The sequence below is a fragment of the Leuresthes tenuis genome, unplaced genomic scaffold, assembly GCF_036924035.1.
Source record: "Leuresthes tenuis unplaced genomic scaffold, fLeuTen1.0.hap1 SCAF_20, whole genome shotgun sequence".
Lineage (NCBI taxonomy): Eukaryota > Metazoa > Chordata > Actinopteri > Atheriniformes > Atherinopsidae > Leuresthes > Leuresthes tenuis.
Window position 1 is genome coordinate 3,488,659 of NW_027325374.1, and position 70,811 is coordinate 3,559,469.

General features: G+C 44.8%; 3 protein-coding genes across 3 annotated transcripts in view; all 3 read left to right on the forward strand.

The window, feature by feature from the left end:
- LOC140278889 (mitogen-activated protein kinase kinase kinase 14-like) overlaps positions 1-441 on the forward strand; it is a 10,755-nt gene extending 10,314 nt beyond the window's left edge. The window contains exon 9 of the mRNA XM_072373977.1: positions 228-441. Coding sequence (XP_072230078.1) covers positions 228-392 — 165 coding nt within the window. The 3' untranslated portion in view covers positions 393-441. The remainder of the gene's footprint in view (positions 1-227) is intronic.
- Positions 442-5,311: 4,870 nt separating this feature from the next.
- On the forward strand, positions 5,312-11,546 carry arf2b (ARF GTPase 2b). Its single transcript, XM_072374162.1, has 5 exons — positions 5,312-5,412; positions 7,106-7,263; positions 7,692-7,802; positions 8,579-8,703; positions 9,923-11,546. The coding sequence occupies exons 2-5, from the start codon at positions 7,116-7,118 to the stop codon at positions 10,082-10,084; spliced, it is 546 nt and encodes a 181-aa protein (XP_072230263.1). The 5' UTR covers positions 5,312-5,412; positions 7,106-7,115; the 3' UTR covers positions 10,085-11,546.
- A 2,408-nt stretch (positions 11,547-13,954) lies between these two features.
- Positions 13,955-42,579, forward strand: grb7 (growth factor receptor bound protein 7). The gene is made up of 15 exons (XM_072374161.1): positions 13,955-14,128; positions 21,450-21,624; positions 26,303-26,432; positions 32,448-32,604; positions 32,688-32,809; positions 35,599-35,673; positions 36,061-36,198; positions 36,286-36,396; positions 38,207-38,305; positions 38,395-38,478; positions 38,565-38,681; positions 40,252-40,309; positions 40,395-40,482; positions 41,275-41,368; positions 41,453-42,579. Exons 2-15 carry the CDS (start codon positions 21,455-21,457, stop codon positions 41,597-41,599), a joined length of 1,590 nt encoding a protein of 529 aa, XP_072230262.1. The 5' UTR covers positions 13,955-14,128; positions 21,450-21,454; the 3' UTR covers positions 41,600-42,579.
- The last annotated feature ends 28,232 nt before the right edge of the window (positions 42,580-70,811 follow it).

Genomic DNA, 70,811 nt, shown 5'->3' on the forward strand with positions numbered 1-70,811 from the left:
AGACTGCAGATTACCACCTTAAACTTAACGCAGATTATCGCCTTAAACTGAACGATCGAGATGACGGGAGCGCACCGAGACTCCAGTTAGACTCCTAAAGACTCAGTTTTTAGTCTGTGGAAATCGTTTGGTTTGAGCCCAGAATAAGACGAGCTGTGTGAAAGTAGCATGTTGGTATGATGCTCTGCCGTCCAAAATCCACATGAATGATTTAATCTGTCACTCAGGTCTCCAGGAAAGCCTTCACTTTGGAGACTCTGGACAGAAAGTTGGTGCCCTTTGAGCAGGAGATCAGAGAGTCGGGTCTGTGGCTCTGCTGTGTCTCTGCTCCTGACCGATGTCAGCGCTGGAAGTGGAGGGTCAGAGACGGCAAGCTGGAGCTCAGAGAATAAGACTGAAACTCTCTGTTTTCTCTTATTTCTTTTCTTATTTGCACTAATTTTGTTGTTGTTGACATGTTTTGGGGGGAAAAAAGCTGGAGAGTATCTGCTTTTGGGAGAAATTATTCCAGTTTCCGTGTGTGATTACGTGAAAAAGAGGTTCTTATCAGGAGTTTTACCAGCTCATATGAACAAAAACATATCACATATTACACTGTGTTGTGTTTTTTTTTAAAACTAAGCCAAAATGCAGAAGTACTGATCATCAGTCAGTGTGAGCAGCTCTATAAAAGCAGGAGTTCTGTCAGTTTTCAGGTGTGTTTTAACACGATGCCAAGGAGGAAAGACATCAGCAATGATCTCAGAGAAGCAGCTGCTGCTGCCCATCAGTCTGGGAAGGGTTATAAGGCCATTTCCAAACTATCTGGAGTCCATCGTTCTACAGAGAGAAAGATTATTCACAAGTGGAAAACATTCAGGACAGCTGTCAATCTTCCCAGGAGTGGACGTCCCAGCAAGTTCACCCCAAGGTGAAGAAGCCCAGAGCTACATCTCAGACTCTACAGGCCTCAGTTAGCATGTTAAAGGTTAAAGGTCATGACAGCACAGCTAGAAAAAGACTGAACAAGGATGGCTTGTTTGAAGGGCTGCAGGAGAAAGCCTCTTCTCTCTAAAAAGAACATGGCAGCACAGCTTAGGTTTGCAAAGCTGCATCTGAACAAAGCTCAAGACTTCTGGAACAATGTCCTTTGGACAGACCAGAGCAAAGTGGAGATGTTTGGTCCTAATGCACAGCAGCACGTTTGGAGGAAACCAAACACAGCATATCAGCACAAACACCTCATAGCAGCTGTCAAGCACGGTGGTGGAGGGCTGATGATCTGGGCTGGTTCTGCAGCCACAGGACCTGGGCACCTTGCAGCCATTGAGTCCACCATGAACTCCTCTGGATACCAAAGTATTCTAGAGTCAGATGTGAGGCCATCTGTCCCACAGCTAAAGCTGGGCTGAAACTGGCTCATCAACAGGACAAAGATCCCAAACACAGCAGCAGATCTACAGCAGAATGTGGGAAAAAGAAAAGAATCAAGGTGTTGCAATGGTCCAGTCAGAGTCCAGACCTCAGCCTGACTGAAATGCTGTGGTGGGACCTTAAGAGAGCTGTGCAGAAACCAATGCTGCAAACCTCAATGAGCTGAAGCAGCGCTGGAGAGAAGAGGGCCGAGATTCCTCCAGAACCAGGAGAGAGACTGATAACGTCCCACAGGAAACCATCACTGCTGCTGAAGCTGCTGGATCAGGGGTTCACTTAGTTTTTCACACACTGCCTCTGTGTTTTGGATCAGTTTTTATTGAATAAATAATGACTCAAATGTTCATTTGAGGTTGTCTTTCCTTCACCTCAAGGCTTGGTTCATGTCCTGACATGTAATCCTTTATCATGACATAAAATGATAGAATTAAGAAAGGTTTCACTTACTTTGTCACATGACAAACTCACAGTGTCTGGATTAAGTTTAGCAGCAAATGCCGAAGCTGAACAGATGTTAAAATGGATTCAGAGCTGTTGGCTGTGAGGAGGCCACAGAAACCCAGAACTTACAGTCGGGGAAGAACATCAAACTGTGGGCTGAACACGGCAGAAACAATCAGGCGTGTTTTTGGATTCAGATGCCTGTTGAAGAAGACATTACCCACAGCGTTACTCCTCCTCCTGCAGCAGCCGCCCTGCTCTGTTGACATAAGGCAGGTCGACTCCCTGGATTCACGCTGTTGATTCTGACCCGACATGTGCCGACTCAGCTGAAATGAAGCCTCACCAGACCGTGTTTTTTTCTTTCTCTGCTCTTTCGAACAGAAATCAAACCAGAACTTGGCTTTAGTTGTGTAACTTTGCGCGTTCTGAACATCTTTAAACTTCTTCCCGACACAGTTGTGCAGAGGATTTGATCTGAGCTCCGACTGGTGCTGCTGCTCACCGGATGCTTCTTGTTTTTACACCATTCTGAGCTGCTGTTGTGGTACAAAAACCCAGAAACACTGAATCCAGTCGATCCGAAGTCACTGACATCAGAGTTTTATACACTTTTAGCACGATCTGAGTCGAAGGATAAGAAAATTAGGGAGGAAATTAATATAATTTAACAAAAATCAGTCAATAAATGTGGAAAAATAAAGGCAATAAACCATAAAAGAATCATTTCTACATTTATTTGTCTTTATATTCATGGTGTATGTTAACATTTTATACATTTTCTCTGCCTATGTTCTCTTTATTTCTCTTACTTTTGGGACAATGGGAAAAACAATGAGGAAAAATAACTAATTATGAAGAATTATGCAGGTCTAACTATCCACATTATTTCTTATTTTCATTGATTGATTCATTCTTCTGTATATTTCTCCATTAAATTTCTTAATCTTTGACAGATTTATTACTTTTTGTGGCTCTTGTTGTTCCGTACGTTTTAATCTTTGATCATTAACTGAAGCAGACGCTCCTAAAACGTTTGAATGTATGAATCTCAGCTGTTTACTGTGCAAAATGCAGGACAAAGACTCAGAAATCATTCAGTTTTTAGCATATTTTTAAATTTCTCCGTTTTCTTTCCTCTTTGACGTCGTTTTTCAGACGAAGTGAAGCTGCTGCAGATTTCAAACTTTTTTCCAAGTCTTGCATACTTGAAGTTTTATATGTGAATAAAAGCAAACTCTGAAGCAAAGAAGCTGCTGTCTTCTGCGTGTTTTTCAGCTCCACGTTTGGAACGGAGCACGGAAACTCGTCCGATCTGAGCCCGACCGGAACCGCTCAGGCTCGTGAGAGGTTTTAAATGGTGAATTTATAACAACAGAGGCTGAAATCTGATGTTTATATTCACAAAAACTAACAGCAGAAGTTTAGAATACGTCTCTGCCATGAAATAGTCCAAAGTTCCGTATTTCCTCGTCAAAGTTTAGTCTTCACAAAGTGAAGAAATTGACTGAAAATACCGAAATACTTCAGTCTGGACTGTCCAACTGGTGCTGCGGTTGAGTTGATCCTGATGTGGACTCACAGCAGAGCTTCTCCTCCCACAGAAAACAAAACATCACCTCAATGAACACATCTGGCTTCAAATCACCTGCTGCTGAACCAGCCTCATGGCTGGGTGAGTCCATTTACTCACACTCACATTTTTCAACCAAAAAGAAGCTAAATATCTTTGAATATTTAATGCGTAAAGACATTAAAATATGTTAAGATGGGCTTCACTGAAGGATGATGGAGATTTATCAATATATTTTCCAATTCTACTGTTGTCCTAAAGACTTTATTAGCCTTTAGGCCAAAGAATTGGCAGATGTTTCTATGATAAAAGTCGTTCCCTCATGGTGGAATCTGAGGCTTTTAGCACCTTTGGAAAGAACAAATAAGCAGAACATGAGTTAAGACTATAATGCCACACATTGTGGCCCCTCAGGAGCAGGGATGCAACAGTTCAGGGATAAGAAATCCCAACAGATCTGCTAATAATCGGATTATTTAGCGTCAAACACAATGGAAACCTTTGCTTTTGGTTGTACCTCAGCTCTGAGGTCCTGAGCAGGGATAAATTAAGCAAGGACGAGTATCGAGAACAGGCCCAGAGACCTTCAGCATCAGGGGATCAATCAAATGAGTTGGGCCTCTTACAGATGTGTCCTGGGGGTCCTTTGCCTCATAATGTGACCCCAAACGTCATATTTGTTTTAGTCCTTCTGTGTATTTTTTCATTCATTCTGTATTAGTTTGTCAGTTTTATGGCTCTTAAGGCAGTTTTGCATCTTTGTACACATTTTTTGTCGCTTTTTGCATCTTTTTGTCTATTTATTTGTGCAACTTTAAGGCAATTCTTCATTTCAGAGAAATCTGGGTGTTGTCATGGACTCGGCTACTATATCAAGTCCGTTGTAAAGTCAGCCGACTATCACCTAGAGAATAATTAAATAACTATTGTGTCGGAGTGATTTAGAAAAGCTGCTCCATGCATTTATCTCCTGAGAGTATTTTCTGGTCTGCTTAAAAGCTGATTCAGACGCTGCTGCTCGGGTCGAGTAAAATGCAGCTTTTAATAAAGCTTTGAATGGTTCAATCTCAGCTCTTCTGCTACATTACGAACCTTTTTCGACCTCTCAGGTCGCCAGGAAGCTCTTTTCAGTTTTTATGCACCACAGATGTGGAAAACAGATAAATGCAGATCTGCATCAACTAAAACCTTAACTTTCCTGTACGCCACTGCTTTTACTTTGCTGTTTGCTGATTTAATTTGATCAATAACTTTCACTAACTTATTTCTTGTTTTGTTGTCATGCTTTGTGTTCTGTTGAATTGTGCTTTATAAATAAATGTGCCTTGCTTAACTGTCATATTTGATCTCTGTGGTCTCTTTGTGGTTATTTTGAGTCTATATGCATTCAAATTATCTCTCACTGCCATCTAACCAAGATCTAGGACCTTCAGATGAGTTTTCTGTTTTAATGTTTCTTTTTCTGTGGTCATATTGAATCTCTGTGTTGTTTTGAGTCATTTTGTGACTATCAGCTAATCTCTATGGCTCTTAAGTAAACAGTACCAGTCTCTTACTACTGTACAGGTGCTCTCTTCAAGGGGCCTTCTGACCTCAGGGGCCCTACAAACAGAGCTCCACGAGCCTTTCAGTTGCACATAAAGCTGGTAAACAACATACTATCAAAAGCGGTGGAGTCAGTGTATGAAACTTTTGGCTTGTCATTTCATCAACTTCCCCGAGAGCCTGTCTGAAACTTGAATAACTTGTGTGCGACTCACTTCCTCGACATTTTGTGCGCTGTGCACACACACGGGTCTACCTCCGCGCTGATTGGACGGCTGGACGACCGGGGCGGGTCATCAGTTACACCATGCATGCTGTGATTGGCCGCGGCTTGATTAGTGGGAAGTGCCCGTACGCCGGTGTCTCCCTGGTTGCGCAAGACGCCATTTTGGAGTGACAGTGAAAGATAACGGAAAGATCAAGAAGCTGTCTTTCTAAAGGTAATAACCCACCGAAACGCACTTATTTTTGTCATTTAATGTTACACTGTGTGTGAGGGTTGTCGCTCTGTTGAAACAGCTCGATTTAACTGAAGTTTAACATTACGTCACGGTGTTCTCTTCGTGCTGTGACGCGGCATTTAGCTAACCGCAGCTAGCTCGCGACAACAGTTCCTGTAACGGAAGATCGGAGAGCTGTCACTGCGGGTTTTACACTGAATTGGGCTTCGGTTCTGCCAACGATTGTCATAGTATGCCAGTATTCGAAGTCTTCATAAAGTGTCGACATGTGTTGCAAACAGCGCTTCTCTGTATATCGTTAACGAATCGTGTTACCTGTTAGCAGCTAGTTAACCGAGGCTAGTAGGCTAACCAGCTAGCCGAAGCATCCGCCCTTAGTAAGGCTAAGAGTAATTAGCTTCTAGTGATGGTAGCAGCTAAAACCAACAGGCTTTTCCCGTTTTTTATGTTGCAAAGAGCAGCTTTAATGATGGCCGGATTGACGGCCTCCGTCTGGAGTCGAGGTGTTGTTGGCTAACATTATCCCTGCCGCTAATGCAGAGTTTACCGGCTGGAACAGGCCTTTCTTATCGAGTGATCAGTTGGCTGTTCAGCTTATCCGGCTGAACGAGGTAGCTGCCTCAGGACACATAGTTCTCAGGTGCTCAGTCAAGTCCAAGATTGATCAATAATTAATAGGAAGTAACAGTTAGGTTATATAAAAGTCAATACAGGGGAACCCACCGGGTATTTAGATGTGGATGGTTTGGAATATGTGGCAATGTTAAGGCTTGAACCAAATCCTGTACGTTAGGACTGCACAAAATATCTCTTTAAAGGCGAAATGTCGATGTGCGCATGTGCAGTGATCGCATCACAGGTCATGCAGTGTCCAGTAAGATAAATTTACTTTAAAAAAAGCTTTTCTGCAGCATGACTGAGAAGGAAACCTTGAATTGTCCTCATTGTGCATGACTAATTCAGACGTCTGTCTGTTGTAACGTGTTCCCATTGATATAAAAGCTCATGGATGCACTTTTGTTGCTGAACAGTGATGTCCACTCAAAGGATCTGTTGCTCTGTAACTATAACTTTTGGTTTTATTTGAGTGCGATGCCAGATCTGAACGGCATCTGAAGAAATTAAAATCAAACAAAGTAGGTCGCTGAATTAATTCTACGTTGGTAGGAGAACGAATGGGAATACAGTGGGGTGTGGGAACTTTTTAAAACCCAATTAAATCCACACCTGCCTTTATTTTTGTGGCTTTAGGGCAGCCGAACAGCACTGAAGTCATTTTATTTCTCTTTATATATATTTTAATGTAATTTTATCATTGATGCAGCTGCAATTCCCCCCAAAATCCCCAAGTGGAACTAAGTGTAGTTTGTCCAGTATTTCTTAGTATTTTTAGTGCCGGAAGTAAAACACAGGAGCTCATTTATTTATTGTCCCGAGTGTTTAACCATTAGCTTAAGCAAACATGCCACTTGTGCTTGTACGTGCACTGTTCATTGTGCCTTTTTTGGTGCACCATGAACCTGCCTCAGGTTCAACTGAATGTGGTGGTTGATTCTCGGTTTCCTTGAAGATCCAGTTATTCCTATTTCCTTCTTTTGGCTCCTGACGCGTGTTACCTTTAACCAACACTCTGCCGAGTTTCACTCTGTAACCGTTTCCTTCTCTTTTACAGCTTTGTCACCATGGGGAATGTATTTGCAAGCTTATTCAAGGGCCTGTTTGGCAAAAAAGAGATGAGAATTCTAATGGTTGGGCTCGATGCTGCTGGAAAAACAACTATCCTATATAAACTGAAGCTTGGAGAGATAGTCACCACCATTCCCACCATCGGTATGGACGCATTTGTGTATTAATCAAATGAGTTTTTAATGCCCGAGTGTTGGATTTGTTCTGTAATATTTCTAGTTTTTAGAAAAATAAGAGTTTTTACAGGAACTCTGTCAAAGCAAATGGTTTCAAATGAGGATTAGTTGTTAGAAAACAAGTGCAGAGACATGAAAACAGACCAGATAGTCGATGCCATTGTTTAGTTCTTCCCTTTTTTTGTGCTGAATCCATTAACAAAGGCATCCAAGATCAATTCCTAGCTCGTGTGTCTTCTCAGGTAACAGGTTTAAAAGATAAAGAGAGTTTAAAAGATGCTGAATTTGTAATTGTAGAAGTGTGAAACGGCATAATTAAACGGCTTCACGTGCAGCAGGTTGACTCCAATCGTTTTGTGCCATTTACTGAGCAGCTTTTCTCTTCTTCTTCTGCAGGTTTTAATGTTGAAACGGTAGAATACAAGAACATCAGCTTCACAGTGTGGGATGTGGGCGGTCAGGACAAAATCAGGCCGCTGTGGCGCCACTACTTCCAGAACACTCAAGGTGAGGGGTGTCGGTGTACATTACTGCCCATAGGTGGCCACATTGGTGCATAAAAGATGATCTTAAAGCCAGAGAATGACTCGCCAATGAGTCACACACCATTGTTCAATTCTCAAAGGGCGTATTGTGTGACTCCTCCTTTCCTGAAATGTATTTTCAATGAAGACAACTGGTTTCTGCTCCCGGCCCATGATGCAAGCTGCCTGCACAGCAGCACATGAAGATGTGTAGTTTCCTGTTAGTTAGCAGCCTCTTTATCTGCTGGGACACGATCACCAGCCCAGTGATGTCACACCAGCATGTGCTGCTTTCGTTTCACGCAGTCAGTGTGGATCTTTGGATGAGAGCACCGCCTAAAAAGCACCTGTTTTCACTCATTTTACCAGTTAAATGTGCTCACAATCTGGTGCAATCAGCCTCTGGAAACCTTCTCCTTCTGTGTTCTTCAGTCTGACCTCGTTGGCATTTTTTCCACCTTTTTTTAAACTAAAAAATGCTTTGTTTGTGTTTTTTCTGAGCAGTTTCCTTTGTTGAATGCTGTAAATAACTCGCAGGTGTTAATGTTACGTCCCGGCTGCCTGTCAGACGCGCTCACAGCGGCGTTTTCTATCCCAATCTGCTTCACGTTTTACCTCCAAACTGCAGCCACATCATTTACTTCAGGGTTTAAACCTGCAGCTGAAACATGGAGCTTTTCCTCAGGAACACGGATGTTTCAGCTTGAAAAGCATTAAAGGAGGATCTGCTGGGGTCATCGAGGTGTTTTCTATTCGCAGGGCTTATTTTTGTGGTGGACAGCAACGACAGGGAGAGGGTGAATGAGGCGAGGGAGGAGCTGTCCAGAATGCTCGCCGAGGACGAGCTCAGAGACGCCGTGCTGCTCGTTTTTGCAAACAAACAGGTGAGATCTCAACTCTGATCTGTGAACTTTAGCTTTACTACAATAAAATTTATTGTTTATTACAAAACAATAAAACACAGCAAAATTGAATAAAATCATATAAAAGTGTCACCATACTACTGGGTATTAAAATCCATCTGAAATAAGTAGGTTTGTAGCCTAGAAGAGAGAAAAAGTCGTTATAAATGAATAAAGAAACAAACAGGTGAGATCTCAACTCTGAACTGTGAGCTTTACCTTTACTTTAGAAAGAACACGAACATGAGATGGAAGCAGTGCTTAAATGTAATTTATTTATTTATTTATACAGCCCTTTACAACAATCCATCCAAAGTGCTTTACAGCAGATAATAAATTAAGAAAAGAATAAGTATAAAACAATAAAATAACAGTAAAGGCAATAAAACACAGCAAAATTGAATAAGATGATATAAAAGTGTCACCATAATTAAAATCCACCTGAAATAAGTAGGTTTTTAGCCTAGAAGAGAGAAACAGGTGAGATCTAAACTCTGATCTGGGAGCTTTACCTTTACTTTAGAAAGAACATGAACATGAGATGGAAGCAGTGTTTAAATGTAATTTATTTATACAGCACTTTACAACAATCCATCTAAAGTGCTTTAGAGCAGATAATAAATAAAGAAAAGAATAAGTACAAAACAATAAAATAACAGCAAAATTGAATGAAATCATATAAAAGTGTCACCATAATTAAAATCATCTGAAATGAGTAGGTTTGTAGCCTAGAAGAGAGAAAGAGTCGTTATAAATGAATAAAGAGAGAAAGAGGTGAGATCTAAACTCTGAACTGGGAGCTTTACCTTTACTTTAGAAAGAACATGAGATGGAAGCAGTGTTTAAATGTAATTTATTTATACAACCCTGTACAACAATCCATTTCACCAAAGTGCTTTAGAGCAGATAATAGATAAAGAGAAGAAAAAATGCAAAACAGTAAAATAACAGCAAAATTGAATAAGATAATATAAAAGTGTCACCATACTACTGGGTATTAAAATCCATCTGAAATAAGTAGGTTTGTAGCCTAGAAGAGAGAAAGAGTCGTTATAAATGAATAAAGAGAGAAACAGGTGAGATCTAAACTCTGATCTGTGAGCTTTACCTTTACTTTAGAAAGAACATGAGATGGAAGCAGTGCTTAAAGAGGCGGTTACAGATGAGTAAAGAGAGCTGAAGCTGCGTCTTCTCCCCACAGGATCTCCCCAACGCCATGAACGCCGCAGAGATCACAGACAAGCTGGGGCTGCACGCCCTGCGCCAGCGCAGCTGGTACATCCAGGCCACCTGCGCCACCAGCGGGGACGGCCTGTACGAGGGCCTGGACTGGCTCTCCAACCAGCTGAAGAACCAGAAATGATCCATTCCACCACTTTGGCTTTTTGTTTGTTGTTTATTTTTATTTTTTTCTGTTTCAACACAGCGGCAGCACCGGACCCAGCCCCCCCCCTGTCTCTCTCTCTGCTTCCCATCCATTCCCTGGCCCTGCTTTCTCCCCCCATCAGTACCCTCGGGGCTCTCGCCTGTGCTGCTTGTGTGTGCGCGGGCGTGTGTGCGTGTGAATGTGTGCGTGTGTGTGGGTGTGAAGGCGTCTCGGTGTGTGTTGGCTGGGATTGGGAGTAACCCTGGCGTGCCTTTTACACACCTGTGGAATCCGCAGTCTGGTTTTCAAGGCCCTTCTCCATCCACCAAACTCAGCCTCTGCCCCCCCCACTCCCAGTCTTGCACGGCCCCCTTCGCCCCACCCTTACTCTCCAGAGGAAGCATGGTTTTCACACGGCAAAGAAAGAGCAAGGGTGCAAGCTCCCCCCCCCTCCTCCTTTAGTACATATCTATGTAAACCAGATGTTCACCCGGTGTAGACTGAATGCTAGATGTTCATTTTAACCTCAAACCCACCTGTAAGAGATTCAGTAAACTGCTTCTTAACCTGTATCAGGTCAAAGCAACTCAAAAAACAGAAAAAGCTGAAAAAGGAAAAAAAAAACAAGCCCATCCTCGGTCGTTCTGGTGTCATTTGAAAATCATGCTGTTTGTTTTATTATTATTATTATATTGGAATATAGCAGATTATTCTTAGCAATGGTTCTCCAGTGAACACTACCTTTCTCCCCACCACTAAGTGAGACCGTGAAGCACAAGGCAAGCCAACAATCGTCAGGAAGTGAAATTAAAACTAGCATCTGCCAGTTCTCGTCTTTTCAGGTCTTTTTGGTAGCTGGCCTTTAATTCCCAGGATTAAATTGGATTTATTGAGACGAGCTTCGGTGAAACGAATCATTCTGACAGCTGGTCAACCAGGCGCCCCGAAGCTTTCACAAGCTTCACATGTGGGTTGGTTGTTTTTCTCTAACTAGTTCTAGCGTTTCTACTTGTTCTGTGGCTGCTGAACCAAATGCATCCGAGCAGCGAGACAAATCTGAGCGTCTCCGAGGGCCTGAACTGATGTTGACGAGTTTTATTGTTTTGTTTCTTTGGGTTTTTCTCACCAACGGTTGGCAGATCGACTTTGAAATCTCAGCGGTTTAGTTTTGGGACGAAGGATCGGCACCGAATAATGAAGGCTCCTAAGCTGTGAACAGTCCAGACGTCTGGGTGTTTGCGGGCTACTACTTCTCAGTGTGGCGCTGCGGACTTGGTGGTAGACCTGTTGGGGGGGGGTGTAGTTACCTGGTGGTGAGACTCAGCAGGCGTCCTCAGTGTTGAACCTGGGGGGTTAAAGCTGGCACTTCTGTCAAGAATGATTGTAAATCTGTAAGTTCCCCTGTAAACTGTTTCTGTGGGGATTTCCTGAACACATTAATAAACATGATTTGATCCAACAGCCGCCGGAGCGACGTCTTATTTGGGTCGGAACTGAGCCGCCCGAGTCAGAACTGAGCCGCTCGGGTCAGAACCGAGCCGCCCGGGTCAGAACTGAGCCGCTCGGGTCAGAACCGAGCCGCCCGGGTCGGAACCGAGCCGCTCGGGTCAGAACTGAGCCGCTCGGGTCGGAACTGAGCTCCTTGGGTCAGAACTGAGCTGCTCGGGTTTACGTCATTATAAAATGGTAAATGCTGCAATAACAGATCCTCTCAAACTGTTTCCAGTCGCATCGTTACTTCATTCTTGGTCCAATATCAGTGTAATATTTGAATTAAAAATGGAAATCGGGCCCAAAATGTAGGAATTTATATTAAAAAAAGGTAAATACAGCGATAAATCCTCTCAAACTGTTTCCAGTCGCATCCATTTCTCTTCAAAACCTTAAAGTTATTTATTCTTGGTCCAATATCAGTGTAATATTTGAATTAAAAATGTGAATTGGTCCCAAAATGTAGGAATTTATACGAAAAAAAGGTAAATAAATGGTAGTCACATCCATTTCTCTTCAAAACCTTAAAGTTACTTCATTCTTGGTCCAATATCAGTGTAATATTTGAATTAAAAATGTGAATTGGGCCCAAAATGTAGGAATTTATACTAAAAAAAGGTAAATACAGCGATAAATCCTCTCAAACTGTTTCCAGTCGCATCCATTTCTCTTTAAAACCTTAAAATTACTTCATTCTTTGTCCAATATCAGTGTAATATTTGAATTAAAAATAAAAATCGGTCCACAAATGTAGGAATTTATACTCAAAAATGGTAAATAAATGGTAGTCACATCCATTTCTCTTTAAAACCTTAAAGTTATTTATTCTTGGTCCAATATCAGTGTAATATTTTAATTAAAAATGGAAATCAGTCCCAAAATGTAGGAATTTATACTCAAAAATGGTAAATGCAGCTACAGAAGTTCTTAAATGGGTTTTAAATTCAACTTGAACCCACTATAAAACCCTAAAGTGTGCCATTAAAATGAGTTTCTGAGTATTTCTTCTTCTTGAGCTGCAGGCAGCAACGCAGGAACACTTTGTAACATCTAACGGTTATTTTAAGGGACTCATTTCTTGGTTCTACAGCCAGTAAATGTGTAACTTGGACTAAGCTGCAGGCTAAACTTAAACCGAAGGTGAGGACAGAAAAACGAGCTGCTCACCTGTTCATGTCCGCATTCAACCACCAGGTGGCGACAAATGGCCACTTTTCGGGAAACCGGCCCACTTCTGAAACCTTCCTGCATGAAATGAACACATTTTAGGTTTAAAACGAGCACCAATGAGTCAAACTCAGGGTTATTTTATGAATTTGTACTGGAGCCAGTTGCTTATCTGATAACGAAGTGTAGAACAGTATCGCTTTGTGATTAATGTAAAAAATGTTATGTACAGGAGTAACAAATTCAACCTAAAGCTGATGAGAGAGCTCTTAGAAATATTTGTGTTCGTCTCACACTTGTATTTGAATGAAAAATGTCGCTCTGATACATTAGAAGTGTCTTTTTATGTTTTAAAGGTAATGAAATGACAGCAGAGAGATGAATTAATGTCTTTGGAGGAATAAAACAGGTGGAAAATGACAGCATGGAGATGAATATGATCACCAAGAGACGACAAGAACACAGGAAGATGGAAAACGGCTTAAAAGAGAGAGAAACACCCTGAAAAAAATCAATATCAAATATTAATGATGAGTCACCGTATCTCCATTGAATGTTAATCATTTTAATGGGATGCAGGGAACTCTCCCTGAAGAAAAATGTCCAGTTTGGAGGAAAATAAGCAGCTTCTGCTCACATCTTTCACCGTTTTGGTCGCACAGACCTGTGCAAAACATCAACAGTCAGAAAGAAATGCATGAAATATAAACGCTAAGTGATGCAAAATGATTCAAAGTACATGCCAGCACTACAAAGAGACAGAAAACAACTAAAAAAAGAGCTTAAAAGGACATGGCATGCTGAGAAGTGATGAGAAAATAATGCAAGAAGGACCAGAAATGAATGGAAAATGACAGTAATGCAAAAAACAGCTAAATTTAGCACAAAAATGATGTAAAATACCGATTAAAAAAAGCACCATGGGCCAATACTGATGTGTAAGAACTGCAGGTTGAAAAAGAGACAAAAAATAAGAGAAATTAAACTATAACAAATGAAACAAAATGGCTCCAAAGTGAGAGACGAGCGGCCGAATTACTGGAAAAGAGCAACAGAAACCAGCAGGACGCACGCGGCGCTCCTCCGTTTACGTTCACGTGAAAAATAATATGAAAGAAGTCGTCGAGAGGACAGAAAAGCGGGTGTTTCAGGAAGGGAAGTTTGCACCGGGAAAGGGGGCGGGGCTTAGCGCGCACACCTGACGGACAGACTCCTCCCTCCCTCCCGTCTGCGCGCGGACAGTTGTTGATTCTCTGGCGTCGCTGCGCGTCCCGCTCTGTTAGCTGCACGTTTGAGGAGAAACAAGAAGTCTGCAGCGAAGGAGGAAACGAACACGATGGCTGACAGCTGAAACCCGCCGAGTGACGACACATTGAGTTCCAGGTGAGTCCTCTGACGCTCCGGCAGGTGCGGGCCGGCGTGCGCGGTCTAATGTGGAGGAACGAAGCCTCCCGAGAGCGTGCTGACCTGGACTAAGGCTTCAAAACCTCGGTCCTCACCTGTATCTGCTTTTGTTTTGGGTTTTGACTCATTAATCCATCATTTACTGACAGAAACCTCCGGATTGAAGCGGTTTAATGGCACTAATTGACGGCAGCGCTGTTATTTCAGAGGTCAAGCAGCACGCGGGGTCTGTGTTAACCTCCCAGACAACAAGTTTCCTCCCAGCAGGTCTCATGTTCCAGGAGGAACCTTTTTACTCCGCTGTTTCACTGAAGCAGGGTTTGTTTGGAGTGAAAAAGGCCTCATTAAGCTTAAATTAAAGACTTCTGAACCATTTCTGCTTCTCAGCCATGAAGATTTGTAGCTTTTTTCCTTCTTCATATCAGTAGAAATGAGATGCTTTTTCATATTTGTTCCACGGAACAAAGACATGATGTTGTAGATGGTTGATAGCATGAAATCTGATGGTGTAAACCGGCTCTACGATCCTCTCTCCGGGCTTAAATCTGACCCCGAACAGTTGGGTTTTTTCCCACTAACTTTATTATAAGCGAACACACTAAAGTCGGCTTTAGAAAGCAGAAGGAAGGGAATATGAATTCATTACCACTCTGATACTTCCACTTGAATGTTATCGTGTTATTTCCCCTTTCAGTGGTTGAAGAAAAGGGAATATTTCCCTCTGAGGGGTTGAGTTAAGCTGCAGTTAAAGCTCAGCTTGGCCCTTCATTGGACCACCGTCCTGGGAACGATGCGCGTGCACGGGCGCGGGATCGCGTCATTTACTATGAAGAATGTCAGAAACCGTTCCGCTGAGATCAGGATACACGTAAGAAGCTGGATTCACTGCACAGGTGTTGTCTTTAAGTTACTCAGTGGTGGTTTTGTTCGATGAGGCTTTGGTTATAAAATCAGGATTTTATTAGAGCAGAGCGACAGTCTGGAAGTGCTTTAAGTGACTAAGTTTACACGTTTGTTTGTTGATTATAGTTAAAGGGGAACTCCGGTATTTTTAAACCTTATTTCTGGCATGAAATACGTTCATCTACTCACTGAGAACAGTTTGGTGAAAGTCGGCGTCCTTCAGAAGATATTTAGATAACTGGAGATCCATATAACGGAGTGAACGGGGCTTAGAGGATGCAGCCTCTAAATAAGGCATTATCTGTCTTTATTTCACCAATACTTTAAGAAGAATGAATGAATGAACGTGTGCTATAGCTCTGTTAGCTCATAGCTGCTGTGTTGTTGTTATTGGCGGCTATAGGAGAGCTAACGGAGGGATTTCTACACAGGCACTCTACTGGGACCACTTCATCCACACGCCCCCCTGCAGCACAGTTTATTCACTCCGTGCTCTGTGACAGTCGGCTAACTTCACACAGAGTTTGCTGCTGATAGTTTTGTGCAACATGGCAGGATATTTATCAGATTTTGACGACGTAGACGACGACTTTGAGTAAGATGGACGTTCTTACCGGAGTGAATGAGCTGTGCTGCAGCGGTGGGCGTCGATGACATCATCCCAGTAGACGAGTGTGTAGAAAGCCCCTATAAGCCCCCCGATAGCCGCCAATAACAACAACACAGCAGCTATGAGCTAACAGAGCTATAGTACACGTTCATTCATTCATTCTTCTTAAAGTATTGGTGAAATAAAGACAGATAATGCCTCATTTAGAGGCTGCATCCTCTAAGCCCCGTTCACTCCGTTATATGGAGCTCGAGGAATCTAAATATCTTCTGAAGGACGCCGACTTTCACCAAACTGTTCTCAGTGAGTAGATGAACGTATTTCATGCCAGAAATTAAAGGAGTTCCCCTTTAAAATCAAAGGTGGTTTGGCTCCTCGTCTGTCCCCCCTGGCCTGGGACCCCTCAGGGGCAGCTGGGTGAGGGATGTCTGGGTTTCCCTCCTGGACCTGTTGCCTCTGGTGATGATGGATGGAAAAAAAGTTTTGTATCATATAAATGCCTCAAGGAAACGATCCTGTGGATCTCAACAGCTGCAACATTCAGTTGATTAAGTGTGAAGAGTCGCTTCTTTATCTCTTGTTGTTCAATGTTTCTTTTCCCCCAAAAATAGGTGAAGATGTCACCTTTGCTTTGCTTTTCTTCCTCACTAATCCAGACATGATAGACGGATGCATTGTGTTGGCTGGTGTTCTCTTCTTTCCATACACCTGTTCACACACTTTCAGACCACTTTCAGACCGCTGCATGCTGGGTGTTTGAACAGATGTGGTGCTGATGGGACAGACTGACAGCCCCCCCCCCGCCCCATCGTCTGATCAAAGCTCTGCGTCTGTCTCTGGGCCTGCAGACAGCCTCATGCATGAGCTGCATGGCAGCAAAAAGGCAGCAAAAAGGCAGCATTAAGGCAGCAAAAAGGCAGCAAAAAGGCAGCAAAAAGGCAGCATTAAGGCAGCAAAAAGGCAGCATTAAGGCAGCAAAAAGGTAGCAAAAAGACAGCAAAAAGACAGCAAAAAGGCAGCAAAAAGGCAGCATAAAGGCAGCAAAAAGGCAGCAAAAAGGCAGCATTAAGGCAGCAAAAAGGCAGCATTAAGGCAGCAAAGAGGCAGCAAAGAGGCTGTAAAAAGGCAGCATAAAGGCAGCAAAAAGGCAGCAAATAGGCAGCATTAAGGCAGCATTAAGGCAGCAAAAAGGTAGCAAAAAGGTAGCAAAAAGACAGCAAAAAGACAGCAAAAAGGCAGCAAAAAGGCAGCAAAAAGGCAGCATAAAGGCAGCAAAAAGGCAGCATTAAGGCAGCAAAAAGGCAGCAAAAAGGCAGCATTAAGGCAGCAAAGAGGCAGCATAAAGGCAGCAAAAAGGCAGCAAATAGGCAGCATTAAGGCAGCAAAAAGGCAGCAAACACAGGCTTCGGCCATTTAACCAGGCCTCAGTTTGGTGTGTGGGGAGACGCTTCGTGGCTGCAGGTCTTGTTTTGCAGCCTGTTTTTGGTAATTCAGGTTCAGATTAGTTGTTGGTTCGCTGCCACGAGTCTATTTTGAGCACGGAAAATACATCCCACCCATGGCATTGTTCTTCTGCTGTTGTTTTGTTCACAAACGCCCTTTTTTTTGACTGGCAGCTTTGTGAATGATCTGAATTCTCATGGAGACGTTAAGTCAGTGAATGTCTTCATTAGAGCTGCAGCAAATCAGCATTTTAACACCAAGCTGTGGGCAATTTTCTGCAAAACCTGCCAGATTTATCAGCATTATGATAAAAAGTTATTTAGCTCGCGTTGCCTCAGGCTCGAAGGAGAAGAATCCGAATGTCTTTGCAGTTTAACCTGCAAACAGATATTATTCTACTGCTATTTTAATTGCTGTTAAAGTTGAATAAAACAGGAAAAAGACCACAGGTCACAGGCTATTTATAATCAAATTTTTATTAGTTTATCAGAAACCTTTTATTTTGTTTTATTATAGGTTATAATTTAAATAAATCTAATCTTTTAACTGACAGATGAATAAAAACAGAGTTTGATTTGCTGTCAAAGACCAAATTAAATCATCTCATTTACACTTTCTGCATCTTCTTTCTCGTGTTCTGGAAACAATTTCCACCAAATGAGAGCGTGTTTTGCTGCAGATTGAAACAATATCTTTAATTTGACATTTTCTGTGTATTTTGGACTAGACATGAGGAATGGAAATGTTTTTTTTAAGGTTTTTAAGTAGAAGCTAGTTTCCAGAAAGAAGGCCGTGACGATACATCTGTGCCTGCATCCACTGATATGAAACCTGTTTTTCTTGCAGATAACAATAAGAAAAAGCTTCTCGGTGTAATTTAGGAATGGTTCCAGAACCTGGTCTGTCCCAGTTTTAACTCGGTTGTTCACGATCCTCTCAGTGCTGGTTGTTTGTTTCAGAGTTTGTTTCTGCTCAGTTAGTTGGAAGCACATTTCTGCTCTCTAATCTTTCGCGTATTCCCTCTTATGAGCTGGTTTGCATGTAAACATTCTTGATACTGTGATTGTAAAATGTAGACAGCGTTGTTTGCTTTAGATTAGGGCTGTCAAACAGGTTAAAATCGTGATTAATCGCATTTTTTCATAGTTAACTCGCGATTAATCTATATTAAAAACATAGAGTTAGAATCAAATAAACACAAAGAAAAATGTCTTTTATCTTTTATTTCTTCTTTCAAATAAAAAAAAGTGCTTTGTAGACCCACTCGACATGTCTATTTAAAAAACACGGCACATAAAATGCCACAATAATGTGGTCTTAAAGCTGAAGACGTAGCAGCCAACAAACAGAACGGGGCCTTTAACAGGACAGTTAAATGAATGACAAACTGCAGTCATTAGACTCATCAGATTCTGAACTCTTAGTGGCTTTTCTCCTACTTATTGAACTAATTGCTCAGGCCGCGATTAATCGCGATCAAAAAAATTAACTCATTAAATTAACTCATGCAATTAATTTTAATTAATCGCATCTCGATTAACTCGTTAGCTATGACAGCCCTGCTTTCTGCTGTAAATGAGCTTTTTGAGCTCGTTAAATATCCAGTGAAGTTCTAGACATGAAGATGTGGAATTGGCATGTATTGCTTTAAAAAATCTTATTTGGAAAGCTCTTGGTGAAGCAAAATGGCTGTTGTGAGTCCTGTGTGCGTTTTTTTAGGTTAAAATATAAGTTTATCCTTCAAGACGTAGTGGCAAGAAATGTCAAAGACAAAGAGAGTCACCAGCCTCAGAAATTACAAGCTAACAGCAGCTAATTCGAGCCCAGAGGTCAAAAAGCTGCTAAAAAACACTTGTGAGGAAAAGCAACACACTGAAAAACACAAAGAATGGACATCAGACCAGTGGAAAACTGTGCTTTGGGCTCTACATGCCTGGTTCCCACCATGAAGCGCGGAGGAGGCGGTGTGATGGTGTGGGGGTGCTTAGCTGTTAACACTGTAGGGGATTTATTCAAAATTTCAGGAGCACTGAACCAGCATCTTCCACAGCATCCTGCAGCGACCATCATTTATTTTTCAACGGGACAATGACCCCAAACGCACCTCCAGGCTGTGTAAGAGCTGTCTGACCCGGGAGGAGACTGATGGAGTGCTGCGTCACCTGCCCTGGCCTCCAGTCACCTGCCCTGGCCTCCGGTCACCTGCCCTGGCCTCCGGTCACATGACCTGGACTCCGGTCACCTGCCCTGGCCTCCGGTCACCTGCCCTGGCCTCCGGTCACATGCCCTGGCCTCCGGTCACCTGCCCTGGCCTCCAGTCACCTGCCCTGGCCTCCAGTCACCTGCCCTGGCCTCCAGTCACATGCCCTGGCCTCCGGTCACCTGCCCTGGCCTCCGGTCACCTGCCCTGGCCTCCGGTCACCTGCCCTGGCCTCCGGTCACATGACCTGGACTCCGGTCACCTGCCCTGGCCTCCGGTCACCTGCCCTGGCCTCCGGTCACCTGCCCTGGCCTCCAGTCACATGCCCTGGCCTCCGGTCACCTGCCCTGGCCTCCAGTCACCTGCCCTGGCCTCCAGTCACATGCCCTGGCCTCCAGTCACATGCCCTGGCCTCCGGTCACCTGCCCTGGCCTCCGGTCACCTGCCCTGGCCTCCGGTCACCTGCCCTGGCCTCCAGTCACCGGCCCTGGCCTCCAGTCACCTGCCCTGGCCTCCAGTCACCTGCCCTGGCCTCCGGTCACCTGCCCTGGCCTCCGGTCACCGGCCCTGGCCTCCGGTCACCTGCCCTGGCCTCCAGTCACCGGCCCTGGCCTCCAGTCACCGGCCCTGGCCTCCAGTCACCTGCCCTGGCCTCCAGTCACCGGCCCTGGCCTCCAGTCACCTGCCCTGGCCTCCGGTCACCGGCCCTGGCCTCCGGTCACCTGCCCTGGCCTCCGGTCACCTGCCCTGGCCTCCGGTCACCTGCCCTGGCCTCCGGTCACCTGCCCTGGCCTCCGGTCACCTGCCCTGGCCTCCGGTCACCTGCCCTGGCCTCCAGTCACCGGCCCTGGCCTCCAGTCACCTGCCCTGGCCTCCGGTCACCTGCCCTGGCCTCCGGTCACCTGCCCTGGACTCCGGTCACCTGCCCTGGCCTCCGGTCACCGGCCCTGGCCTCCGGTCACCTGCCCTGGCCTCCGGTCACCTGCCCTGGCCTCCGGTCACCTGCCCTGGCCTCCGGTCACCTGCCCTGGCCTCCGGTCACCTGCCCTGGCCTCCGGTCACCTGCCCTGGCCTCCGGTCACCTGACCTAAACCCAATGAGACGGACCGCAGAGTCAGCATCTCTGGGAACTCCTTCAGGACTGTTGGAAAACCACTTCAGGACCTCATGAAGCTCATCGAGAGAATGCCAAGAGTGAACAAAGCAAAGAGTGAAACGTATTCAGAGCTATTTCACCCTTTTTTATTCACTGCATAATTCCATATGAGCTCATTCACACTTTCGATGCCTTCAGTGAGAATTTAACATGTAAATCGGCATGAAAATAAAGAAAAAACAAGCTTTTGTCCAAACTTTTCACCCTTTATTTGGTTGGAGGTGGTTTTTCCCTCTTTAAAAGCTTTTTTTCCCCCATTCATAAAACAGGGATAAGGAATAAGTGAACGCTGCTTTTAACGTGTTTAGTTTTTACTTCCAAACATGAAATCACTTTATTCTGCAGTAAAACCTCAACATAAATCACCAAAAACAGGAATAATCCATCATTTTAATGTCTTTAATAAGATTCAGCTGATAAAGGGTGCTCCTAGGCTCTCTTATGATGTAATTAATCCATTTTAATAGTGAATTTGTGACCAGAGTTTCTGCCACGTTCAATAAATCCGTGTTCCCTCGGCTTCTGAACATTTTGTGCAAACATCCGGTATGTTTCTGTCGTACCTATTGAGTTTCACGGGTGTCACATATACCTGAATTAGCCTTTTGTACTTGGTTAATATGAGATGTGTATTAATGGATTTAGAGGGAGCTTTGGCGCCGGCTACTTTCCAAACAGCGTCTCAGGTGTCAAAGTTCAGTTTATGTTTTCTGAAGATGTCGGAGTACGGTAAAAGCTGCAGATATTTCAGGAAATGTTAAACCTCAAAGCGTTTAAAGGACGACATGTTCAAGGACAGAAACAATGCCTTTGTTTTGATCCTCCGGAGCCGTTCGTGCTGTTAAATCAGGACACGCCCGCTGCAGAGGAGCACTCTCAGAGAAAAGTCAGCTGTAGTTTTCACCTGGAGCTCAGAACAGCAGCTCCAACAGGCAGGAGGGTCTTTGCTTCGAGGCCTAACAACTTAAAACCCCTCGTTCCCCCCCAGGTAACATGATGGAGGTGGAAGGTCCCTGGGCAGAAGTGTTTGATGGCTCAGAGAGGAAGGAGGCGTCCTCGGGAGAGGAGGCGTTGTTGGGGAGCTCCACTCTGACCCTGGCTCCTCTGGCGGATGATTCGCCGTCCATCCGCCGCTCCCAGCCCATCCTGATCACCTCAAACAGGTACGACAACACTCAGACGGGTTACTCATCGTGGCGGATTCATTCTGAGAGTGGCTATGAGTCATGAGACTGGAGGAGGAGAAGGATGTTGACTCGAGTCGGTGACTAAACGGCAGGCCAGAAGTCCCGATGCTCGCGGCCTTAAAGGCTCTGGGAGCTGTCGGTGGGTAGGTTTGCTTAGTGTGAGCCTCGAGTTGACAGAGACATGGAGGCAAAGCTTTGTTTTCTTGTCATTACTTAACGGTATTAAGGCTATAATTACACATTACCTAACAACTCGTGACTTTCTTCCTGAGAGCAGCTCGGTCGAGTGAAGCAACTCCAGGAAGCTTTTAATGTTGTGAAACTTGTTCAAGTTGAAGCTTAAAGTGTTGAATGTAATGAATGTTTTTTATGTCTTTAAATGGACCAAAACTAATGCTAACTCTGAGCTTCAAACCCCGCTGGTTCCTCCTTTGCTCCCAATGAGTCCACGGATCATTCTTACCATCATTCTTACCTGTAAAAGCTAGTTTTAGTGCTTCTTTTGGTCGGTAAACGCCTCAGATGAACCCATTGTACCTCAAACAGTCGACGGACACAGTTGGAGGTCGGGGTGGGCGATATGACGATATAAATCGTGAAGGATTGCAATGTGAAGACGATTCGTAACGATCTGATCTGTTTTTATATTTCGTGAGGTAAAGTAGGTGCTGTTATCTTTCAGAGCAGTGACATGACTTCAGTTTGATAATTAAATAGGGTTTAAATTACATAGATATTGCTCTAAAAAGCCCTTCTCCAGGTTAACTTAGGGTTGGGCGATATAAATCGTGAAGGATTGCAACGTGAAGACGATCCGTAACGATCTGTCAAACTGCAGAGATGAGGTGATAACAGTTTCTCTGGTGTTGTTGTGCAGTTAAACCCTCATAGTTTTAAGACTGACAGTTAAATAAGCAGATTTACAGCTGCTTGCATCCATGACGGCTCATATTTTCCCTCACAAGAGCCATTTTGTTGGGGGCATTTTGCCCCTGGTACTGTCTCACAAGGCAAATTGGTTCTGGGTGAGTAATAAGAAGCTTGGATTAGGTAGACCAGGGCCTCACACCGGAGAAGTTAAAGCTTAAAGTGTTGAATGTAATGAATGTTTTTTATGTCTTTAAATAGACCAAAACTTCTGCTAACTCTGAGCTTCAAACCCGGCTGGTTCCCGATGAGTCCACGGATCATTTTTACCATCATTCTTACCTGTAAAAGCTAGTTTTAGTGCTTCTTTTGGTCGGTAAACGCCTCAGATGAACCCATTGTACCTCAAACAGTCAACGGACACAGTTGGAGGTCGGGGTGGGCGATGTGACGATATTAAATCGTGAAGGATTTAACGATCTGTAACCATCTGTCAAGTAGTTCAAGTTGATGAAAAAGTTGGATGTTTTTATATTTCGTGAGGTAAAGTAGGTGCTGTTATCTTTCAGAGCAGTGAAATGACTTCAGTTTGATAATTAAATAGGGTTTAAATTACATAGATATTGCTCTAAAAAGCCCTTCTCCAGGTTAACTTAGAGGTGGACGATATAAATCGTGAAGGATTGCAACGTGAAGACGATCCGTAACGATCTGTCAAACTGCAGAGATGAGGCGATAACAGTTTCTCTGGTGTTGTTGTGCAGTTAAACCCTCATAGTTATAAGACTGACAGTTAAATAAGCAGATTTACAGCTGCTTGCATCCATGACGGCTCATATTTTCCCTCACAAGAGCCATTTTGTTGGGGGCATTTTGCCCCTGGTACTGTCTCACAAGGCAAATTGGTTCTGGGTGAGTAATAAGAAGCTTGGATCAGGTAGACCAGGGCCTCACACCGGAGCCAGGCCCAGCGGAGAGGCTTGGTGGTCGGACCGGAAAGAACACGAAAAGCAGCTGGAGCTGGAGATCGTGGCGGTCTGATCTGGCTGGAAAGTCACTTCCCTGGTGGGGAAGCAGCCTGAGCTCGTGCAGGAGGTTGAGAGTTGCCCGGTTAGATGGAGTTGGGCTCATTTCGACGCACAGCAGAGGTTCTGGAGCCAGTCTCCTCCAGTGGGGCTGGACTTTATTCCACCCTGCAGTTTCCCTGGTTCAGAGGTTGGAGTTTATCCTCGGTGGCCAGTAGGGGGTGTGGGGGGGGTTGAGTTCAGAGTACGAAACCTTCTTAGAGTTTCTGGGTGGGCTGCTGGAAGGTACGGCGCCTGGGAACTCAGTCCATCCATCCATCCACCCGTCCATCCATCCATCCATCCACCCACCAGTCCATCCATCCATCCACCCACCAGTCCATCCATCCATCCACCCACCAGTCCACCCATCCATCCACCCGTCCATCCATCCATCCACCCACCCACCAGTCCATCCATCCACCTGTCCATCCATCGATCCATCGATCCATCCATCCATCCATCCACCAGTCCATCCATCCACCCACCAGTCCATCCATCCATCCACCCGTCCACCCATCCATCCACCCGTCCATCCATCCATCCATCCACCCACCAGTCCACCCATCCATCCACCCACCAGTCCATCCATCCACCCACCAGTCCACCCATCCATCCACCCGTCCATCCATCCATCCATCCACCCACCAGTCCACCCATCCATCCACCCACCAGTCCATCCATCCACCTGTCCATCCATCCATCCATCCATCCATCCATCCATCCATCCACCAGTCCATCCATCCATCCACCCACCAGTCCACCCATCCATCCACCCGTCCATCCATCCATCCACCCACCCACCAGTCCATCCATCCATCCACCCACCAGTCCATCCATCCACCTGTCCATCCATCGATCCATCCATCCATCCATCCATCCATCCACCCACCAGTCCATCCGTCCATCCATCCATCCATCCACCCACCAGTCCATCCATCCATCCATCCACCCACCAGTCCATCCATCCATCCATCCATCCATCCATCCACCAGTCCATCCATCCATCCACCCACCAATCCATCCATCCATCCATCCATCCACCCACCAGTCCATCCATCCATCCATCCATCCACCCACCAGTCCATCCATCCACCCACCAGTCCATCCATCCATCCACCCACCCACCAGTCCATCCATCCATCCACCCACCAGTCCATCCATCCATCGATCCATCCATCCATCCATCCACCCACCAGTCCATCCATCCATCCATCCATCCATCCATCCATCCATCCATCCACCCACCAGTCCATCCATCCATCCACCCACCAGTCCATCCATCCATCGATCCATCCATCCATCCATCCACCCACCAGTCCATCCATCCATCGATCCATCCATCCATCCATCCACCCACCAGTCCATCCATCCATCCACCCACCAGTCCATCCATCCATCCACCAGTCCATCCATCCATCCATCCACCCACCAGTCCATCCGTCCATCCATCCATCCGTCCATCCATCCATCCGTCCATCCATCCATCCGTCCATCCATCCATCCGTCCATCCATCCATCCGTCCATCCATCCATCCGTCCATCCATCCATCCACCAGTCCATCCATCCATCCACCCACCAGTCCATCCATCCATCCATCCACCCACCAGTCCATCCATCCATCCACCCACCAGTCCATCCATCCATCCACCCACCAGTCCATCCATCCATCCACCCGTCCATCCATCCATCCATCCATCCATCCATCCACCCACCAGTCCATCCATCCATCCACCCACCAGTCCATCCGTCCATCCATCCATCCGTCCATCCATCCATCCATCCACCCACCAGTCCATCCATCCATCCATCCATCCATCCATCCACCAGTCCATCCATCCATCCACCCACCAGTCCATCCACCCATCATCCATCCACCCACCAGTCCACCCATCCACCCATCATCCATCACAGGGCCAACACAGAGACAGACAACATACACACTCACTTCGAGGGCCAACACAGAACCACCATTGAACCCAACATGCATGTTTTTAGTCTGGAGGAAGCTGAGCATGCACTGGGAGAACTGAGATTTGAACCAGCAACCTTCTTACTGTTCTAACCAATGCAGCCACAGAGATACCAGTTAGTTATTTATCCCTTCCCATTCAACCCAAATGCTTCATATCCCAGAGTTAGTCAGAGTCGGACATTAATTCCCTGAAAATATCAGGTTTGTTGTGTCCACTTCGTCTCAGCTGGTGCGATCAAGATTGTTTGCTTTGAACATCTCTTGTAATTCAGAAAAATCAACTGTCTCCACTTCTTGGAGCTTGTGGAAATACGTCATGTTCTCCACTAAGAAGATAACAACTTTTAATCCACAAACTATTTGCTTTGGATCATTTAGGCAGAGAAACAACAAAGAATTCCTCGTTTGTTTCCTACAAACTTGGCGAATGACGCTGAATCAGGACAACCTTTTATTTCTTTCCTTTCCAAACTTTTTCCACCCAGCTGCTGGTGAACATCTGTCCCCGTTGTCCAGCTTTACTTTCAGTCTGTCAGTCTGAAAGCTTTATAATTCAGAAGGGAATCTGGCCTCTAACCCAGCATTAGGCTGGCGTACTTTTGCACATTCAAGGCCGGATGGTCGAAAGTTAACGCATTTAGAGAGTGTTACCCTCTCTTATCCCTTTCTGCACTTCACCGCTCTTCTCTGAGACTGTTTTTCACAACTTCTCACAGCTATCTCATTGATTTCTCTGACTTTTTCCAGGACGAAGGGCAGCGGGTCGTTCTCGTCGTGCTCTGTTCCCGCCATACCGAACCCCTTTCCAGAGCTGTGCAGCCCTGCCAAGTCTCCGGTGCTCCTCAGCTCCCTTCCACCACAGTCTAGTGAAAAACATGTAAGTCTTGGTGGCGAGCAGCTGCTCCTGCGTCTGAACACGTTTTGATGAATTCTCACTCGAGTGTTGCAGTCGAAACGGTGTCAAATCCACAGTAAAAAGTTCAGTAAGTGAATCGGAGACATTGAACAGGTGCCAGGGTGATAGTAGCCTTTTTTTTTTTACTTCCTGCTGAAAGATTCAATCAGATTGTGAAGGACTGGAAGCCAACACACGAGGAAAGTGTGGGAAGTGTTCAGTTTTTGCAGCAATGCAGCCAAATTTACGCGGATCCAGCTCTGAAAATCGAGCCTGCAGATGCATTTTGTTCCTGTTTGAGGTTGTTTTTAAAGGCTGGGTGCCAAAGACAAGTCAGAGGGCTGAAGTAACACCTTGTTAGTTTCGGTCTTTCTGTGGGATTATTGTCAGTGAGAAAGATGTCGGCTAACACCAGGCTGATCCTTTAAGGGGTGTGTGTTTGGACTGAGGTTTAGCAGCTACTGTGTGAATCCCATCCCACCTGCTCGGCTCTGCAGGGTCAGACAGGTGCCATCAGCAAGTGGATCTTCTGGATGTGTTTGGGCTTGTTTGGCAGCAGCGCAGGTGAAGGCTGTTGGTAGCTGTGACTGACGGCAGGGTTGTGTTGTCATGTCTCATTTTGAAACGCTGCCAGAGTCAACATGTCTGTAATTACATCTGCATGTCAGCCTGCTGCTCTGGCCTCGGGCTGCGTTGTGAATAACGAGTAAAGGTGAACGGGCCAAGACGCAATTTGTATCACAGTATCGGCGTCACCTTTTCTCGTCCCTGAGCGCGTTGCACGGATCCCTTATTAGCTGTTTCCGTTTATTTTTGTATATTTTTGACGTTGTTAGCAGAGATGTCAAGTCAAGATCATGCCGAGGACTCGGATTGCTCAGCGTGGGCAAGTTTCTTAGGCATGAGGGAGAAAATGGGCATGAAAAGCAAAGATGATGAATAAATATGAAGCACTGAAGCTGACTATATGAGTTCAGTAACAGTTAAACTTCCAACTTCCACATTTTGAAGCCTTTTATTTGAACAATTTGATGGAAACTAACGAGGAAAGTTCCCCAGTTTTCCAAAACTTTTTGAAGGAAGGGTGGAAACAGGTTTAGTTTTCTTTGTCTTCTGCCTAAAACCGTTTAATTATCCTCTGTTCCAGCCGTGCAGGACGACCTGGGGTCAGATGCACGATGCAGCTTTTCTCCCACGCAGACTGGTATTTATGAAGGAGGAATGTGCACGTCTCACGCATTCTTCAGCCCATGTGTACACTTGTTTTGTAACCTGGAAACGGGAAGGAAGAAGTGACATAATTCAGCTCGAAAAGGAGAATATAACTGAGTTTATATCCTCGTTTTCATGGTTTATTTTAATTTAAATGCGCTTCTTTGAACAACTGCAGCCGAGTTCTTTAGTGAGACTCATCAGTGAAATAGCACCAGTGCAGCCGGGGAAAAGGGAAAGAGCTGCAGACTGCGTGAGAAACCAGCTCCATGCTTCCACGCTTCAGTCCAGACTATAACTGCTGAAACAGCCACATGACGACACACCTGGCGAACCGAGGAGAACGGAGGGAAGTCGCCTCCCTCTTCATGAATCTGACCCGTTCTTCTTATTCTTTGGTTTTTGTCGAGCATCTTTGGCTCGCAGGCTGCATGTTCCTGTGTGCGGTATCAAAGGATGCGCTCCACTTAAGGCTGAAGACACCCAGCCTCGTTGATTCCAGCTGATCCTGTTACTTTACCGCTCGGTACTGAAGACGCCAGAACACCTGCCCAGAGAGACGCTCCTTTGAGTCTTTTATGACTCTGCAGAGTTGCTGTGTGGGACGGCCTTTTTATCCCTGCCGTCACAAATCGAGATGATGTCTGAAAAGCTAAAAGTGCAGAACAGACAGATTTCTAAGAGTTGGCTGATATCAAAAAGCAGGGGGAGGCTCGGGTGTTTGATGTTAAATAAATGCAATTTCAGCGCTGTGTTTTAGTTTGATGGAAAGATTCTGATTTATCCAAACTGATCCCTACGCTGTAGGGCTGGGCCTGGACTGTCAGAGAGGAGGATGTTGGACAGCAACAGACTCGTTCCACCACAGGAAACCATTTCTTCCTGAAGATATCAAGCTTTACACCCCCCCCTGACCATTAACTGTGCAGTAATGAGCTCATAAGTTATTATGGACACCCACATAAGAGTATTTCTCTTCTTAATTCAATTAATGTTGCTTTTATATCTCTAATGCACGGTAGAGGTAACATCCATCTATTTTCTGTACCCGCTTATTCCAGCTTAGGGTCGCGGGGGGGGGGGGGCTGTAGCCTATCCCAGCTGTCATTGGGCGAAAGGTGGGGTAACACCCTGGGCGGGTCGCCAGTCCATCACGGGGCCACACAGAGACAAACAACCCTCCAAACTCACTCCAAACTCACCCCTCGGACAATGTTTTTGGGTGTGGGAGGAAGCCGCAGTTCCCGGAGAGGACCCTTGTTGGGGGGGGGGGGCATGCATATGAGTAGTTTATCAGACATGTGTGAGGTGTGTCCTGCTCCTGCATAGTTTAAGTTCTTCATCCATCAAAACAATCGGCTCATTCGTGAGATTTATGCTGTGACCTTTGACCTTTCCGCCTTTTTAAAGTTTTTTTTTTTTACATTTTAAAAAGCTTTAAAATGACTTGATTTGTTGCACCGTGACTGAGTGTAAATGCGTGGTTGGTGACCTCACATAGCAGAGTAAGCACAGCTGTTCAGCGGGTGCCGGAGGGCTCCCTTTGATTCACGGCCCGGGCCCTCTGCTGTGTGTCATCTCCCCATAAAAGCCATAATTCACAAGAATGAGCTGAATGTTTCCATGTTTAAACGGCGTGAACTATGTAGAAGGCTTTCAAAAAACATAGAAAATACGTGTCATTGTCAATGAAAGTCACTGCCATGCATGGAGCAGCACATCCAGTCGTGTTACTGCCACTAAAAGTGGCTAAAAGTGGCCTTTGCTGGTGTTAAAAAGCTAATTCTGAGCTTTCATTCACTCCGCTGTGTCAGGAACAGCATCTTCTACCTGAAGAACCTTCTGCTCCTGAGTTCTGAGCAGAGCAGCGACTGAATCTGATGAACTTAACTGTCTCAGTGCCCCTGCAGACTCTGATCTTCTTTCCTTCACAAATCAACCTGCAACGAATCAGATTTATCTGGCAAATGGAAGCTTGTGGCCTCATCATTCAGAGGTCCCACAGCAGAGCAGAACTTCATGGCTGCAGCTTTTGTACCCTTTTTTAAATGAGAAGGTTTTCACGGTTCGACCTCTGACCTCTGACCTCAGAGCCAGGCCCCCGCACCGTGCAGCAGTGTTGGGCCTCGCTGCTGCTGTTGGTGCTGCATCCGGTGGAAGAAAAGAAGCTGATTAACGTGGAAAAACACCTGAACAACAGTCTGTGCTTGGCGGTTTCTAATCTCTGCCGTTGTCCTGGGCACAGCTCTGACAAAGTGAGGTGAGTCAGCGTGGTCTGAGAATGTTCCTCACCCATAATCCTCTCTGGGCGATGCGTAGCTCTTATTCCTCCTGACACTCGCCCAACCAGTCGGGACTCACTGACAGACCGCTGCAGGTTCCCGGTCGGGCAGGTTTGTCGTCTTTCGCTCTGATGCAGACATCGTGTCAGACAAACATCCTGACCGTTGAATAACCTGCACTCGGTTCACCCTCCTGCACAAGCATGGCTGCTTCTCCAGTCTGTGCCCAAACAGTTTCGTGTTTCTTTGAAACGTTCCAGCCTTCTCTTTTAGGTTTTATGGCCTGTTGACAGAGATGAACTATCTGTTAAGTGTACCGTGGGGGTGGAATGTAACCGACTGCCTTCACGTTCAATTTACTTTCATTTCACGCCACTTATTTTCTGGGAGGACCCACAGATGCAGTCGACCTCGCTACAGATTCACCTTAAAACCTCCAGCCGCTGGAGTCCACCTCAGTCTGCCTTAAGTCCACAAACGGGCCGGTTCCTGGTCTGGTTCTGCTCCGTAGAGAGAGAAATCTGTAAATCCTCTTCTGTCTTTCTGTGAGGAGCATCGTTTTTGTACAGTTTCGGGATTTTCTCGCAGTCTTTGTCCATCTTTGCTCCTAAAAGCTTTGAGTGGATTCTGATTTTGTACTAAATGACTTTATTGATCTAAAAATCTTTGGTCAAAGTTTGGTCTGTTTGTTTTTCTCGTTGGTGTAAGATTAAGATTAAGACTTTATTGTCATGTAGATACATGCATCCATCATCTGGGGGTCGGGGGCAGCAGCTTGAACAGAGAAACCCAGACGTCTCTGTCCCCGGCCACTTCCTCCAGCTCTTCCAGGGGGACCCCGAGGCGTTCCCAGGCCAGCAGAGAGACATATTCTGGGTCTCCCCCGGGGTCTTCCCCAGTGGGACGGGCCCAGAACACCTCCCCAGGGAGGCGTCCAGGGGGCATCCTAACCAGATGCCCGAGCCAGGTCTCCTCTCGATGTGGAGGAGCAGCGGCTCTACTCCGAGCCCCTCCCAGATGACCGAGCTCCTCCCCCTTTCTCTAACCGGGGGCTCACGACGCTCACAACCCGCCGCTTGTACTTCTTCTGCCGCCGGAAGCTGCCAAAGGGGCGGGGCTTATATGTATAGCAACTAGCATATATATATAATAATCCATCCATGCATCGGTTCCCTCTTTCACCATGGATCGTACTCTGGGCAGCCTTCTTTGTGTTTCTTTGTGTTTGCGCTCTGCCGTTTTCTGCCGTTTTCCGCCTTTTTCCCGCCTTCGGTATCCAGATCGGCCCTAATTGGCTGTCGTCGCGTAGCGTCACTGTTCATTTACATAAAGTTGAGCCTTTCTCAACTCTTGAAGCTCACAACGCCGGCCGCTCATCGACGCCAGCTTACATTGAAAATGAACGGCAGCTTGCCGCTCACGCCTCTTCTGGTGTGAGCCCCCGGTTAGGGGGGAGCCCAGATAGGAGGAAGCCCATTTCGGCCGCTTGTATCCGCGATCTCGTTCTTTCGGTCTCTACCCACAGCTCCTGACCATCGGTGAGGATAGAGACGTAGATTGGCCGGTAAATCGAGAGCTTCACCTTCTGGCTCGGCTCCTTCTTCACCACGACGGGCCGATGCAGAGTGACTGCCACCCCCCCAGCTGTCAGTTCACCAATCGTTTTTTGAGCAGTGAGAGTGGGAATCAAACCGAATCTTGGAAGATACTCCAGCAGCGCATCTGCAGCACAGATGGATGAAAATGACTTTTAAGGTTGTTCAGTTATTAGGAATCAGTGAAATAAGTGAATATTATGCTGTTTTAGAGCTGTAGTTTGACTTTTGGGTTTGGATGTTTGTCCCATCAGGGCTTTAAGGAAAGGAAGTGCAGCAGATGCTGGACAGTAAACCCTGGATCCTGCTCCGGAACAATGACATGATGCAGAGTTTCAGGCACTTTGCTGATATCAGATCAGTGTTTGCTGGGTTTAAGCCTCCATCTCTCGTTGATTTGTTTGTTTGTTTTAGAAATACAGACGTCGTGAAACTTGGTGGAGAGTTTGAACGCAGGCGATGGGGTCAAAATGTTGGGATAAAACTGTGAAAAGCAGCTCTGGGTGTTCCAGCTCAAGCTCAGCAGCCTGTCTGTGAGGAGTGAAACTGCATCATCAGCTCAGAATCTGTTGGAGGATTTTTGGCCTCCAAGTAACTTGGAAGTTGAACAGGCTCAGACTTGCTAACAGCATGTTCTGCCTCCTCAAGAATACCAACTTCTGCCCTCTGACAGGCTATTTTAAGCTGTTTTAACAAGTCCGCCCAGCCCTGCTCGTTGATTGGCTCTTTTCTGTTCCTTAGCTTTGTTGTATTTGCCTGAATTGGTGTTTTTGGGCTCGTTTCACCCATGAATCACCCTCTAGCTCATAAGAAAAACACTACATGGACAAGTTTAAGTTAAAAGCTTGATTTCAATCACAGGAAATGAGTGTTTTGTCACCAAGTAAAGGATGTGAATGTTTCCTCAGCTGATAAAGGTGAACGGAGAAGACAGCCACAGCAGGTCGGTGTGGGTTTCCCGCCGAGCAACGGCCCGGGAGGTGTGTCACATGTTGGTCCAGACGGCTCACTGCAGCGATCAGGAAAACTGGGCTCTCCTTGAGCACCATCCCGCGCTGGGCCTGGGTAAAACCGTGCAGCCCAATGAACCAGAATCGCATATGAAGGTAAAATAAGCTGCTTTTAACACCTTTATCCTGCCTCCTCAGAGAGATGTCTGGAGGATCACGAGGTTGTGCTGGACGTTCAGGCCACCTGGTCCCTAAAGGGCGACACGAGACTCGTCTTCTGCAAAAACTATGCCAAGTATGAGTTCTTCAGGAAGCCAGTGGTACGCAGACTCATGCACCTGAAACAATGCAGTCCATAAAACACTCATTAAACCCCCAAGCTGCAGGATCGTGGAGGATTTTCAGTTTTTATGACACGGGCTGGTTCAGGCGAGGCCTGACGTCACCAGGGTTCCTAATCCTGAGTGATTGGCAGGTTGCGTGCTGCTGCAGACACGCTGACTTAATGCCTCAGATACTTCATTATGTCGGCTGCGGTCCGCCGCCTGCTCTTTAAGCGATAGTTCACACTTGAAACTGGTTTTGAAGGAACCGCCCACATGCCCTGCTGCTGTTTCTGTAAAAGTGTGCCCACACTGCCTCCAGAAGGCCCAGAAATGCCTCTGATCATGGATCAGATGAGTAAAAACATGCTTAATGTGTCATTTTTATCAGAAAAACGGGAAAGACGCGACAACTTTTAGCTGTTTTAAATACAATTTTTCTGAAAATCCATCAACTGTCGGAGTAATTTGTTGGGATTTTATTGAAGTTTTAAAGCTGAAATGTCCATAATGTATGTATTTATTTCTAAAATAAGCCCACTTCCATCAATCTGAACCCTCAGCATTTAAACTCTTTTACATCCATTTTCATCAGTATAAATGAGCAGTGAGTTTGGTGCCTTCAGGGGAGTGACAGAAAGTATGGAAAAGACAGAATTACTGTCTCCCACCAGCTTTTATTTTCTTTGTCTGTTCATCACCCATTTACTAAAGTTTTGGACTAAATCAGTTACAGTTTGTATCTAAAACTGATGAATATTCAGCTTATTTGCTTGAAAAATGTGTTAAATCTATAAATCTATGTCGAAATCATGTAGAAATCTATATATCTATCTGTATAAATGCATGTCTTTAATGATAATTTCTACCGTAGCGATGTAATTTCCCACGCTGGAGTAATGACTTGAACTGAACTGAAAGCATAAATCAATCAGAATCTTTGCTGATTGAATGTTTTTGATGGAGGATTAAAGTTTAGTTTACATTACCAGAGATTACAATAAAAAAGAAACACATTTAATCTGTTCACGTTAGCATTAACAAGCAAATAAGATGCGGCCAATCAAATATCAGGCTTCAGCAGCTCTCACATTACAGCCTGCTCTGTCCTGTAGGCAGATTAGTAGGTTACCCATTAACAAGTTGAACCAACAAACCCTCCTTACCGAGTACATTTCCTCATACTTTGACTTTGCTTTAATAACACGAAACATTTGAAACTCAACCGTTGCTAATCAGCTGATTCAGTAGGAATTTGTTGAAAATTAGCAGATTATTACAGCAGGATATGATTTCTGTCACAATAATTCTAAATAGTGACCAGAAAATGTTGCTATGATTGATTTTTATAGTTCCTTTTAGTCTCTGCTGGTTATCAACCCTCCATCCACTCTTTGGAAGGTGTAACAATTAAACACATGTCGAGTTAGATTCTCTGTGGTCTTAAAAGAATGTAAAAAATCTGCATGTAAGCACAAATGGAACAGAAACAGATGACTCCCTCTGCGGATGTTTGGAAATCTGACACCTGTCGGGTCACTTTGCATGACTCTCAAGGCCTCTCTGAACATTTTAGTCATAATTTTTACCTTCATTACATCTGAAATGATGGAGAATTAATCCTAAAAGTTGTTTCAGCACCTGGAACTCAATTATTCTCAAACTTTTATCTAAAATACCCACATTTGTTTAGTACAAATATGCACAAACCTTGTGTTTTAATGTCAAATATATGGTGTTCCTTTGTTACAACCCACCCTACTACTGGGGAAAGCTGTAACACTTAGAGAAATGAAGCAAAGACAGAGGCCACACCGTAGAATAGGGTTGAAAAATAGATAGAATAAAAGTCCATAAGTCAAACACTCATCACATCAGCAGACACACCTCTCTTTATTTTCCACTGCCTAGGTATGCTTAAAATGAATAAAATCAAGAAATATTGTCAGTTTTCTGTTTTTAAAAAAAAGAAAGAAAGAAAAGGCTAAAATAGCTATAGCTAACTGTAGTAGCATAGCGGTTTGAAATTAGCAGGAAACATGCATCACATTGATTCTGCCCAACCTTCTGTTTAAATTAATGTAAGTATTACACATATTATCTCAAAATTTGTTTTTACTGAATAAAATCAAGAAATATTTTCAGTTTTTCTGTTTAAAAAAAAAAAAAAAAAAAAAAGGGTAACTAGCTAAAATAGCTATAGCTAACTGTATTAGCATAGCGGTTTGAAATAAGCAGGGGAAACATGCATCACATTGATTCTGCCCAACCAACTACAGTTTAAATTACTGTAAGTATTACACATATTATCTCAAAATTAGTTTTTACTGAATAAAATCAAGAAATATTGTCAGTTTTCTGTTTTTAAAAAAATAGCTAAAATAGCTATAGCTAACTGTATTAGCATAGTGGTTTGAAATTAGCAGGGGAAACATGCATCACATTGATTCTGCCCAACTACAGTTTAAATTACTGTAAGTATTACACAGAGTTTGGTGTTGCTTTCTTATCTCAAAATTTGTTTTTACTGAATAAAATCAAGAAATATTGTCACTTTTCTGTTTATAAAAAAAAAAAAGGCTAACTAGCTAAAATAGCTATAGCTAACTGTATTAGCATAGTAGTTTGAAATGACGTGTAAGAACCCATGAGTCGGATGAAACGATCATCTGACTCATGATAATCGTGGCTGAGCAGTTTGATGTGGTGATGGCAGCAGAAACTCAGTCTTTCGTTTCATAAACTACTTTAGTTTCGTGATTGTCCCGTTTTTTTTCCTCTCGCAGCTTTTCTTCCCCGAGTGCATGATCTCCGACAGCGCTGACGTCAGCAAGGGGATGACGTCATCGGAGCTCATTCAGGTGATCGAGAAGCTGATTTACGAGCATCAACGCACAAGAAAAGCCTTTTTAAAATGTATTTTAAGGCGTCCAACAGCAACATTTCTGCTACCAAGTAGATTCAAGGAGATATTTCACAGAACCAAGTCTCATTGTTTCAGAATGAATCCAAAACACATAGAAATGCAACACATCCTCACATTTCAAAGGCTTAAAAAGTAGCCATCATTAAAATAATTTAGTGTTTATCTGCAGCAAAGCACCGGCTGATTGAACGTGTTCCGACGCCATAACTGTGACGAAAAGTGTCGATTTACAATTTAGTAAAATGAGTTTAAACTGTCCAGTTGTGAAGTAAAGCAGCGGATTATTTCAGTGACAAAGGAGTGAACCCCGTTTGCTCTGCAGAACCTGCTGAGATCGGGCACCTGTCCTGAGATCCAGGGCTTCTTACATCTGAAAGAACCCAGTCGAAAATCCTGGAAGAAGGTCTACTTCTTCCTCCGACGCTCCGGCCTCTACAGCTCCACCAAAGGCTCGTCCAAGGTCAGCTAGTCCGGTTTCTTTTCAATCCGTCTCACAGAACCTCCCAGTTTGCCTTCAACCTGTTTGTATCTTGTGTTTTGGGACCAGGAGCCTCGGCACCTGCAGTGCGTGGCGGATTTGGAGGATTTGAACCTCTACACTGTGGTGAACAGCCGTAAACTGTATGGAGCGCCGACAGACTTCACGTTCTGCATCAAGGTAAGCAAGAATGCTCCCAGAACAGTAGGTTTCTGCACCCATTTACCAAAGTCTCTGTGGTTTGGTGGCCTGTCAGAACTCCGGTATTTTTAAACCTTATTTCTGGCATGAAATACGTTCATCTACCCACTGAGAACAGTTTGGTGAAAGTCGGCGTCCTTCTGAAGATATTTAGATAACTGGAGATCCATATAACGGAGTGAACGGGGCTTAGAGGATGCAGCCTCTAAATAAGGCATTATCTGTCTTTATTTCACCAATACTTTAAGAAGAATGAATGAAACTGTGCTGCAGGGGGCCGTGTGGATGAAGTGGTCCCAGTAGAGTGCCTGTGTAGAAATCCCTCCGTTAGCTCTCCTATAGCTGCAAGTAGCCACATAACAGCAGCTATGAGCTAACAGAGCTATAGCACACGTTCATTCATTCATTCTTCTTAAAGTATTGGTGAAATAAAGACAGATAATGCCTTATTTAGAGGCTCTAAGCCCCGTTCACTCAGTTATATGGATCTTGAGGAATCTAAATATCCGGAGTTCCCCTTTAATTAAAACCTTGGTCCTACAATTAGCTACAATTAGCAGCCTTGGCCTCCTTTAATCAGCTCTTAAAGCGAGAGAAAGCTACAGGAAGGTGACAGTTTTTTCCTTCAGCCTCCGAAATAACAGGTAACAGGATCAACTTCCAGCCCCAAAGACAAAGAAAACGGTTTCTCTTGTGCACAGAGAGGAGAAAAGAACTGCTTTGCAGCTGCTGAAGGCAAAAGTGAAAGATCCTCGGACAGATTTAGCAGGCTGCATCTCCCCGGATATTCCCAGAGATGAAAGTAAACCCTGAAGAAGAGCTCGAAACATGTTCCTCTCGTTGAGTTTCCCACCTTGGAGTTTGTCTCCAGTCATCCAGACGACTTCTTCTGCTGAACTACTTTAGTTTGTTCGCTTTAAACCCGCCAAAGGAAACATGTCTGATGCACACTGTACACATTTGTTTTTACAGTTTTTTAAAGGTTTCTGAGTGAATGGAAACCAAGAACCGAGCAAGAGAAAACAAAAAGTTAGTTTCCTTTAGATTTTGAACAGATACCATCATAAATATCTGAAGAAAAACAACAACTTTTACTTCATGAGGTGCTCCCAAATACAGATTTAGTTTGATTAATTTAGCTGTTTCCTCTCTGTAAAAGATGAAATATAACAAAGATCCAGCATGAAACTCGCATAAATCCCAAGTTTGAAGGTAAAAGAAATGAAGATGAGGGCTTTTAAGCTGATTTAATGACTGTTCCTGGAATTGAATGCATCATTTACACCATTTATCACCAGATAACCACCAGTCAAACGCCTTTATTCCTTTTAGCCCAGAGTTAAGAGTGAGTGTACCACCTGAATGGAAACCAAGAACCGAGCAAGAGAAAACAAAAAGTTAATCCCAGTTTAGTTTCCTTTAGATTTTGAACAGAAACCATCATAAATATCTGAAGAAAAACAACTTTTACTTCATGAGGTGCTCACAAATACAGATTTAGTTTGATTTTCATACATTTTTATGTGAATTTAGCTGTTTCCTCTCTGTAAAAGATGAAATATAACAAAGATCCAGCATGAAACTCGCATAAATCCCAAGTTTGAAGGTAAAAGAAATGAAGATGAGGGCTTTTAAGCTGATTTAATGACGGTTATCTGGTGATAAATGGTGTAAATGATGCATTCAAAACCGCCTCCGTATGACCAGGAACAACCAGTCAAACGCCTTTATTCCTTTTAGCCCAGAGTTAAGGTGTGAGCTGTATTTATGTATTTGTGTGTTTGCACAGCCTTCCAGGAATCCCATCCGTGTTCAGGACCTGAAGCTTCTGTGTGCTGAGAACGAACAGACGCGCACCTGTTGGACGTCTGCTTTCAGATTGTTCAAGGTATTTGGTGTATGAGCTGCTCTGTGTCACGTAAAGCTGTGACTCTGCATCTTAGTCATAGTTTTGTTGACATTTGTGTGTGTGCTCAGTATGGGAAGCAGCTTCAGTACAACTACCAGCTGTCCAAGTCGACTCCACGAAGCCTGGAGGGCTCCAACCTCTCAGATGGCAAAGTGAGCTCATCAGACACCATGCAGCAAAGGGATTTCACATGTATTCATGCTGTTTGCTTCAACTGTGCGTGTGCTGGTGTGTGCAGTGTAAGTCGGAGGCCAGCCTGGTGGCCATGGACTTCTCCGGAAAAGCTGGAGGACGGGTCATCAAGAATCCGATGGAGGCCCAGTGTGCAGAGAGGGAGGAGGGACAGGCCTGGAGGGTGAGTTCAGTTTATCTTTATATCAGAATATGGGACTTTTATGATGCAATTTTGACAGTTAATCTGTTTGAAATGAATAACTGAAATGAGTTAAAGAGACGACACCCCTCCAGACACATCATTTGTTCCCATTTCTTTAGTTGCATCTATGGAAAACAGCAAAGATAACACAGTTTCCTTATATTTTCCTTCCAAGCAGCCAGATGTTCCTGTAATCCCTTAAAGTGGTCTGGAGCAATAGTTCTTCAGGCTTTCTGAAGGTCTTTCAAACTTTTTTTTGGACATCGGCTGCTTTTTCACTCATTTTCAGTCCTTAAGCCACTTAACTCTGACCTATGAACCACTAAAGCATAAAAAAGGCTCCTAACTCAAGGGATGAACCAGTGTTGTGTCGACACAGAACAGACAACTTAGCAAAGAAGCCATTTTAAACTGGATCTTTAGGCACTTTGTCACAAAGACACATCATTTGTTCCCATTTCTTTAGCTGCATCTATGAAAAACAGCAAAGAAAACACAGTTTGACAGACAGAAAATAGGATTTCTGCAGCAACAAGGTGATTCCCAAAGAGCTATTAGCTGAAAACTTGGCACATCTCAGCATGGTGTGCAGTGTGTCCTTAAAACATTTGAGGAAACTGGACAAGTGGAGGACAAAAGAAGAAGTGTCAGGCCTAAAAAACTATCTACAGCAGATGAACAGGATCTGAAAGTGATGTCCTTAAGAAAGAGGAAAAAATCCAGCTGTGACCTGACAGGACCTGAGAGATGCATCTGGACCTTCAGCTGATCCATCTACTGTTGGCCCAAGCCTCATCAGAAATGGTCTCCATGGAAGGGTGGCTGTCAAGAAGCCGTTCTTAAGGAAGGGAAACAGGGAGAAAAGGCTGAGCTGTGCCAAATGACACAAGAAGTGGACTGAAAATCAGTGGCAACAGGTCTTATGGAGGGATGAATCCTCCCCAGAGCCCGGACCTCAACATTATTGAAGCAGTGTGGGATCATCTGACAGAGAACGGAACAAAAGGCAGCCCACATCCAAAGAAGAGCTTTGGGATGTCCTTCAAGAAGCCTGGAGAACTATTCCTGAAGACTCCTTAAAGAAATGACAGAAAGCTGGTCTCAGAGGGTTCAGGCTGTGTTGGAGAATAAAGGAGCTCAGACCAGATATTCACTTTAAAGCTGCTCAGAACTGATAAAAACTCTGTTTTTAACCTCATAAACTGTGTTTAGATTAATGTTCGGACACATTCTCAGTAAATCACTGCAGCTGTTTCCTGTTTTCCTGGTAATATAGACATAAACGAGGGGCCGCAGTCACAGATCGAACTCTGTGAGACCCACTGAGACGATGTGATTGGCTGATTTTAGCTCATGTGAAGTTGGGTGATGAGCAACATGCAGCAGTTCGGTCTCTCTGTTGGTTTATATCCTTGTTTCAGGCTGTTGTTCTTCTTGGTATCTTATTCACAATAGTTGACTCTGTGCTTTCTTCAGATGGTGTAACACAAGGTGTGAAAACCTGCTCTCTGCTAACTGATATCTTCTGTTTCCTTGCCTTCTCCAACAGAGGAGAGAGGCCCTGAGGTGCAGTCTGCCCAACCTGAACTCCGCTGCCAGACCATCCTGTAAGTCCACACGGAGGGAGACGGGGGTCCTAATCCTGGGCTGTCTTTGTAAAACCAAAACTATCCTTTTTTTGTTTGTTTGTAGCCATCCACAAGACCCAGCCGTGGTTTCATGGTGGTGTGTCCAGAAAAGAGGCCGAGAGGCTGATCGAGAAGCAGGGGCTGGTGGACGGGTGAGTGGACGACATTTCACTCTATTAGTCTCATATTTACTGTTTTTTATGGGTTTATTTATTGGGAAATTGATGGGAAAAGCTCTTCAAAGTAATAAATTGTAATAATTATTACATATTATATAATGTTATTACATTTAAAGTAATAACTCTCAGGGCAGAACATGCAGAAACAGCGTGACACGGCATCCTTCAGAGCAGTGGTTCCCGACCAGTCTGGCTCCAGGACCCACCATCATTTGTTATAGACCCAGGAACATTTATAGCATCTCAAATGTCTTTAATGAAAACAGTGTGTCAATAGACACAAAATTCAAGTTGAACGATAAACAAAAGCAAACAAAAGAATGTGACGGTAGAGAGGAAAAATTGTCTTTAACACTCAAATGGCTGCTTTTTAATTCAAAATCAAAAACTGCGCCGAGGTTGTCCTCAATATAATAAAATCCATGTTTTATGCAGTCAGTGTCGTTCCTGCGTTTAGCCCTGATCACTCCCATAAGAAAACAAACCTTTTGGCTTTTCTTCTATCTAAGAAATGGCCGGAATTGATTAGCACCACAGGGCAGCGTCGCCACCTACTGGTTAGGAGTGTGAATTGCATGCATTCTGAGCCCTTCAAAATTAAATTCACCATTTATTTTTATTTTTCTGAACTTTTTTTTTCCAGCCAGAGTCTGGCGACCCATTGAAAACGGGTCCGAGACCCAAAAGTCAGTGAGAGGCTCAGATGTTTTACTCCAGTCCATGTATATATTTTATATATTAGATTGTTTGTACCCGTTTCTGCAGGATGTTCCTGATCCGCGACAGCCAGCAGCACGAGCAGTGCTTCGTCCTGTCCATGTGCTTCCAGCTGAAGACCAAACACTACCTGGTGATCCCAGTGAGTCCCCTTTGTTCTCTCTAACAGCCTCCATCTGTCTTTAAAAAGAAACCCAGCTGACTGCAGCTGTCCTCGTCTCCGCAGTGCGAGAAGGGAGGCAGGAAGTACTTCACCATAGACGACGGCGACACCCTGTTCATAGACCTGCTGCAGCTGGTGGAGTTTCACCAGATCAACAAAGGCATCCTGCCCGTGTGCCTGAAGCACCCCTGCGTCTGCGTGGCGCTGTGACCCCGGGCCGCCTCCACCCTGCTGACCGCATGGCGTTGCCCTGATGTCTGTGAGCTGAAGAAGAGCAGCGCTGCGATGGAGCAGTTAGGGTTTAAGATGGGAGGCGTGAGCCAGAGACGGAGCATTTCACCGGCCCCTCCTCTCTTTAGTAGCTTTAATAATATTCCACCACATGTGAGGCTGTTTTTTACTCTTAATTAATGAGCTGCAGTCCCCTTGGAGACGAGTTAATTAGCCAAGTTGGACAGGCTTTTAGCGCTTTGGGCATGTTTGGGTGAAAGACGGCGGTTAACTTTACTTTGATTCGGCGCCACGCTGCAGCCGTTGAGCCTCACGAGACGAACAGCAGCAGAACCTCAGTGAAGAAGTGACTGCCTGCGGCCACCAGAGGGCGCTCTGACTCTGGGTCTCTGCTCAGAAACGCATGGATTGACCCCAGGTTGCAATCATGTAGCATGTAAATTTTCTCTGATGCTTTGTACATAATTTTCTTACTTGCACCTCATGTTTTAAATGCAGCCAGCCTTAATTCATGCAACATTAAGAACTGATTCACTGCTATATTTGCACAGATTCTGGTGAACTCTGTTTAAAGCTGCAGCATTTTGTTGTTTTTTTGCGTCTAACATAACCCGGTTCTATGAGAGTGCATTTAAAGGAATGTTTTCTGTGCAAATTTCAATGATCCCAACTTTAACTTGTCAGAAAAACCATAAAATGTGGCTAAAGTAGAAATGTTGAGGGTTCAGGGTGTGCAGCTCTTCAAAAACCTTCCGAGAAACTGGAAATTATTGTTAAATATCCATCTGTAAATGAGCTCATCTCCACTTTCTTGTGTTTGGTGCATGTTTGCTTTTTATCAGTAAGGTCTGTAGCTTACATGTTTGCAGATGTTTTTTAAGGGTTTTGTCAGTTTTATTAAAATGTGCCTTTTTCAGACCTGGTTTACACTGAATAAATGATTTCATATCAAACACAGATTCACTCTAATGTCCACTGGTTCTTTACTTTAAGGTCAGTGAGAGGCTCAGATGTTTTACTGCATTTCACATGTTTATCCTGTTAGGACAGAACGTTTTCTGTGTTTTAGAAAAGCAAAAATGAGAAGAAAAAGACATAAAAACTGAGTAACTGTGTAAATAAAACTGTTGATGACCATTGCTCAGATATATTAGCTGATCTTTATGGGGGTCTGGCCCCTTATGTTGGGAACAATCGCATTAAACTATCCAGGATCTCTATAAAAGCAGGAGTTCTGTCAGTTTTCAGGTGTGTTTTAACACGATGCCAAGGAGGAAAGACACCAGCAATGATCTCAGAGAAGCAGCTGCTGCTGCCCATCAGTCTGGGAAGGGTTATAAGGCCATTTCCAAACTATCTGGAGTCCATCATTCTACAGAGAGAAAGATTATTCACAAGTGGAAAACATTCAGGACAGCTGTCAATCTTCCCAGGAGTGGACGTCCCAGCAAGTTCACCCCAAGGTGAAAAAGCCCAGAGCTACATCTCAGACTCTACAGGCCTCAGTTAGCATGTTAAAGGTTAAAGGTCACCCCAAGGTGAAAAAGCCCAGAGCTACATCTCAGACTCTACAGGCCTCAGTTAGCATGTTAAAGGTTAAAGGTCACCCCAAGGTGAAAAAGCCCAGAGCTACATCTCAGACTCTACAGGCCTCAGTTAGCATGTTAAAGGTTAAAGGTCACCCCAAGGTGAAAAAGCCCAGAGCTACATCTCAGACTCTACAGGCCTCAGTTAGCATGCTAAAGGTTAAAGGTCACCCCAATGTGAAAAAGCCCAGAGCTACATCTCAGACTCTCCAGGCCTCAGTTAGCATGTTAAAGGTTAAAGGTCATGGCAGCACAGTTAGAAAAAGACTGAACAAGGATGGCTTGTTTGGAAGGGCTGCAAGAGAAAGCCTCTTCTCTCTAAAAAGAACATGGCAGCACAGCTTCAGCTGATCATTATTTTGGCTTACAGATGTTTTAAAAGTTCAAAAGTTTAGGGTACAACTTAATAACTGTGTCAAAAATAATGAAAATTGTTTCAAGTTTCACTCCTCTTCAACCGAACTCTGCCGCAGTTCGGGGGAAACCTTTTCTGCCGCAGTTCGGGGGAAACCTTTTCTGCCGCAGTTCGGGGGAAACATTTTCTGCCGCAGTTTGGGGGAAACCTTTTCTGCCGCAGTTTGGGGGAAACCTTTTCTGCCGCAGTTCGGGGGAAACCTTTTCTGCCGCAGTTTGGGGGAAACCTTTTCTGCCGCAGTTCGGGGGAAACCTTTCTGCCGCAGTTTGGGGGAAACCTTTTCTGCCGCAGTTCGGGGGAAACCTTTTCTGCGCAGTTCGGGGGAAACCTTTTCTGCCGCAGTTCGGGGGAAACCTTTTCTGCCGCAGTTTGGGGGAAACCTTTTCTGCCGCAGTTCGGGGGGAAACCTTTTCTGCCGCAGTTCGGGGGAAACCTTTCTGCCGCAGTTTGGGGGAAACCTTTTCTGCCGCAGTTCGGGGGGAAACCTTTTCTGCCGCAGTTTGGGGGAAACCTTTTCTGCCGCAGTTCGGGGGAAACCTTTTCTGCCGCAGTTCGGGGGAAACCTTTTCTGCCGCAGTTCGGGGGAAACCTTTCTGCCGCAGTTTGGGGGAAACCTTTTCTGCCGCAGTTCGGGGGAAACCTTTTCTGCCGCAGTTCGGGGGAAACCTTTTCTGCCGCAGTTCGGGGGGAAACCTTTTCTGCCGCAGTTCGGGGGAAACCTTTTCTGCCGCAGTTCGGGGGAAACCTTTTCTGCCGCAGTTCGGGGGAAACCTTTTCTGCCGCAGTTCGGGGGGAAACCTTTCTGCCGCAGTTCGGGGGAAACCTTTTCTGCCGCAGTTTGGGGGGAAACCTTTTCTGCCGCAGTTCGGGGGGAAACCTTTTCTGCCGCAGTTCGGGGGAAACCTTTTCTGCCGCAGTTCGGGGGAAACCTTTTCTGCCGCAGTTTGGGGGGAAACCTTTTCTGCCGCAGTTCGGGGGAAACCTTTTCTGCCGCAGTTCGGGGGAAACCTTTTCTGCCGCAGTTCGGGGGAAACCTTTTCTGCCGCAGTTTGGGGGGAAACCTTTTCTGCCGCAGTTTGGGGGAAACCTTTTCTGCCGCAGTTCGGGGGAAACCTTTTCTGCCGCAGTTAGGGGGAAACCTTTTCTGCGGCAGTTTGGGGGAAACCTTTTCTGCCGCAGTTCGGGGGAAACCTTTCTGCCGCAGTTTGGGGGAAACCTTTTCTGATTAAAACGGGATTATCCTGAAACCTTTATCAGCCCAAACCTAAACCGTGTTTTTAAAAAAAGCAGCGGGTGGATGGAGCCACATGAAAGGCTGCCTCTGGGCCCTGGCTGCGGAAGCTGAAGAGCTGATTCCTCCGCTGACCCGCTCTCCGCTCTCCGCTCGCGCGTGTGTGCGCGGATAAATGCCAGCGTGCTCGGGCGACCCTTCCTCCGCGCCGCAGCCCCCGGGGAATGGGGTTGCCATGGCAACGAATTCTCCTCCGCTGGCCTAGATGGGCAGGTAGAAAAATTAGAGGATAAAAAAAGGAGTGAGGGTCAGGAAGGCTTATTTCAATGTGCCGCACAATTAGGACTCAATCCGTGCCAGAAAGGAGGGAAAACTGACTGGAAGAGATCATTTCTTAGCTTTCAGAGTCCCCAGTTTCTGCAAATGAATGCATTGTTTTAACGGGCTTAATCCTTAAAGGCTGTTTGGGGTTTAGTCCATCATTAGATACTGGACATTCAGTGGTTTTTATTTTTAAAACAGACACTTTAAGGATGTAAATTCAGAGTGAAAACATTTAATTTACATTTATATTAGCAAGAGTTTGGAGGCTGCTACAGATTCAGTCATTTATTCTTGTACATTACAGCCTTAATAAGCTAATAAATGGTCGTATAATTGGAATACATTGTTAGACAAATCAAAATGGATTTTCTGTACCTAACGTGAACTTAATGGATGAAACGCACCGAAGATGATGTCCGGAAGACTGGATTCGACGCACTTTAGAGGCTGTGCGTGCACGGTGCGTGAGTTCGTGCGACATTCTTCTACTTTTTTAACATTGTAGAATCGCTGCTTCCAAGAATATAGATCTTCCCTCATCACTTAGAACATTTAATCCACTGTTATTGGGTCATTTTTAAAGTGAGTCGGCGGCATTGGCGCTAACTGTAATCCCCAACTTCGCCACTAGATGTCAGTAATCACCACACACTCTTCTTTTAAGCCTTCATTTGCTTCTCATTGATGAAGTGTTCTGGTCCTGTCTTGTATTGAGGTTCCTGGGCCTGCAGAACTGACGGGAATGCTACTCAAACCCGCCCTGCAGGACCGCTAACTTGAACAAATCTAACGCACCCACTTAGCAGCGCAGGTGTGCGCCGATAACTGAGCACGTGGGCTCAAACTGACGCACTTTCAACTTTAAAGCGTGAAGAATAGTTCTTTTATTGAGCTGAAAGTGTCTTTACTCGGTAGATTTGAGCGTTTTGTGGTTTTTCTGTTGTTCTGTGGAAGAATTGGAGGAAAAGCGACTCAACGGTTAATGGTGAGTTAGTTAAGTGTTTGTTCTTTACTTTTAACTTTGCTTTTTTGTACTTATTATGTCAGTCACATTCAGTTAGTGTGCATATTTAAGGGTTCAGTGAATGGGGCTGTGTCATTGACTCAGAAATATGGAAATATTTGTTTGGTTTTTGTAATTCTTGGTTCCATTTTAATATATCTTAAATAAGATTTATTCTCCGTCAGTAGAATATGAAGTTAAGCGGTTTTCTTGACTAAAATGCAAAGTCAGGATGAAAAAAAGAGCATTTTCACGGCGGACATTTTGAGTTGTTGAGGCAGGAAATGCACAGGTGCGTTAATTAAGGCCCCTGAGAGCAGGTATGTCCACTTCCGGTCCCGGAGGGCCGTTGTTCTGCAGGTTTTAGACGTTTCCCTGCTTCCACACACCTGATTCAGATCATTAGCAGGCTGCTGCAGAACGTCTCAGTCTTTTAAAGGGATCCATTTCATCCGAATGAGCGCTGAGATATCGGTGCAGTCTGCAGTTCTATCAGCTTTAATTTCTGCTCTCTCTGTTTGATTTCTTGCTGCAGTAATTAAAATGAGCCCCGACAGCATGGCATGAGTTTCCAGACAGGTCATGTTTTCACCGCAGAGCAATTAGGTTTCTTCTCTTTGGGTCTGTTGGGGATTCCAGTTGGTTCAGAGTGTCGAAATTATGCAGAAATACATTAGAGTATGTGTGTTTCACTGGGCTTTACTTACATAGAACTATATCAAAGGTATAAATGCTGCCCAAAGTGCCTTAAAGAGCGAAAAGCAAAATGGAAAAAAGCAAAATGGAGAAAATTGGATGAAAGCAATGTGCAGGTCGCTGATGTTAGGAGCAATAAAAGCAAAATAAAGGGTTAAAAGTATCTTAAATGCCAAAGAGGGTAAAAGAAGGTGAAATGTAAAGGTTCTGCCTCCCATCCTTGTCCAAGAAGTTCTCAGAACCACGAGGAGTCCAGCTCTCCTGGAACAACTGCAGGGGAAACGGAGCGATTATTGGTATAAAACGTTGGTTATTTAAGCTGTTGTTGGGGAAACTCAAGAAGCTGATTTTCTTTTACTTAGAACATGTTTCGGAGTCCAAACCAAACTCCTGTGAATTAGCTTTTGATGCTTCTGGTTTCTTCAGGCTCTGCAGTTTGCTTTGACAGTTAAAAGATATGCAGCGATGCTGAGGTGGACTGTAAGGAAGGTCCTTGGTTAAAACAATGTTCCACTGAGTCCATATTAGCCTGGTATATGTGAGGGTGTCCTGGCCTTCACCCATTGGTCGCTGGTAAATCTTCTCCGACCTTGAGGAGGCAGGTGCAGCTGAATTTATGGCCGCCGTAAACCGTGAACAAACAGAGAAACAGCACAGAATGTCCATGTGTGCTACCGTTAGCATTAGCACGTCTGCTTCTTTGCTCCATGAAAGGGAAGCAAAACGTTCAGATGTTTCCCTAAAACCTGCCGTTGGCTGGCGATGGTTTGATGCCAAATCATTGGTCAACATGACGTCTTCCTGTTATGGCATCAGGACAGAAAGATGTTTGGTGCTCTAAACTTGTTGTTAACAACCCATAAATAAGTCCAGAGTGCACCAGAAAACCCTGAAGGGGCTTTTCTCTTTCTTGATGAGTTCAAAGTTCAACGTTGAACGCAGCTAAAATCAAAGAGGAGTCCAGTGATGATGTTAAATGGTGAGACTACTTTCTAAAACAGTTGCAACATATTTGCTGCTTTTTCCAGCACTATTGGAGCATATTTACAGGGTTTTTTTTAATGTGGGTAAATTCTCTGAATAATGGTGAATTTAAGGTTTTTTTTCCCTGTTGCAGGCAGTAATTACAGCTGCAGCCTCCCCCAGCGAGTGCATGTGTTCATGAGAGCGACAGGGAGAAGGAGGGCGATAATCGGAGCGTGTTGAACAGTGAACTCCGTATTCTCTGTAGACCTGAGTGTCGGTTTAAAGATTCTGATGTGAAGCACCAGGATTCGGCTCCAAATAGATGGAGCTGACTTCAGTTTCTGTGAAGCTGGTTTGTTACAGTTAGGTTTAGCATGTGCTAAAGTTAAAGGGGAACTCTGGTATTTTTAAACCTGGACCTTATTTCTGGCATGAAATACGTTCATCTACTCACCGAGAACAGTTTGGTGAAAGTCGGCGTCCTTCGGAAGATATTTAGATTCCTCGAGATCCATATAACGGAGTGAACGGGCCTTAGAGGATGCAGCCTCTAAATAAGGCATTATCTGTCTTTATTACACCAATACTTTAAGAAGAATGAATGAATGCACGTGTGCTATAGCTCTGTTAGCTCATAGCTGCTGTTAGCTCATAGCTGCTGTTATGTGGCAACTTGCAGCTATAGGAGAGCTAACGGAGGGATTTCTACACAGGCACTCTACTGGGACCACTTCATCCACACGCCCCCCTGCAGCACAGTTTATTCACTCCGTGCTCTGTGACAGTCGGCTAACTTCACACAGAGTTTGCTGCTGATAGTTTTGTGCAACATGGCAGGATATTTATCAGATTTTGACGACGTGAACGACGACTTTGAGTACGATGGACGTTCTTACCGGAGTAAATAAGCTGTGCTGCAGCGGCGGGCGTCGATGACATCATCCCATTAGACGAGTGTGCAGAAAGCCCTCTATAAGCCCCCCGATAGCCTCAATAATAACAACAACACAGCAGCTATGAGCTAACAGAGCTATAGCACACGTTCATTCATTCATTCTTCTTAAAGTATTGGTGAAATAAAGACAGATAATGCCTTATTTAGAGGCTGCATCATCTAAGCCCCGTTCACTCCATTATATGGATCTCCAGTTATCTAAATATCTTCCGAAGGACGCCGACTTTCACCAAACTGTTCTCGGTGAGCAGATGAACGTATTTCATGCCAGAAATAAGGTTTAAAAATACCGGCGTTCCCCTTTAAGTCTGGCGTTGTTTGAAGGTGGAAACTCGGCCTCTCTGAGGGTGCAAAAACTACATGGTATCATTTTTTTTTGCCTTTGTTTATTTATCCATGAGAGCGGCACAAGATGATCAAAGTAGGCCTACTCCAACCCTCCTACAACATGAATATGATTAATATGATGCATCTGAAGGCATTAAGATGTTTAATTCTATCTCCTCTGACCCAGACGATCTAATGTCATCAGCGGCAGGTTTGATGCAACTGAACCCAGTTAAAGCAGCTTCCTTCAGGGGCTGAAAACGCCACCGTGGTTATTGGGGATAATTAGCCTACGTAGTCGGCGCTTCAGCCCCAGAGAGCCTTCTTGCCGCTTGTGATTAACGTCACAGCTAAATTAAACCCAGTTTAACACTGTTATTGAGTTTGAATGAAAGTAAATAGAAACCAGGAGCAGAAAGCGCCTCTGATGTGGCCCCCGTTCACAAAGTGGTCCCACAGTTATCCTCCGGAGTGAATCACAGCTGAAGGTGACTGGCAGTGATGACTCTGCTTTGAATTCGTGGAAAATGTGAACCTTTCTGTGAATATTTTGCTTCCCCGAAGACCTGAAATGAGCTTTTTATTGAAAAATGTCAGGTCTTCTAAGACATATCCATAACTGAGAGCTGTTGGCTGAATGTGAGCCACTTAAAACTATGGAATCAGCTGTGCTGAAAGTTGTCCATCTGGATTATTCATTGAATCAATAGAGCTCTGCTGCGTCCTTGGCTGCCTTCAGTCTTTGTTTTATGCCGTCCAGCAGAGTCTTTCAAACGTGCGCCCGGTCTCAGAAGAGCAGCACAGCACAGTGGGGTGTTTACCTGACCCACTTTGGGTTTAATAATTCCCATTCAGGCAAAGATCAAAGCGTCTGCCAGCCGGCTTTTATTTCTTTCTTTCTGTGAAAATTAAGTGCTGCTCAATTAAAACCCGAACGGATGACAAACAGAAGATGTTTTTAGCTCAGAATCCAGATGGGCAGCAGCTAATTTACAGAGTTTGGCCCCTCATTGATCCTCCCAGTGAAAGGGAGATGATTGGATAACAGACTGGTTCAGTGCAAGATGTTTGCAGACTGATGCATCAGGACACAAAGGCTTTTCATTCAGTATTATTAGAATGATTAAATCTGTAGCTTCTGTTACTGTAAAACATGTTTTTATTTTCTCCAGGTTATCCTGGTGTCTGTAACCCTTTGAGATGCTGTATCCCCTCTTTCTCCATCCAAAATATCTCTGGATTATATCTAAACCCTTAAAGGTAGTGAGTGAGACGGGTTTAACTGGGCCGGAGCTGACCAAAAAAGACCAAAGAAGTGGAGCACATCAGTCCAGCTGTGAGGTCTTTCCACCGGCTGCCGGTCCATCAGAGGATAGACTTTAAAGTTCTGATGCCGGTCCATCAGAGGATAGACTTTAAAGTTCTGATGCCGGTCCATCAGAGGATAGACTTTAAAGTTCTGATGCTGGTCCATAAAGCTCTGAATGGTCCAAAATGCATCCGTGACCTCCTGACCCACTATGAACCTCCCAGACCCCTCAGGTCATCTGGATCCGGTTCTTTATCAGTTCCCAGAGTCAGAACCAGACCTGGAGAAGCTGCATTCAGCTTCTATGCTCCACATGTCTGGAACCAACTCCCAGAAAGCCTCAGATCAGCTGAAACTCTCAGTATTTAAGTCCAGGTTGAAGAAACATCTATTTTCAGCTGCATTTGAATAAGCTTGAGTTTCAAAACGGAATCATATTTTAACTCCTGATTTTATCTTTCATATGTTTTTTCTGATTTTATCTATTATTCTTATTTCTTTCTTTTGCTTAAATTTTAAATCATGCTTTTTATTTCTTGTTTTAATGTCTCTGTGAAGCACTTTGAATCACCTTCTCATTGAATTGTTCTAAATAAACTCGCCTTGCCTTACATGTACGATGATCTCCCACAGAGAAGCTTAGAAGCTACAGTTCGTCTTTAATGTTTCCTTATTCGAGCCGCAGGGTCACGATTAGCCGTTTTCACGATTAATTGCGATATTAAACTTCATGAAAGGTTAATCGTGACGTTTCCTAAATACCGTCAGTTTCACCGCTTGTTTTGCTTTGTTTTCGGTCCTTTAGTTGCAGGAGGAGGCGTCCCGGTCCCACAGGAGGTAAAGCATGGAAGAGGAAGAGCTTTTCCCCCTGAAAAAACGCTTAAAGTCAGCCGTGTGACCAGGATGTAATTGAGGAAGACGGCCTGCCTGTGCTCAAATGTTTCACCAGCAGCGGGACGACCACCCGGCTTTGTACGCCAGAGTGAAGGTGAATAATAACTGGGCTGAGTCATGCCAATGTTTATCTAACAGAACAATGAACTGGTAGAAAATACTTAGCCGAACACGTCTCTTAATAAGTCATCAAACCGTTTCAGGGTCACTGTCCAATGGCCTGAATGAGAATTTTACATTATTGCTATATTATTTTGTTATGAGAGCATCCAAAGAGGGAAATAAATTAAAATAAGACCTATAACGAGTGTTCATGTGACTTTTCTTATGCTAGTGGGAAATTAATTAATAAAAATATTGTGATTATTTCTGTAAATAATCGTACCAAGAATATCTGTAATAATTTTTCAGTACTTTACCAAACTTGCTTGACTAAGCCGTGAATTTAACCGTGTTTGATCGCCATCTGTGGTGAAAAACGTCAGATTTCCACAGTTTTGGAGGAACAAAGTTTGCATCTTGTCCAGAAGTTAAATTCCTGCATGAATTACAGATGTTTGGTTGTAGTTCAGCTTCTGTTTGACTCAGATGTGTTTTTCCAACACTTGACTTGAAAGTACAGGGGAAATAAATCACACCAAGAAGCAATGAAGAGAGGAAATATGGCAAAAAGGGGAATTTGTGCTGAACATCCTGTTGTTAGGACCTGGCTCAGGTGTGGGGATAAAGTCATTTATTGTGTGGTGACAGCTGTGCAGCAGCAGAACTGCAACTGAGGTCAGAGCCTGTGGCTGTTAAGAAATAAAATAAATCAGCAGAACAAGTCAAAATAACTGGACTGGAACTCAAATGAACCGAGATTTAACTCTGCAGGGCCTAATGAGAGAGAAAGAAGCTAATTGGAGTGCTGTTTGAAACGATCAGGACGCCCCAATACAAAGAATATCTCAACAAAAATTCAACTTCTGAGGCTGAGATGTCGCCTCGAAGGTTTGCTTCCTCCCAAGGGTAAGCCTACAAAAAGAAAGCAAACTGGAGATGAATCCCAGCAGCACCTAATGGCAGGTGGTACAGGACTTAAATGGCTGATCCACAGATCAGGGAGTGGAGACGACTTTACAGTCAACATGTAATCTGCAAATAAGAAGGAGTAACAGTAATTATTCAGACTGAAGATGAATTTAACCTGCTAATCCAGGGTTGTTCATGCAGAGTATCCAAATTAAAAAGCTCTCTGCCAGCTGGAGTTTGTGCTAATTCACACGTCCTTTCCAGAGTTGAGCCGTTGATAAAAGGAGGTTCTCATCACACATTTCTATTAAGAACCGGCACCGGTGCAAGCTTTCTCTGTCCCAGGAACTGAGTGTGTGTGGGAGGGACCTCCGGCCAGCCTCGCCTGCTGCAGACCGGCTTTCTGGGACCCCGGAGGTCGGCGTCGGGCTCTCTGGGACCCCGGAGGTCGGCGTCGGGCTTTCTGGGACCCCGGAGGTCGGCGTCGGGCTTTCTGGGACCCCGGAGGTCGGCGTCGGGCTCTCTGGGACCCCAGGGAGGTCGGCGTCGGGCTTTCTGGGACCCCGGAGGTCGGCGTCGGGCTCTCTGGGACCCCAGGGAGGTCGGCGTCGGGCTCTCTGGGACCCCAGGGAGGTCGGCGTCGGGCTCTCTGGGACCCCAGGGAGGTCGGCGTCGGGCTCTCTGGGACCCCAGGGAGGTCGGCGTCGGGCTCTCTGGGACCCCAGGGAGGTCGGCGTCGGGCTCTCTGGGACCCCAGGGAGGTCGGCGTCGGGCTCTCTGGGACCCCAGGGAGGTCGGCGTCGGGCTCTCTGGGACCCCGGAGGTCGGCGTCGGGCTTTCTGGGACCCCGGAGGTCGGCGTCCCGTCTTTCTGGGCCGGCGGAGGTCGGCGTCCGGGTTTGTTTTGCTGTGCAACCGTTAATGACACCAACTGGAAACTGAAAGGTTACTGGAGGGTGAAACTGTTCTGTAAGGTAACGGCGTGCAGCTCCCCGTGCTTCTGCCAGAACATCCTGGACCTTTTTGGGCTTTTGACAAGTCACCACTTGGGGTTTGCTGTGGTGTCTGGCACAGGGGATATATTGAATTATGGGATGGTTTGGGCTCCTTTTTAACTGTAGTCCAGCTGCTCCAGAAGCCAATCCAAAGTCTGCTGTATTGGGAACCCTCGACTGTTTCCTCGATAATCTCGTTCTTTATCATATCTGTGGCTTCACAAACTTCACATTTATCCAGGTTATGTCTGTATTGTCGGGGAGCTTTGATGAGATTAGCAACCATGCAGTGATTTAGGTGCCTTCAGGGCATCTGCCTGTCTCCAGTGTCCCTTTTCAGTCCTTTTGATGTTCCCTCCACCTGCTGTGGGGTTACTCCAGCAGCCACATGGGCAGCATCCCCATTCATTATTCAGCTCTCCTGCACAGATGTGGCAGCACAGCAGCTGCTCTTCCTGCCACCGGTCAGCCTAGAGTCCATGAATGTGTAATTGTCTCGTCATCTCGGTCCACTTGCCTTTTCCCCTCTTCTGTTCCTGCTCTGCATTTCTTTGCCAGTCACCTGTCCTCATCTTACCTGCAGCTCCAGTGTTTTAATGAGATCAGAACAAAGCAGAACTTCTCCAAACCTGCTTAATAACATGTAAACTTTGCACATGCATCCATCTTTTTCCCCCAGTTTTCCTTCCTCACTCGGATGTCGGTAATTACGTTTTCACCGTTTCTTTTTCCTCTCCTCAGGGTGCGACTTCTCTCTCGCTGAGTTGTGACTCGATGTGTTAATTACCTCCCTACCTGTAGAAAGGGGAAGAGGATGGTGTTTCAGAAACAACTCCTAATTAGATTTAACAGCAGAGAAACCAGGGCTGAGTGCACATAACACTGATGTATTATTTTTATGATGCCTTTCTGTGCAGCAGAGTGATGCCAAGTGGTTCAGGGGAACATTTCGACCAGCATGTGAGCGTTTCGCCGTCTCAAGGCCGTGTGAGTGCCATCTTTAATTTATCGCCATGTTTTATTTACCAGCAAGTCGGTTCAGGCCACCGAGGAACAAACGAGGCTCTGAGCTGACCAGTGTGCAGCTTTCTCTAAGCTGCCGTTTATTTTGGCCCATTGACTTTAAGTTTTATTCAATGCTTCTTATGCTACATGTTTCTGGAGTAGTTGCCGTGGCGAGGGAAAGCAGGCTGCTTGGGATGCATTTTCTAGATTAAAAATGCTAATTTTGTGGCGTCTGACTCATTCTGAAGCTACTTTTCCATCGATATCCATCTTAATTATGCATATTTTATGTCATGTGCTTATTTTTTAGCCCACACAGTCTGTGACCTTTTACTCCTAACTGATTTTAAAAAGTTATTGGCTAAAGTTATGTGTTCTTTTATAACATTAATGCACTGTACATGGGTCTGGATCAGTCTGCACAGTTTACAAGCTGTTCAGAGGTCTGAAAAAGCACAAACGCATAACTTCCATCTTGGCATCCCCTTTTGTATGAGTTAGAGATTTAATTGCTTACTTTTAAAGTTTTAAAAGGCTTGGCACCATCTTACTGAACAGATCTTCTGTTCACACCCCTTTAACAGCACTGCAGTCAACCACAGTTTCTCTCAGATGCTCCAGGATCCAGATTAAAACGCAGAGCCGTTGCAGTGGTCATCACAGCTTCTCCTTGGTAAATAAAGCTTATTTTTACGGCACCTTTCACAGGTTAAAAGCTGCAAAGTGCTTTAGAATCAAAAATGAAAGAAGAGAACAAAAGCAGTCTCATAAAAACATTAGAGCTCAGGAGATAAGCCCCATAAAACCAAGCCCTTGTCTAATTAAAAGCCTGCCTAAATAAAAGGCTCTTTAGCTGCTTTTTAAAGGTTTAACAGAATCAAGGCAGCATAAAGACGCCGGAAAAGTGTTCCTATTCTAGGGGCCACTGCTTTAAAACCCTGTCCCCTTGAAGACTTGAAATGGGTCCGTAGTGTTTGGATATCTAAGAGATCAGCATTGTATGCCGAGGCTTGGTCGGCTTGGGCTCTAAATGTGGGAACTAAACTTTTAAAATGGATTCTAAAATGCACCGATAGCCAGTGTGAAGAGGCCGAGACAGGAGTTATATCCTGGGTTTTTGACTGGGGTATGACGCCTAAATTGATCTTTATTGTGCTTTTATTGCCTTTGTTTGATCATATCTTATTACACTGTTATTGGCAGTACATTTGATTAACTATGAAGCACTTTGGTAAGCTTTATTTATGAGGAAAATCCCTGCAGTATACAGATGATTAACATTTTGAGAAATTGCTTTTGCAGCATGTCAGTATTGATAAGACGTGTACCTGAGGCCTTGATCAGGAGATCTGAGGTGTACCCGCCACCCCGATACTGATCAATCAAAAGCATCTTTATTGGGACCCTAATTCTAGGGTAACCAGCATTGCTTACTCGATGGTCTTCACGTTGGCGGGTACCATCGGCTGTTTTTCCAATGCCCCACACACTGAGGTGACCCTATATCCCCCCCCTATATCAGGTGCCAGGATGCATTGCTCAGATGACCAAATTTTCAAAGAGGTGAAACTTCTCAGGCTTATAAAACACGTGTCCATATGCTGTAGCGCTTTACCAGTATCAGAAATATTTTAAACTGAGCTCCGTGCTGCTCTTGGTTGTGTTGGAGCTGTTGTTGGTGCTTTAGGTTTGCTCTGTTTTGGTAAAGTTACATGAATCAAAGCGTAAAATCGTTGACCAAAGATTGTCCAGTGTGGCTGGTGTCTTAGCTGAAAAAACTGAGCTTCGTGCTGCTCTTGGTTGTGTTGGAGCTGTTGTTGGTGCTTTAGGTTTGCTCTGTTTTGGTAAAGTTACATGAATCAAAGCGTAAAATCGTTGACCAAAGATTGTCCAGTGTGGCTGGTGTCTTAGCTGCAAAAACTGAGCTTTGTGCTGCTCTTGGTTGTGTTGGAGCGGTTGTTGGTGCTTTAGCTTTGCTCTGTTTTGGTAAAGTTACATGAATCAAAGCGTAAAATCGTTGACCAAAGATTGTCCAGTGTGGCTGGTGTCTTACCTGAAAAAACTGAGCTTCGTGCTGCTCTTGGTTGTGTTGGAGCTGTTGTTGGTCCTTTTTGCTCTATTTTGGTAAAGTTATATGAATCAAAGTGTAAAATCTTGAAGATTGGCGAGCGTGGCTTGTGTCTTAGCTGAAAAAAAACTGAGCTTCGTGCTGCTCTTGGTTGTGTTGGAGCTGTTGTTGGTGCTTTAGGTTTGCTCTGTTTTGGTAAAGTTACATGAATCAAAGTGGAAAATCTTGAAGATTGGCCAGTGTGGCTGGTGTCTTAGCTGAAAAAACTGAGCTTCGTGCTGCTCTTGGTTGTGTTGGAGCTGTTGTTGGTGCTTTAGCTTTGTGAAAGTGTAAAATCTGGCCAGTGTGGCTGGTGTCTTGGGGTGACAACAGATGTTGGTTATAAGACTTAAGAAAATGGCTGGATGTTAAGCACGGCTTTTCCTCTTCTGTATCAACAACTTAACATTTTCTGCTTCTTTAGTTCACTTTTCTCTCAGCATACAGAGCTGCAGACCATTTATTTACAAGTTTTCTTTGATTGCTTCTCTACCTCTTCACCTCCCTTCCTGCAGACCCCGTTATCAGGTGTCATGCTGTGCATGACGTGCAGCTCCTGTGACCCTGAACACACTCTGTCTCATTAATTCATGGCCTTCAACTCTGGCTTGAATTACCCTCGGAGCTCAGGCTGAATTAATTTAAACATTATCCTTTTGTTTCAGGCACACAGTCTTTGAGTGTTGTAAACGGCGCTGTTCACGACATGTTATGCTGTGTCCCACTCTGCTTGCTCTTATTCATAATTCATCACCGTTTTGTCTTCTCGGCTGTCAAAGAAACATCTGCATTCACCTGTTCTGACTTTTCTGTCCCCCTTAATTCTTCAGTTGATCGTTTCCTCCGCTCAGCTGCACAGAAGGAAAGTGAGGAGCCCAAATGGTGATCCAAACCTCGGTATATTCCCACAGACACAAGGATTTAAATCCATTGCGTACAATGACAGGATCAAAGGCAGAGGGAATGGGGTGCAGGCCCTTTAAGAGAAGCCGACAGGGGAGGGGTGTGCATCCATAAAAGATGAGTTTATTCAGTGGCCGTGGTAAGACATGGTTAGAAGCGCCTCTGCACTCCGGCGTGCTCTCATACCCATCACAGTCCTGCCAAACGTCTCCCATGCCGACAAAGCTCCGGCGGCAGCTGAGATATGGACGCGCTCAGAAGAAAGGGATGAAACTCGACCAGGAGAAGACGGAGAGCAAGAAGGAACGGTAGAAGAGGAGTGCATGGACCAGAAAGAAGAGGTTAAAGGAATAAAGAAGACGAGAAAGTGACGGCGCGGTAAAGGACAGTAAACAGTTGCATCCAGGTGGAGAATGGGCAATTCCTCCTTCCCAGGCATGTCCCTTCTCTCTCCGTCCATTCTGTAGTTGCAGGTATTTCTAACTTGAGTGCCTTTCTCTGACGTTGGGGGAACTGCCGCTGTTTACCTCAGCCTGTCCTTGTTTTACTCCACATGCGCTGCTTGTGTTTATTCCGGCAGATTAAATCGGCGGCACTTTACTGAGTTTGCACTCTGTTGCGGTGCCCACTGCAGTGCAGGAATATGAAATTCGGGTCAGCGCTGAAGCATTTCCTAAGTTCTCGTTTCTTGTGCTGCGATTCAACATAAAGCCTCGGAGCGACTGCACCCTGAAAAATCAGTTAAGTGCTGCAGTCCATCTGAAATGCAGTGGAAGTGTCTTTGAAATGCCATCCAGAGCAGATATTGACAGGGCTGAGTATCTGAGAGGACGGGGGGTGTAAGTGCTGGTGTGGGTTGCGTCTGGCAAGCTTGTTTACTGCCTGTGCGGAGGGGAGACTGTTGATGTTCTGGCTCCCAGCGGCTGGCATCTGAGGCAGTGTGAAAGAGAGCTATTGATGGATTCGGAGGCTGCAGTTGGTCAGACAGGAAGAGATGGAAACGGTGGAGGCTGGAGATGGCAGAGTCCCAAAGCTGTGGCAGCTCTTTCTTTCTTTTCAGGCAGCAGAAAAAGCCATTTCAAAGAACATTTCTGGTGATATTTGTGTGAATTTGAGCCGCACAGGAACGTTTAAGCCTTCAGGTGTTTATCCTGGACTCAAAGTCTTTTATCACAGAATCATGAACAAGTTGCAGCTGCAGCTCTCCCTGAACAATCTTCCTGGGACAGAAACCCTCTCACGGAAATATTACCGTCCCAGTTAACTGGGTTTGTAGCCTTAAAGCCTCTATATCACCCAGACTGCAGATAACACAGCTGCATATTGTGCAAACCAAACATTTCAGCCCAGTTTCAGAGTAAATAATCATGCTGTCATTTATCTCAATGAAAAACACAGGATACAAAGTCATTTCTGATGCTAAATCCAACCTCAGACAGGAGATTACAGCAGCTGTGCACAACTAAAGCCTCAGTGTCAAAAACCTGGTTTTAAATTAATAAACTTCACTGTCCAGATTAACCAGCTGTTAACAGGAAGGAAAAAGCTTAAAAATAAGTTTTATTCACAAGAAAAAAACAAAGAGGAGGACCTCTGTGATCGTGGCTGCTGTTTTGTGAATTTAGGGGTACGCATTTGACAAAATGGAGGCTCATACTTACCACATGATGCAAGACGACAGGAAATGAATCACTTAAAATGAAGCAGAAAAAGCATGAAAAGGTGAAGCAATCTGTGGTCGGTTAAAGGCAGAAAACGAGAGTAAAGTGGGACTCCAGCTTAGCTTTGACTGGATGTGCTGAACGAAGACGTCGTGTCGCCAGTAAAATGATGCAGCTTTAACTCGTCCGTGGGATGGATCGCTTTTAAAGTGCTTTGATTTGAATATTAACAGTGGATTACCCAAGGTTTGACTATATTTATATGATGCAGCTTAAAATGACACTGGAGAATCGCTCTTCAGCTTCCCCCACAGTCTGAGGATGAAAAACGATAAAAAAAAACGTGAAAAAGACCAAAAATGTCAAGAAACCGCGTGGGGTAATGTTACGGGACCCGGCAGCATCCCCTAACCCTCTAAAAGGCTGCAAACGTCCCTGATTGTGGTCTGAAACTGATCCGAGGAGCTTTCTGAGGCTTCATCTGTGAGGCACGGGTCATAACTTACCTTTCAACTCCTGACGGATGACTGAACACGGCTGCTGTAATGTTGTATTTCACAACAATCTCCTCAGATTTACAACCTACACAGAGCAGAGGGAGAATCGATCGAAGCCTTTCCGTGGTTTTAAATGTCGGCACCTTTTTACTGAAGGAGCCAAGGGAGTTAATTGGTTATCAGTTAAAAGTTGAGCTCTGAGCTCCTGCAGCAAACTCTTGTCCTGTGTCAAACCCTTTGATCTTATCGCTCACTTCCTCGGGTCTCTTGGCTGAATCTGAGTTTTTAGGATGTTGTTGGGAACCGTGAAGCCTCCAGCTGCTCCAGGACAGTTTCAGGGCATAACCAAGGGTGGCGTACTTCAGACTGAGTCAGAAGCACATAGTTTAAGGTCTAAGTAATGCTCTCCTTGTTTTATACAGTGTTTGGTTCCATTTGTCCAAGTTTTTTCTAAGGAAATACCTTCACTCTTGGCTGAATCTGAGGTTTTAGGACGTTGTGGTGAAGGTGAACTGGTTGTTGTTGGGAACCATGAAGCCTCCAGCTGCTCCAGGACTGTTTCAGGGCATAGTTTAAGGTTAACACACGTCTCTTAAGGTCTAAGTAATGCTCTCCTTGTTTTATACAGTGTTTGCTTCCATTTGTCCAGATGGTAGGAAGTTTATTTAAGGAAATACCTTCACTGCAGGGTTCTTAAACCGTCTTCTGAAGATGATGATGATGATGATGCATCGGAGAAAACGGCTCCTTTTAATTTGAATTTAAAGATGATGCATGAGAGACAGAAGCTGCTGCAGCCTGCAGAGAGGAGCTAAAAGGAGGTCCACACTGTCTTTAATTGGTATTGATTTACACGATGCCTCTCTCTCCTCTGCTCAAATCTGTCAGCACACTCTCTGGGAAATGTGGGGAGACGGTTTGGAAGTACGGCCGTCTTAAAATTCAGCATCGAAGACAGGAAGCCTGTCACATTGTGCATGCCGTTTCACTCAGAAACTCCTGAGAGGATGAAATCTGAAGTGAGCATTTTCAAATGGCAACTGTGAACATCTCAAACTTATCTCTCTGTGCCGCATGACTCTGGGAATCATGTTGCCGCGGTGACAAGGCAGCGCCCAGCCCAACTCCTGAGGAGGGTTTGGGAGGGCGGCGGGGGGGGGCGAGTGGCGGTGGGCGGCAAGTCAGGCGTGCGGGAATGATGGGTGAAGGAGGGGGAAGTGGGCACAGATCTGTCGGAGCAGCAGTTTTCCCACGTCAACCCGATCAAAGGATAGACCGAGGAAGTGATGGAGGGCAGAGGGAAGACATCGGAGGTGTTTTTGATGCGGTTCCACAGGTTTTTAAAGTATTTTGGGCTTTTCAATGTCTTTATTGATAGGACAGTGGAGAGAAACAGGAAACAGGGCAGAGAGAGAGTGGGGAAACGCAGGAAATGGGCGTCCAGTTCGGGACTCGAACAGGAGCCTCTGTATATGGGACGTCTGCTTAACCCACTAAGCCACCGTTCCACAGGTTTTTAGAGGGTTTGCCGGCTGTAACGTTATCTCAGGGTCGTCTGTTGTCTTGAGCTGCTTCTCACTCGATGTCTGAGCTCTTTTTTTTTAGTTCCTGGTGCCAAATTGAAATGATTGAAGCATTGAGAGTTTGAATGTTTCCTCTTCTTTCCTCTTCTTCTTTCCTTGTCCCCCGGTCCGGTTCAGTTCTATTACATGTTATATATTGTCAACAGAAATAAATAAATGGGCATCAAGGGGAGCTTTACATTTATAAAACTTCCCTTGGCAAAGCAAATCTGTTTGGCATCAAAGGTATTCAGACTACAGTTCTGCTGCCATAAAGCTGAACAGGACAAGGGGAAAAAATAAAAAAGAGTTTGAATGTCTGCTTGGTTCTTTGTAGAATTGGAGCATCCTCTGATATTGATGCGACTGTTGACTCCTGGGACTGTTGTCGTCACTGAGGACTTCCAGCTGTGCTTCTGCCACAGTCGAGCGCTGGAAGATAAAAACGTGCAGACACACCAGATTTCTTTAAGCCAGGAATGGTTGAACAACTTTGGCCTCCCATTTAAAACCAGCCTCATCAGATTTGAGTTTCAGCATCTTTCCATCTGCTGTAGCATTTTTCTGGATGAACCTGTGGGCTCATCTGACTTTTATCTCCCTCCAGCCGTCCTCAGACTGCCGACATGTACCAGCACAGGTGCGTCTTAAGTGGTTCTCCCAGAGGAATACCACCAAAGAAGAGTCATAGCTTTGATCCCGACGGGTTTGTTCTTTGAAAAATGTCTTAATTTCCTTCTGTACACGAGGACAAGTGATATCCTGTGCCTTTAGGATGAAAAAACTGACAATGAAGAATGGGATAAACCTTTTTTCTATTTATTCTGGTGCTGTGTGGAACTCTCTCCTGGTGGCCTTGTGTAAAAGTGGGATCCGTTCGGCTTTTAAAGTGCCGAAAACGTTCTCATTTAAACCCTTTGCACCATTTAAAGGTCCTACAACAGACATGGGACTGACTGGCGTTTGGCTTAATTGATATTTTGGACTGATTGTTAATGAATCGGTGCAGATGTGTGCAGTCGTTACCACTCGCTGATGGCTTGGTAATAGATTCCTTAAGTGCGCATGCCTCTAAGCTGCGGGAGTGATGGCTAATAGGGCAGATCAGGGAGTATTGGAGACTGTGGTGTACGGTTACAGGCGTTTTCCTCCATTAATCTTTTTAAATAAGATTTATCATCGTTTACGTGCTTCTCTGTGCAAAAAGAATTGGTAAATGAGAGTGAACGGGGGGGAAAGTCGAGCATCACAGGTGACATTAATAAAGTGTTGGACGTGGATGAGTTGCAGTGTCATTTAAGGAACCAGGACTCTGAAGAAGCCGCGTGTTTCCCATCCATTTCCTGTTTTATAGCAGAAAAAGGGTAATTGTGTTGGCCTGCAGAGCTGCGATGATGGAGAGAAGACAAGTTCTCCTTGGTTTTGATGAGAGTGATGCTTGTAGAGTGGAAATTATGGGCGCTGTTCATCCTCCATGCTGCTGAATTTTGTCCATTTTCTGTTTGTTTTCTGTCAAATGAAACGTTATAAAAGTTTTTTAAGCTCTCAGATGAGAGGAGTTGCTTAATAGATGATGAAATGTGTCTAATTTGTGTTTTTAACAGAGGCGGTTTGTCCATAAGTACCATATTTTATCATCATTTCCACAGCGTTAAGGTGACTGTGACAGTTTCAGCTGCTCTGTTTGTCATTGTCCAATCAGCATGAGGCTGTGCTCCATGAGGTCCCGCCCCTTTAGGGCGGTTTCGGTCAGGTTAAAAGTCGTCCCAACTGCTCCCGTTGACTCTAATGTAAATATTTTTAAGATTGCTGGCTTTACGATACAATCTCTGTGGGCTCGCCCCAATGTGCTTTTGTAGCACATAGCTAGCATAGCCACCAGGCGCTAATCCTTTTCAAGGTCAGCATGGCGAGTATACGGAGTAACTCAACTGTTTCATTGAAAGAAATCCCCTTCAGTCGGAGTAGCAATGAGGATAAATTGCCAACCAAACAATCAGGACAAAATTTAAACCAAACAAATTTCTATTACGGAGGGAAATCACATAACTGAGCATTTTCTCGGAGCTGGTGTGAGCAGAACACTTGGCTAGCGGGCTGTGAAACAGCCAAAGCTTTATTCTGCTACCCCTGCATGTGTTCAGGCTAGTTGTATCTCGACCCCGTCTTAATCAATGGTGAAGCAGATATCTCTCTCCATGTTCAAAGGTTTTTGAAGGTAAACTGATTACCTGCTAGCATGTGGCTAAAGGGAAAATCTTTATCTTGCCATCTAGTGCTTATATGCTGTTTGTAATGTGAGTTGACCAGAAATAAAACTAATCGACAGCTGACTTGCTACTTATTAATTTACCCGAACTAAACAGGTCACTTTAGTCATCATTGCTACTATTGCCCCCCCCCTGAGAAATTTGTCAGGAGCTGCCACATGTTTTTAATGATGTAAATTATGCTTTAAATGGCTTCATTTTTTTATTTCAATGTACAAATTTATTTTAAATTTCCCATTTTCACGGTCAAAGTCGCATAAATGACAATAATTAATAGATCTATACATATTACTTCTGCTACATACTTAAAATGAATGCAGAAGTTGCAGGTTTGTAAACATAACTGCAGTGTTTTAGATTATTAACTCGCTGAGATACTCCAGCCTGAAAGGTCTGAGTGCAGAACCACACCTGGAAAATATCCCCTTAAGGAAAAATCTGTGTAAAAACACAGTAGCCACCAAGATGTTCCCAGTTTGCATTCGTATTTTAAGCAAGAATGGCTGAAATGATGGAAATAAATAATAAATTGAAATAAAAACCCTCTGAGAATCGACCGTCACACTTAAAAAGCTCCTTTGAAGCAGGTCTGTAGCCCCCTGCTGTGCATATTGAAGGTACCCGGCACGGTGAACACGCCGGCCAATCGGCTTCTCCGGCTCCGGCTTTCATTTTTCCTCTCTGCAGACGTGGTCAAATTTAAGAACAGCAGGTCACGCGATCTCAGAGCTCACCACCACTTTGCTCATTCTAATGCAGTCCGGAGGATAAAAGCAAATGCATCGTAGGAAAGAGTGTTTTTTAGTGTGCGAGGGAGGCTACTTTAAGGTCTCCCTGCAGCTCTCGCACATCCAGGACCGTGTGAAGTTCAGCTCTAGTTTTATGTGCCTCTGCAGACTGATTTATTTTCCCAGCAGCTGTAATATTTCGTTCCTGTTGAGGTGTTTCTATTTCGGCGACATCTCTGGAGGACGGCGGCCTATCGGGTGGCATTAGTGTCACGCATCAGGGCTCAAAGGCAGGCGGGAATCTGCTGCCAACACACACTCTGCTGCAGGTAGTGGGGGGAAATACACGCGTGGGTTTTGTTTTTCTTACTTTGATTTATTTGTTTTCAGGTATTTCTGATGAATATTCGTGGGTAGATGAGCCAGAGCAGCTCAGAAACCACTTGGGGGCTTCAGGTCTGGTTTGTTTTGATCCGCGGATTATAAAGCGGGGGTAAGAACTCGTGTTTGTAACATCAGTCGCACACAAATGGATTGTGAATGCGAGACTGAGTCTTGTTGTGACCGGTACATTTCCCGGAGCTGATAAGCAGGACGTGTGAAGACATCTGGCACAGGAGGGGCATAATGTGTGAATAAAACATGACGTTAAGGAGCAGCTTATTTACAGGTGGTAAAGAGGTCTTTGGCTGGAAACTGTCCACACTGTGAGGTGTGCCTGCAGGCTGCTAAGCTTCACCTATAAAGCCACCACTGATTTAAATCCATTGTGAAATGGGTGTTTTTATTGGTCCTGGGTTTCTTTTACATGACGTTTGATTCATGTGGGCATCGGTCTCCTACATAAAGGGGAAGCAGTTGCATTTAGACCTGAACCCAGAGTGGCCAAACTTCTCTTCTGTTGGTAAAATGCAGGCAGAGATGATACAATGGAGCTGTGCAACTGGTCATATGTGCAGAAAGCTGTTTGGCATTGACCTGATTCAATAAAAAGGACCCGAAAAGGGATGATTTTTAAGGCCAAAGACGATACATCGGCCCATTTATGTTGGACAGCGTCCCCAAAACAGGGAGAGCAGTCACTCATGTTCAAAGGTGCATGAATTTTCTTCAGCTGGACAAGTGGAGGACAAAAGAAGAAGTGTCAGGCCTAAAAAACTATCTACAGCAGATGAACAGGATCTGAAAGTGATGTCCTTAAGAAAGAGGAAAAAATCCAGCTGTGACCTGACAGGACCTGAGAGATGCATCTGGACCTTCAGCTGATCCATCTACTGTTGGCCCAAGCCTCATCAGAAATGGTCTCCATGGAAGGGTGGCTGTCAAGAAGCCATTCTTAAGGAAGGGAAACAGGGAGAAAAGGCTGAGCTGTGCCAAATGACACAAGAAGTGGACTGAAAATCAGTGGCAACAGGTCTTATGGAGGGATGAATCCTCCCCAGAGCCCGGACCTCAACATTATTGAAGCAGTGTGGGATCATCTGACAGAGAACGGAACAAAAGGCAGCCCACATCCAAAGAAGAGCTTTGGGATGTCCTTCAAGAAGCCTGGAGAACTATTCCTGAAGACTCCTTAAAGAAATGACAGAAAGCTGGTCTCAGAGGGTTCAGGCTGTGTTGGAGAATAAAAAGTTGGAATTGCACAAAGTTCTTTGTGATGAATCACTGCTCATATTTCCAGTTTTATTGGCAGTGTTTAAATAAATGAGGAGTTGCCCAAATCTTCCACATTGTGTTGCTTCTCAGAGACGCTGTGGGCTGCCGCTCTCTCTCAGGCTGCCACCCTGAGCCTGTTTGCTTGCATGTGTTTCCTCTGCTGTGTGACAGCTCAGATCTGCTGCTGCTCATGTCTGAAACTAGCATGACTCCTTCGGTCCTCTGAAAACGCCGCTCGGCTGCAGCGAATAACATTCAACGAGCTGCTCAGTGGCTGATTAAACAGGAGGGTGCGTTTGATTCGGCCATCAGCCCGTCGGGTGGAAAGCTTCTGTTGTCTGGAAATAGACAGAAGACAGAGGACAGGGGCTCGAGGGATGAAGAAATGATCGAATCGCTGCAGAAATCTGCACCGAAAGCATAAATATTTCAGACTTTTTGTGTTGGTTGAACAAATCAAGTAGTTTGTCTTCATTAAACATTAACATTAGATCATTTGCATCCCTACTAGATACTGAAGGGTAAATCTGTTAGAAATGGGGTGCAACATAATCAGAAGTCTACTTTCTATCCCTCGGTGGTCTGAGGTTAATCGGAGGAAGAAGCTGCTTGAAGTCACCTTCAGACATCTTGTTCAGGGGTTTCACTGCCAGGAAGAGACTCTTATTAGGTGCTAAACGTAGAAAGTACAAGCTCTCAGGTGTTTGTTCAGGCGTGCTTTCTTTCCTGACTTTTGAAGTTTCGTCCTAAAGAAAGAGTTTCTTTTCTCAGCCTTTTCAGAAGCGAGACCGTTGTGCTCCTGAAGCACTTCCTAATAATTGCTCTGTGATACCTGTGGCTAAGCGTGGGTCGCTATGAGATTCTGACAGCTGAACAACCCGAAGGGGAAATATTTTATAAGGTTTCCCACTATTGCAATAAAGGGTCTGAAATGTAATTTTTTTTTTAATGGGAAACACTAGTTTCAAACAACACATGTAGATTGTTTTAAACAGTGAATACAGGAGCAGACTGATTTAAACAAAAGCTCAGATAAAACAGAATGATAATCAAATAACGCTTTAATGTCCTTATTTCAATTTAGTCTAATTCAGTTTATTTACAAAGTGCCAAATCACAGCAAATGTCATCACAAGGCACATCAATAATAAAGTCCAATTCATTGTAATCATAATCCAATTAATTAAATTCAAAATTAGTCTGATTCATTCATACAGAACCAATTAAAACACAAGTTGCTTCGCTAAAGGAACCAATGGATTGATTCTAAACTTCTCTCTGATCCAAACCCGACCATGGCAGCCGAGTCTCAACCAAGTACCTAAACCCAACCATGACAGCCGAGTCACAGCCGAGTACCTAAACCCGACCATGGCAGCCGAGTACCTAAACCTAACCGTGACAGCCGAGTCCCTAAACCCAACCATGACAGCCGAGTACCTAAACCCAACCATGACAGCCGAGTACCTAAACCCAACCATGACAGCCGAGTCCCAACCAAGTACCTAAACCCAACCATGACAGCCGAGTACCTAAACCCAACCATGACAGCCGAGTACCTAAACCCAACCGTCACAGCCGAGTACCTAAACCCAACCATGACAGCCGAGTACCTAAACCCAACCGTCACAGCCGAGTACCTAAACCCAACCATGACAGCCAAGTACCTAAACCCAACCGTCACAGCCGAGTACCTAAACCCAACCGTCACAGCCGAGTACCTAAACCCAACCATGACAGCCGAGTACCTAAACCCAACCATGACAGCCGAGTCCCAACCATCGCAGCCGAGTACCTAAACCCAACCGTCACAGCCGAGTACCTAAACCCAACCATGACAGCCGAGTACCTAAACCTAACCGTCACCGCCGAGTACCTAAACTTAACCATGACAGCCGAGTCCCAACCATGACAGCCGAGTACCTAAACCTAATCTTGAAGGCTTCCACCCATTGGTCAACTTTTGGGAGCTCTTTTTCTTGCTATTAGAGACATGTTCATGATGCATTATTCATTGTTTTATTGTATTATTCTGTGAAGCAGTTTGGCAAACATTGGCTGTGCGATAAGTCGTGTTGACTTAAGAAAACTGACAGTTCAGTACATCTTTAGCTTTATCTTGATATTACATCTTTAGATTAAAAGATTAGTGGTAAAAAGTTGTGGGCTCAGCATGAATTCTTTTCATCAGCTGTAATTTTTTTAAAAGCTGCAGTTTGTCAGTACCAGAGTCTTAGTGGCTCTCCTGAGAACTGTAGCACAAATCACATGGCTGCTCGACTACCTTTTTATTTATGAATCTTTTATTGTACCAGAAAGCCTCGAGGTTCTCTCTGATAGGAAAGTCAGTCTTGGCTCTGAATGTTGCCACAGATTCTTCCTGTGCAAAAAGGGAATAAAGTTGATGGTTTTTCGGATGACTTACTTGACTTGGCTGTGTGCAGAATGGCTAACATGGTTCATCATATTAGCTGTATAACCAAAAGTAGAATTTTTGACATTTTAAGGTCTAAATCATTCTTTGACCGCATTCCAAGTTGATTAATGTAATACCCTTTTGGCACCCATTGGTGCTAACCCAGCTTCCCTTTCATGGCTGAAGTTGCTGCAGATTTTCTTTTAAATTGAACAAAGCCGCCCTTTGCCATCTCCCAGTATGGGAGGTAAGGTTTTATTGTTGGACAATCCACTGATCATTTGCTTTCAGTTGTCCCAAGGATTTGGTTGCTGGCATACAGAGGAGACGGCTCCTGTCCCTGCATGTTCAGCAGGCTTCAACACTTCCTGTTTCGAAGTCTCATCTTAAAACGACACCAGAGAAGTTTGAATTCCTGGGCCTGAAACTGCCTTTGAGCGCCCTGAGACTGACGTTCATTTATTTTCCAGCCCTGCATCAAAGCATTTTACTTTACGGCAGCTTTTAATGCCATGTGACGGCGGTATTGCACTCCACAACTGTAGGGGGAGCCAAAGAGCAAAATAACTAGTTATTTGGTTTTATTTTAAAACATTTTTATTCCTTTGCTTTTATGAGGAATCAGTTGTGTTTAAGCTCTTTATTTTGACATTTGTGCTGCCTTAATTACTTTGTTTTCAGCAGTTTGAACAACGATTATTTTTAAATGTGCTAAAAGAAGAAAGCTTTTCTCAGTGAGTTATGCACAAAAACAGATTTCATTATAAAATAACTCTACACTCAAATTAATTGGCTTAGAATGGGTTTATCTGCCATATTTATCAAGGTTTTAATTGTTTTTAAGTGTCAATAGTATCAAAGAAGCCGAATCTGTCATGATTCTGAACATGAAACAGAAATTTCTTCTCATTTTGGGTCAGTTTGACTTGAATCCACAGCTTTAAAGTGAGTGAGGTCTGTTTCAGACTGATAATAGTTTGAAACCACAGAGGAATCAGAAGGAAGCGGTTCATTTCTGTTTGTTCGGTGTGCTGCAGCTGGAACAAAATGGCTGCCAGCTTCTAACACCGTTCGGTTCTGTTAATGAATCCACGTCATGGACGGCTGCCTCTTTACCTGTGAGATATATATATATATATATCTCTAATCCAAGGTTTAGTTGTAATATTATCAGGGAGCTAATGCAGCAAACTAATCGGTGTATTTTCAGTCTCTGTGCTTGAATAACATTATTTTGGATTCCTTCAGGTTTAATGTGTTCATTTGAGCACGAGGGAGAAGAAGCTGCTGATATTTAATCACTTTCTCGTGCACGTTCACATAGTGTTGCACCTCCTCTCCTCTGTGCACTTCTGGCTTTCATCAGCAGTGTTGTCGAATGATTTCATTGGGATGACAAGTGTGCCTCTTCCTCCATATTTCTGCCACTCGGGTCCCCAGCCTGGATCCAAAAGTCTCTTATTTATGCCTCTCCCCTCCTATCTCTACTCGGTCTGATTTTAGCTGTGCTGAAAGTAGCATTCTCCTTCTATCACAACATCACTTGTGCTTGTTTTCCCCTCTCCATCCCCCTTCCTTGTGCTCTGTCCACTAAGCAGAAAATGGGTCCAGGCGTCGTTGCGGGCTATTATCTGTTTGAGCCATCTATCTTGATAATTGACCAGTGAGGGGAAATGTGACTGTGATCAGTGTGATGCTAATACATTCTGCCAATCTGACACACTCATAATCCGCCGGGCTCTGCCTTCCCCACAGCCATCGCAGGGAAGCGAGTGGTCTGTCTTGTTGGCGCATCGCACGCACACACAGTAGGCCGAGTGGGTGGGGAAATACTCTGGGAATCGGGAGTGTTTGAGTGGGCACAGAGGAAGAGGAAACCTGTGTACACATGCACAGAAACAAGATATAGATACAAATGTGTGGATCTGAAGGGGAAAAACCTCTTATTGCAGTCGGTTTGGGCTGCCGGAAATCACAGGCATAACATCCTTTTTGGGGCGATCTGTTCGAATTTCTGATCATTAAAAGTTCCAAATCCGAGACGATGGTTCTCAGCCGGAAGAGGGTGGGATGCTCTTTCTGGGTTGGGAATAAGATCCTTCCCCAAGTGGAGGAGTTCAAGTATCTCAGGGTCTTGTTCCCAGTGAGGGACGAATGGAGCGGGAGATTGACGGCGGATCGGTGCGGCGTCTGCAGTGTTTCAGGCTCTGCACCGACCCGTCGTTAAGAAGAAGGAGCTGAGCCAGAAGGCGAAGCTCTTGATTTACTGGTCAATCTACGTTCCCATCCTCACCGATGGTCACCAGCTGTGGGTAGAGACCGAAAGAACGAGATCACGGATACAAGCAGCCGAAATGGGCTTCCTCTGCAGGGCTCCTCCTTAGAGATGGGGTGAAGCTCGGTCATCTGGGAGGGGCTCGGAGTAGAACCGCTGCTCCTCCGCATTGAGAGGAGTCAGATGAGGTGGCATCTGGTTAGGATGCCCCCTGGGGAGGTGTTCAGGGCCCGTCCCACTGGGAGGAGACCAGGGGAAGACCCAGGATATGTCTCTCTGCTGGCCTGGGAACGCCTCGGGGTCCCCCTGGAAGAGCTGGAGGAAGTGGCCAGAAACAGGGTTTCTCTAAGGCTGCTGCCCCCCCCCGACCCCCGGATAAGCGGCAGATGATGGATGGATA

What these genes read in the sequence shown, in the direction of transcription:
- arf2b (XM_072374162.1), top strand. Translation starts at nt 7,116, where the DNA reads ATGGGGAATGTATTTGCAAGCTTATTCAAGGGCCTGTTTGGCAAAAAA. An exon ending in CACCACCATTCCCACCATCG is followed by an intron (nt 7,264 to 7,691) that starts GTATGGACGCAT and finishes CTTCTTCTGCAG; the next exon opens with GTTTTAATGTTGAAACGGTA. An exon ending in CTACTTCCAGAACACTCAAG is followed by an intron (nt 7,803 to 8,578) that starts GTGAGGGGTGTC and finishes TTCTATTCGCAG; the next exon opens with GGCTTATTTTTGTGGTGGAC.
- grb7 (XM_072374161.1), top strand. Translation starts at nt 21,455, where the DNA reads ATGATGGAGGTGGAAGGTCCCTGGGCAGAAGTGTTTGATGGCTCAGAG. An exon ending in CACAGTCTAGTGAAAAACAT is followed by an intron (nt 26,433 to 32,447) that starts GTAAGTCTTGGT and finishes ATGTTTCCTCAG; the next exon opens with CTGATAAAGGTGAACGGAGA. An exon ending in AGGAGGGACAGGCCTGGAGG is followed by an intron (nt 38,682 to 40,251) that starts GTGAGTTCAGTT and finishes CTTCTCCAACAG; the next exon opens with AGGAGAGAGGCCCTGAGGTG.